Raw genomic sequence first — 72089 nt, 5'->3', positions numbered from 1 at the left:
TACTTGATCCCTTTACAGCCCTTCAGAGCATTCTGTAAAACCAAATGGCCGAAGTGGCAAAATCGTTTCTTTTTTTACAATAGGACAGCGGCTCCGGACTTTTCCTGGAGAGGGCCGAAGTCCGTAATTCCTCATCCTCGGGTAGAACCGTTGGACGAGCTCGAGGGCGAGCTCAATAAGATTCCCATGATTAGGAAACAGTATTCGGAATCTGAGCTCGTCAAGGGTGACTTCGTGTTCGATTCCTCGTCTTCGGACGAAGAGACTGAGGGTGAGGATCTCTTTTTTATGCTTTACTGCTTTAGCGGCGAAAACTAACTTTGTTTTCCTCGCTTTTTGGCAGTGAACATGCTAAGCAGGCTAGGTCGCAAATCCTCCGAATCCAAGGAGCCGGAGAAACAGAGAGCCACCAGCTCGGCGTCTGATGCCGAGAAGAATCCGAAGAGGCAGAAGACCTCTTCGAGTCAGTCTTCGGATCCAAAAAAGCCGGAATCGACTTCGGCAAAGGGGAAGGCGAAGACTCAGAAACCCCCAAAAGCGCCACAGAGAGACATTGTCCTGGGGGGTTGTGGATCCGGAGCGGTTTGCGGCCACTTCGGAACATATCTCTGAGCCCTTTTTATGGCCAAAGGACTTTGTGGAGGTGAATTTCCTTCTTGATTTTCTGGTTTTGCTTCTTTCCTATATTTTTTGTGGCCCCTCTGTTGACTTTTTTCCTTTTTCCATTTTCAGAGGAACAATATGCTCTGCAAGCTCGTCACAGTTGAACTCTCTAAAGCGTCCAGCGATTATGATGAAATGCAGAGGAATTTGAATGCTGCTCGTCACCAGGCCGAACAGGCTCGGGCAGACTTTGAGGAGGCAAGGGCCGCTAGGATCTCGGCTCAGGATGAAGCCCAGCGTGCCAAAAACCAGCTCATCATCCAGAGAGAGCAGTCGAAACAGAGGGAGGCTGCTGCCGTGGTTGCTCAGGGGGAGGCTCTCCGTGTTTACACGGAGAAACTCTTTTTGAGCAATCAATTTTCGGCCCTTATCGGCGATCTGCTGAAATTGATGACCGATAACGCTGAGCAGGAACCCGAAGTCGTTTTGCCGCTGTATGGCCGAGAGATTGCAGCGCGCCTCCAGAGTCTGCCGCTCCTTGAGGAGCTTGCGTCTTCATCGGTCCTGATTTCTGCTGAACGAGTCCGTAATTGCCGGGCTGACCGTGACGAGAACATGGAGGCCATCTTTGCCTCCTTGGGGCCTGTTTCACCCGCTTCAATTTTCAAAGAGGGTGAGCAGGAAAATGAGGCCGGCAAGGAGACCGAGCAGAGGGCTCAGCAGACCGGCGACGGGCACGCCGAACAAGAGGTGCAGCAGATCGGCGATGGGGGCGCCGAGCAGGAGGGAGGGAGGAGGGAGGCCGAGGCTGAGACCGAGGTCGACAAGGAGAAAGGAGCTGAAACCCACAGGGAAGCCGGAGACGAAACTGGCGAAGTATGATTTCGTCTCCCTTCTCTTAGTTTAGTTTCTTTCTTTCTATTTGTAAAATGGCCTTGAAGCCCTCCTTGTGTAAATTTTTTCTTGTGAATGGAAAAAATTCTTCTTTCTACACTCGTGTCTTCTTTATAGCTTTTCTTAATCTCTTTTACTCCTATTGTGGTTTACTGCCTGCTCGGTAAACTGAAATGCCGAACTGACATAGCTGCTTCGTATTCTTTACTCTAAGGAGCTGGAGGTACTTCACTGGAAGCGGCTATACTCTTCGGCTTTAAATGAAGCTGAGAAAAAAAGCTATAGATGACCAGATGAAGTATGACGAACTCTTGGCTCGTTTAGTGGAGCTGGAGTCCAACAATAAGGACTTAGAGTCCATAAGGAGAGATCTAGAGGCCGAGCTGAATACTGTCATCGCTGAGAGGACTGCATATGAAGACTTCATCAGCGGGCGCGGGGGAATGACTATATCCGAAGTTCAGAATCAAGTTGATGAACTGTGGGAGAAGCTTCATGTACTCCGGAAGAACAATGTGCTGGAGAGCTCGGCTTGCCAACAAGTTGTGAAATCATTGCGGCGCTTGGCTTCTCTGTACGACATCATTCTTTCCCGGCGTCCCGCGATCGAGAGATTCCTTAGCCGTTTCCCGCTAACAGACGCTCACGCTCCAACTCAAACCTCGGATCCACTTACTCAAACTTCTACTCCAAATCAGCACCGGACTCAGGAGCAACCGGAAACGTCAAGACAAGAACCTACTCCAAGTCAGCAACGGACTCAGGAGCAACCGGAAACGTCAAGACAAGAACGCCCTGAAGTTCGTAGAGGAGTGGTGAATATGAGTGAGCAAGATCAGCGAATGCTTCGTGAAGAGACTCTTCGCCGCCGAGGTGCTAGAACTTCCCGGACTCAGAGAAGAGGCGGTAGGTCGATCAGAGCATCTCGTCCACCTACTGATTCTTCAACTGCTCGGAACGCCCGAACTCAGCATCATGAGGACTTTTTGGATAGGTGGCTCAACTTTAGCAACCGTAGACAGTAGAGTAGTCCTTTGTAATGGTGTAACGCATTCTCGTAGGGCAGCGGAATTGTATGCCCAACAAGACTTAGTAAATGAAATTTTTTCATTTCGCTTCTATCACTGCGTATTTACAGTTCAGTGATTTTTTATTTCATTTATTGTACTCGTCCTCGGTCTTATGAAGTAAACTCTTCTTTGACCGGTCTTAGTTTGTGTCCTCATTTGGCGAGTTTTATCGCTTGGATTGGACTTTCCCTGTACTCGTCCTCGGTCTTATGAAGTAAACTCTTCTTTGACCGGACTGAGTTAGTGTCCTTATTTGGCGAGTTTTATCGCTTGGATTGGACTTTCCCTGTACTCGTCCTCGGTCTTATGAAGTAAACTCTTCTTTGACCGGACTGAGTTAGTGTCCTTATTTGGCGAGTTTTATCGCTTGGATTGGACTTTCCCTGTACTCGTCCTCGGTCTTATGAAGTAAACTCTTCTTTGACCGGACTTAGTTAGTGTCCTTATTTGGCGAGTTTTATCGCTTGGATTGGACTTTCCCTGTACTCGTTCTCGGTCTTATGAAGTAAACTCTTCTTTGACCGGACTGAGTTAGTGTCCTTATTTGGCGAGTTTTATCGCTTGGATTGGACTTTCCCTAGTTAACCGAAGTGGTTTCCGGCTTATTGCAGTTCGTTTCAGACGAATTGCTTGTTTCTTAAGCTGAATTGTGGAATCTTGTATCTTCCTTAGAAGCTTGGACTCACAATTGTCTTTAATACATGATCTAAAAAAAGGGGATCAGCCTTTAAGGAACAATATACCTCAGTAACATTTGTAAGAGACAAAACGCACATAACCCTAGGACCGAACTAGACACAAGAACAATAAAAATATGAAAGCACATAACCCTAGGACCGAACTAGACACAAGACTGACCGGACCTTGTCTCTTACAAATAGAACTTCTTGAGGTTGGAAATATGCCATGTTCGGGGTACTTGTTCTCCTGACATGTGGGTTAATTTATAAGACCCTTTTCCCAGGACTTCTGACACCCGATACGGACCTTCCCATGTGGGTTCAAGTTTGCCCAGCTTTTCTGCTCGGCTTACTTCATTGTTTCTCAATACGAGATCTCCCACTTGAAACTGCAGCTTTTTCACCCTTTGGTTATAATACCGGGTTACTTGCTCCTTGTACTTGGCTTCTTTTATGAAGGCCAATTCTCTTCTTTCTTCGGCAAGATCTAGTTCGGCTCTCAGTCCGTCGCCATTCAGTTCTGTTGAGAAATTAAGGGTTCGGGGGCTGGGTATGCCGATCTCAACCGGAATTACGGCTTCAGTGCCGTACACTAGACTGTACGGAGTTTCACCGTTGGAGGTTTTTGGTGTAGTTCGGTAAGACCATAGGACTTGAGGAAGATTTTCTACCCATTGTCCTTTGGCTTGTTCTAACCGAGCTTTTAATCCTTTCACCAAAATACGGTTTGTTACTTCCGTTTGTCCGTTTGCTTGTGGGTGAGAGACCGAAGTGAACCGCTGTTGAATATTCAACTCTTGGCACCAATTCTTGAATGTTTTGTCAGTAAACTGAGTCCCATTATCCGAAATGAGGATATGGGGTATGCCAAATCGGCAAACTATGTTCTTCCAGACAAAATCTAATGCCTTTGAGCTCGTTATCGTAGCTAATGGTTCAGCCTCCACCCACTTTGTGAAGTAATCCACGGCAACGATCAAGAATTTCATTTGCCGGGGAGCTTGTGGTAGTGGTCCTACTATGTCTATGCCCCATTGCATAAAAGGCCAAGGGCTTTGCATAGCACATAGATCAGTCTGCGGCATCCTTGGGATATTTGCATGGATTTGGCATTTCGTACATTTCTTAACTAGCCGTACTGCTTCTTGTACCAAAGTTGGCCAATAATATCCCCATCTCAGAACTTTTTTATCTAACGCTCTAGCTCCGATGTGGCTACCGCAAGATCCTTCATGAACTTCTCTAAGGATGTAATCCGTCTCTTCTGGTCCTACACATCGCAATAACGGTTGAAGGTAGGACTTTCTATATAGGACTCCTTCATGAAGTTCATACCGAAGTGCTCGGCATGTGATTTTCCTTGCTTCTCTCTTATCCTCGGGCAGTTGTCCTTGATCTTGATACTTTAATATTGGCGTCATCCAGTTTGGTGAACTGGTTACTGAGTGTACTTCAGCTTCATCAATGCTTCTGTGCGGTAATTCCTCCACCTTTGAGCTCGGATATGAGGCCAACTTACTTAAAGTATTTGCTCGGCTATTTCCCGCTCTGGGAATGCGGATTATCCGAAAATAAGAGAAATTTCGGCTAATACTTTGCGCTTTGTCCAAGTATTTTTTCATCCTTTCATCACGGGCTTCACTTGTACCCAGCATGTGATTCACTATGACTTGTGAATCACAATGAATTTTGAGAGATTTGACAAGTAGACGTTGCGCTAACTGAAGTCCGGCAAGAAGGGCTTCGTATTCGGCTTCGTTATTAGTGGCTGGGAATAAGAACCGAAGTGAATAAGTTACTTCGTGTCCGTCGGGAGCGATAAGTAGAATACCAGCTCCACTTCCTGTCTTATTCGAAGCTCCATCTACGAATCCAATCCAACAGTCCGGCGGCTCTACTTCGGGTTTCTGGGGCTGTGTTAGTTCGTCCTTGGTAGGATTTTTCTGTTCGGCAATAATAGGGATTGCCTGATCGAACTTTGCCTCTACAAGAAAATCTGTCAAGGCTTGTCCCTTGATGGCTTTCCGAGGTAGATATTCTATTGAATGTTCTCCCAACTCTATGGCCCACTTGGCAATTCTGCCTGATGCTTCTGGCTTAGTCAAAACTTGCCCACTTGGCAATTCTGCCTGATGCTTCTGGCTCCCCACTCAAACTTAGTCAATTCTGCCTGAGGTAGATATTCTATTGAATGTTCTCCCAACTCTATGGCCCACTTGGCAATTCTGCCTGATGCTTCTGGCTTAGTCAAAACTTGCCGAAGTGGAAGATCGGTTAAGACGCATACTTTGTGAGCATAGAAATATGGCCGCAGTCTCCTTGCTGCATTTACTAATGCCAGAGCAATTTTTTCCAGAGGTTGATACCTTGTTTCGGGACCTCTTAATGCTCGGCTGGTGAAGTAGATAGGACGCTGCTTTAGGCCTTCTTCTCGCACAAGCACCGCGCTAATGGTTTGATCTGATGCTGCTAAATATAAGAATATCACTTCGGCATCTGTTGGAGCAGAGAGAGTAGGAAGTTCGGTTAAATAACTTTTGAGTTCGTCAAAAGCCTTTTTCTGTTCGGCTCCCCACTCAAACTTTGGTGCCTTTTTCAAAACATTGAAGAACGGCATTTGCTTTTCGGCTGCTTGGGAAAGGAATCTATTCAGTGCGGCTAGACATCCAGTTAGCCTTTGCACATCATGTATGGACTTCGGCATTGCCATGTTCTGAACAACTTGAACCTTTAGGGGATTTGCCTTGAGTCCTTCCTTTGAAACCCAACAACCCAGAAATTTTCCCGAATCTACCAAAAAGGTACATTTTTGGGGATTGAGTTTGAGGTTGGCTTTTTTGAGCACGTCGAGAGTGGATTTGAGATTGTTTTCGTACTCCGAAGTGCTTCTGCTTTTAACAACTATGTCGTCAACATATACTTCAACCTCTTTTCCGATCAGGTGCCGAAATAGCTTATCTACCATCCTTTGATATGTGGCTCCGGCATTCTTTAAACCAAATGGCATCTTTTTATAAGCAAAAATACCGAAGTCAGTAATGAAAGCCGTTTTTGAAGCATCATTCTCATCCATTAAAACTTGGTGGTATCCTTTATACAAATCAAGAAAACAGAAAATTTCGAAGCCTATCAGAGCTTCTACTTTTTTATCTATGTTGGGAAGGGGGTAGCAATCTTTAGGACAGTGCTTATTTAGATCCGTAAAATCTATGCACATCCGCCATCCTCCTTCTTTTTTCTTGATCATCACAGGATTGGCCACCCAAGAAGGATATTTTACTTCAAATAACACATCCGCTTTCAGTAATTGGCGGACTTCGTCATGGATGACTTGATTTCTTTCTGCCGCAAAGAGTCTTTGCTTCTGTTTTATAGGCCGGACTGAAGGATCAATATTTAACCGATGTGTAATTACCTCGGGAGACACTCCAGTCATGTCCAACGGAGACCACGCAAAGACATCTTTGTACTCTTTGAGGAGCTGGATGGTCTTTTCCCGGAGTAGAGGTGTTCCCGCGAAACCGATCTTGACCGTTCTGGATGGATCGTCTTCGTATAACTGAACTGGTCGTGAGTTCGGCTCCGGTGTGACTTCGTTCATTTCGCCTGCCTCTGACTCCGGCTGCTGTGATTGCTATGCTTGATGGTGCCGATCTGATTGTTCGGCACTTTTAAGCGCAATCTGCAGACATTCTTTTGCTCTCTTTTGATCACCTCGGATGACTGCTATCCCTCCTTTAGTGGGGATCTTGATTGTGAGGTGATAAGTAGAGCAAATGGCCCGAACTGTGTTGAGCCAGTCTCTTCCCAGTATAATGTTATACGGGGATCGAGCTTTTACCACAAAAAACTCGATCACCGTACTGAAGCTCGTAGGCGCTCTTCCTACCGTAATCGGAAGGCTGATAATACCTTCAGGGCGGGTGTCCTCCTGGGCGAAACTTTTCAGAGGAAGTGGGGCCGGACTGAGCCGAGCTGGATCCACTTCCAGTTTATCAAAACATTCTTTAAAAAGAATGCTAACTGACGCTCATGTATCCACAAACACTCTGTGGATCAGTTTGTTTGCCACTCCAGCTTGAATGACAATAGCGTCTTGATGAGGAGAAATGGCCGGGACAGGATCTGCATCTGAAAATGTAATTACTTCCTCCTTCTTCAGCCTTTTATGTGTTGGCTCCTCTCGATTGAAGCCTCTGCGCTCTGATTTTAGAGACGATTTAGTCTTCCCGGCTGGGAGAGCGTCAATAGTCTGGATCACTCCATCATATTGCGGCTCGTCATCGTCTTCGGGATCCTGTTGCCTTTTAGGATCCTGAGGAGCGCAGTTCGCACTTCTCTGTTTCTTATTTTTTTTCGGTGGCTTGCTTTGGTATTTTTTTAACGTCCCTGCTTTCACAAGAACATCAATACCTGCTGCCAAATTTCGGCACTCCTCGGTATCGTGACCGTGGTCTTGATGGAAGGAGCAATATTTATCCTGACTTCGGCGCGTGGCCGATTTCGTCATCGACTTTGGTTTTTCGAACATATCAGAATGCAGTTCGAAAATTTCCGCTCTCGACTTGTTCAATGGTACGAACTGAGCGGGTGGTTTCTCAGGATTGAGACGTGGTCCCAATCTGTCTTGTACCGGTGCCCTTTGAATTCTTTCAAAAGGAGTTCGGCGAGGATGTCCCTGATCGCTATGATCGGGCTTCCTCTTGTCTCCTCTGGAAGAGCTGTCTAAAGACCGTTTTCGACGGTCTGCCTCATCAGCACGAGAAAACTGGTCCGCAATGTCCCACATCTCTTGAGCTGTTTGCGGACTGCATTCCACGAGCTTTCTGTAGAGAGCTCCTGGCAGAATTCCATTTTGGAATGCCGAAATGACAAGTAGATCATTGAGATCATCTACTTGTAGGCATTCCTTGTGGAATCTTGTCATGAAGTCGCTAATCTTTTCATCGCGACCTTGACGTATAGAAAGCAGCTGAGCCGAAGTGATTCGGGTTTCCGCTTTCTGGAAGAACCTCCTATGAAAAGCATCCATTAGATCTCTGTAAGATCTAATGCTGCCTTGAGGGAGGCTATCAAACCACCTTCTTGCGTTCCCGATGAGCAGCTCGGGAAACAGCTTACACATGTGAACCTCATTGAGACCTTGGTTCGCCATATTATACTGATAGCGTCCCAGGAAATCATGAGGATCCACTAACCCGTCATAAGTCACTGACGGAGTTCGGTAATTCTGTGGCAACGGAGTTCTGGTGATATCATCCGAAAATGGAGTCTTCAGCGCTCCATACATAGCGAATCCGACATCTCTACGGTATGGTGGAGATGGAGTTCTCCTGTGATTTCGGTAACAAGGAGGAGAAGGAACATATCGGTGGTGAGGATTCTTTCTCCTGGAAGATACGACACTACTGCGGTAGTGACTTTCATGTCTGGAGGGGGAGGGAGAATCCGCCGTTTTCTTCTCCGGCTTCTGGCTCTTTTGCAGGAATGTTAAGAACTCATCCTGCTTCTCAGCCAAGAACAACTTGACAGCCTCATTCAAAGCGAGCTGCTGGGGAGGCTCGGTGCGATGACTTTTTGAGTGGTTTGTTCTTTCACCGTGAGAACTGGAGGCAGATTTCTCCCGAGGCTGTTTTCCAGACCTACGGGCTGGACTAGCTTCCTCACGTTCATCACGGACGGAAGTATGGGTATTATGTGATCTGGTATGCATTTTTTGGTGGAAGAGGATCAAAAACTCGCTTTTATCACAGTTTTGGTTTTCTGTCGTTTCCCACAGACGGCGCCAGTGATGATGTGGCGAATTTTTGATGGGAATAAATGCAAGTAATAAACGATCACAACACGGAAAATTACGTGGTTCGATTTACTGAGGTAAATCTACGTCCACGGGAAGAAGAGAGGGCAAATTTGTATTGCTTGGTCTCGCTTACAGATTACAATACTGATTTGCTATAAGATTCAGGATCTAGAGAGCTTAACCCTGTCTATCTGATCTAAGTTCTATTTATACATTCGAACTAAGATCGTGGTTTGCAGCCCTGGTAGTGGGGTTGATAACTGCTTAATACCACTAAATAGATCGTGGGTGTAATGGAGGTTGTGGAGATCCTGCATGGGTCCACTATCTCCTTGTTCAGTCGAATACTGAGACCGAACTGCTGAACTTTGCCGATCAGCTTTTGCCGATCTGAGAGTTGAGCTCGATTGGTCGGCTTTTACCGAGCTATGGGCTGTGACCGAACTCTTTGGTTGTGCCGATCTGAGAGTTGAGCTCGATTGGTCGGCTTTTACCGAGCTATGGGCTGTGACCGAACTCTTTGGTTGTGCCGATCTGAGAGTTGAGCTCGATTGGTCGGCTTTTACCGAGCTATAGGCTATGACCGAACTCTTTGGTTGTGCCGAACTGATACTCTTTCTTGGGTTTTGGGCCGATGGGCCGTCACTGTTATTGGGCTCGCAATTAGGGCTTAGTTGTTTAGTTCGTATCCCATCAGGCACGTACCCGAGGTCGGAGAGTCGGGCGGCTGAGACACCGAGTCGAGGGCAACCAACGGCAGCAGCAGCGAGAACCGCGACTGCTGGGTGGCCTCCGCTCCAGCAGTGACGACTGACGGCGACGGTGGTGGGACGCCGAGGACGAATCGGCGACGGAGCAGCAGCGTCTTCCCGGCGTGAGGGTCGACGCGATAATGGAGGAAATCGCACAGCAGCGGCATCGCGTCTTCCTGGCGAGACGGCAACAGCTTCGTGACGTCGACGGTGGAACGACGATGGGGCAGCCGGCGAATTGGATAAAACCGACGGGAAAATTTGGGAGAATTTGTGCAGTTTCTGTCGAAGAGAGAGAGAGGAATGGAGTGAAGAAGAAAAGGGCGTGAAGAAGGGGGGAGGAAATAAGATTTGGGCCTCTCCTTTGTTTTTCTAGAAAGTGGGCCTAGTTTTTAAAAAAAAAATAGGAGGTTTTGGTTAGTTGGGCTCCAATTATTTTAGTTGGGCTTCAAATCTTAATTGGAAGTATAAGTGAGGGCCAAATTAACTAAATCCTTGGGCCAATAAATTAATTGTGATGAATTATTTAATTATTTCTGAAATAAAATAATTTCGAAGAGAAATTAATTATGCGCTTAAATAAATTTTTTTTTTTAAATTTATTTCTACGTCGTGGAAAAATACGACGAGCCAACAGAGGGAAGAACGAGCGTAAGCGGCCGACCGGCGTCGCACGCGACGCCTTGGGCGGCCTCCGAATAATCGAAAACGCACGAAAACCGAGAAAACGAATTAAAAGATTTTAATTAGAGTGCATGCATTCTAAATACCTTCGTTACCGAGAATTGATGTGAACTTTATGTATTTTTCGAAAAGGTGGTTCGCACGCACGCTAAAAGTCGGAACGAGGAACTGTTTACGGAAATCCTAAGCTTTTGAGGTGGGCTTTATTACTTAAACTCTTTTATTTGAAATGATATGTTTATGGTGAAATAAAGGTGGTTTTAAATATTATGTCATGCCGAATTTTATGTTTTTGAATTGCCTATCTGATTGTCTACTAGAATAATGTTCTACTAGACTTTGATGGTTAACGAATTCAGGTCTATCTAGGGTCTAAGCCCTACTTAGGCTAGTGCACTGATGGAGATCGTGAGCCGTCCTCTAGGTCGGCCGGTCCAGTGATCGAGTTTGTGGCCACATTCTCGTTTCACGTGATGGTTCAGATATGGTATATGATGGAGGATGATTGTCTGCGCACACACTATTTTAAGGAATGATTTTGGTGTTTCTCGGCCTTTTAAAGTAAAACCCGAGTTTCACTCAATGATGGCTTGACATAACTTAATCAATAAATGTATTTCGGGCATGAGTTCACTGGGTGCATCAAGTACTCAGCCTCTGCATATGTTTTCCCTATGTGCCGGTTGAGCGAGGACGGGAGGCGGAGGATGTTGAGCAATGAGCCAGGATTTTTTACTCAATAAATGTTCCGGTTACTACTGTGTCCTCATACATAGTAGTAGTCAAACTCTCAATTGCTTCCGCTACTCTAAGTCTTAAAAATTGTTACTTTTTCTTTAAGTTGTTGAACTATGTCATTCACACTATGTTACTTCGTGATTTGAAACTTTGATTTGATAATGGAATTTCGTCTTTCGATCTATATGTCATACTTCCTTGATCGCTACCCCTTCTTCCCCGCTTCTTAACTCCCCCACTAGTCGCGATCCACCGTGCTTTCTATCCTTAGGAAGTGCGGTCGTGACAACTATCTTGAAGAGAGGCAGCTCCACTCTAGTCTTCATTCTTAGCTCACTCCTCTTCATAACTCACTTCACTTATATTTTTCTCTGCGCACTTGGCGAAAATGGGTTGATATTCTGGGGCTGTGGTGGTTTCCGTTTTGTTTTGGCAGTGTAACACCGTCTCGTGGAGGCGAAGATACAATTTAGTTTCAGGTTCTGTTGTTTTTACATCGTGAACTTCATTGTTTTCGAAGCTCGGTGCTTATTTCTTCTGTTTGGCACATGATTATGATATTATGGATATTTCAGTTTGTGTTTCGTTTGGTTTGATGCATTGATGTTTGGTTTTTACTGATTTGGATACGTTTAGCTATTGATCGGAGTTTGGGTTTTGAATCGGTGAATTCGAGTTGGATTTTGTGGATCTGTAGGAAGTAGGGCAAATCTGATGGTAGGAATTCGAGTCCCTAGTGTCTATAATCCACTTTGTGCCGCATGGACAATATATTTGCGACTCGTTCTAGTGAAGTATGAACTGTGCTAGGGTGTTGTAGTTGGAATTTGTATAACCATAACTGTGAAAGCACATCCCTGGAATTCTCTTATCTCATCTGATTTCTCTTTGTGTTTTATCTGCAATCGTACTTTCTTTTGTTTTTACAATTTTATTTCCAAAAAATCCAAAATCTTTTGTTTCTCCAAATAGTAGAAGAAGCCTAGTAGAAGATAGACAATTTGTGTTCGTTTTCCATGTGTTTAATATCCATTACTAAGCTTTAGCTATACTATATATACCATGTATACTTGTAGAATTATTTAGTGCTAATAAAAAGTGCATCAGTAGGGACTCCCAAGTGGCATCCTTTAGAAAGGAGTTCGCCCAGTGAACCAAAATCAAAGTCGTCGGTTTGTTCCCACGTTTAACCAAGCGACACTCCAAGTACTGAACGGGTTCGAGAAATGTAGAAGTACCCACAACCGAAGGGAGTCATGTAACTGAGTGAATCATTGATCAAAGAAATATTATTGAACAAGAAACTCAAATCCAAGAATTTCTTACGATGAACTCAAAACTTAAACAAGAAAGTAAACGATCACAAAGAATTTTGTGGTTTGATTTCAAGAACCTACATCCGGGAGAAACGAGACTAACTTTATTGATCACGGCACAAAGTTACAAGATTAACAAGCTCAAACCGAGCTCTACACATAACAATGAATCACATCTTCCTCTCTTGAAAACTCGATCGAAATAGGAAGAGAACTTTCAGTGATAAAATGTGTACATTCACTCTTATTGCATAGACGAAGACTAACTTCTAAAAAATGATCTAAATCCCTCAATCTAGCCACGAAGTGGTATATATATATGTGTTACTACTCCAACTTGAATCCAGTTGTGAACATAACCACTTTATGAACCAATTCTTGAGCAGAATCTTAACTACTTTAACCGTCAATTTGAAGTGTTAAGGTTTTGGCTGATCAATCGATTCCCAAGTACACAACTCACAAAAGAGTCGTTGAGAAACGATCGTTGGTGTGTCAATTATTTTGGGAGTTGAGCTAACTAACTTCTATTTGCCAATTGAGAGTAGTTATGCGGTTAGTTGTGGGTGGAGACGTGGAGCACGCACATATGAAAAGTTTGCGTCTATTCTCAAGGAGAAGAGTAGTAAGAATACATCGTTGTTATTAGCCGTGAGTACACTAGGAACACCACAACTAGGAATTTGTGAGTGAGTGAATGTTCTAGAGTGTTAAATGTTGTTGTAATATTGAGAGAATGGTTAACCTAGTCCATCCATCTGTATTGAGTGTATCAAATCAGTAACAAAGATTTTCTTCGACCCGTGGACGTAAGTTTCATACCGAACCACGTAAATATTGAGTTGTTTTTTAGATTCTTGTTTGCGAGTTAAAGATCACATGAAGTGTTTTCATCAATCAACCACAAATCGATATGTCTAATGGAGGTCAACCCACTCAGGTTGTCAGATTATTTGGGCGCAGATTTGGGTTGAGAAGTTTTTGAGTTAGAAATGTTCAACCCTAACCCTATGGATTTTTGGCTAACCTATCAGGTCAATCGGGCTTAAAACTTTTATAATAATACATTTTAACCAATACTCCATCCATACTTGAAAAATGTGAACTACTCACTCCGTCCGCGAATAGGAGTCCCAGTTCATAATTACCACAAATGGTAAAGCACATTCCACCAACTCATTGCACTCACATATCATTTAAAACTAAGTGGGACTCATACTCCACTAACTTTCTTCCACCCACTTTTCTTAACATTTCTTAACACTCGTGCCGGAATGAAATGGGACTCCATTCGCAGACGGAGAGAGAGTGAACTTCACAACATTAATAGTGTAGTGTAATGATATAAGTTGTAAATAAAATGATGTGTAGGGGTAATGTGTTGTTTAAAAATTTTAAAATTAGAAAGTTTATTCTTATCAGGGACATGCTAATAAGGAAATGCTAATAAGGGACTAGTTCATTCTTATATCATTACACTACACTATTAATGTTGAGAAGTTCCCTCTCCACTAACACTACTACACTACCATTTATTTCTATTTCTCTCTTACTTTACCTTAAACATTAAAACTCGTGTCAAACCAAATGTTCATATTTGTTGAAGGGGTTGGCAGTGGAAGCGCATACAAATAAATCACATAATAATTTTGATCTATTCAGCAGATTATGTAGAAAAAATCTATTTGCGTAATTATCACATATATCATGCTTATAACTTGAATTAAAACATGCTTTAAGATTAATTGAAACCTAAAACATGCTTTTCTACAGAGTAGGAATTATACCTTCTTGATTCTCCAAAGAATCGTCGATGGCTCGCTACTTTTCCAAGTGAAGGCGTCGAGTACTAAACCATGGATCTTCTGACTGGTTCCCGAACTGTATTCCGATATCAGCGTGGGCTGATCTCACCATGATACTAGGACTTAAATAAATAAGACATCAATCTCTCACGGAGTAGAGCTGAGAAAAATTCGACCACTCCTCAGTAAGGGGGGGACGAAAAAATTTGAGAAAATAATAAGTGTATTTTATGTCTTATTTATTCTCTTATTTATATTAAGTTCATATTGGTCCCAGTCAGAGATCTATGGAAGGTTTTGGATATGACCTCACCCAATTAGCTTTTTACTAATTAAATTGAACACACAATTTAATACAAGCTTATATTGGAATATTATTAGCAGCCACTACAGAAATAATATTGCCCTGCCCATCCAAATCTAAAATTACAAGTAATTCGGGTTTCCGTGTTGCCGTTCATTTCCGCGCTTAAGATATAAATGTCCATTAATTAATTAATATCTGCTATGGACTTAATTAATTAACATCTTATTCATTTCAAGAGTGGACTTAGCATGAAACGCTTATCTATTATTCATAGAGTAATTAAACTCCAACAAGCTAGGTTCCGAATAATAAAACCTTGTTTCGAGCTCCTCTTGAGGACATTATCAAATGAGACTCACCTCGTGCACGTTTCAGTATAATAGCAATCCTAGCACCGCTAGATATTAATCACCACTACCCAATATATCAGGATTATTGGGTTGCGACCATTTGATAAGTCAAAGTAGTGCATAATTAATACCGTATGCTCAATGCTAACATATATTGATTAAGAAATAAATATATATCAAGACATCGTCTTTCAGTAGATAGTATAAAAACACGTCTTGCTGTTAGATCCATTCAGTGCTATACCACACCAATGTCATCTTATTTCAGTAAGGCTTAAAAATATGCGGACTGACATTGCAACCTTTCACGATAGGTAGTCTAAGCCTATCTGGGTTGTTAAATTCTTCTTTTTCTTTGTTCAGACCTGACTGTGTTACCTTAAAGTGGACGACGAATACAACCGGTTTACTAAAACAAAGACTTAGACTTTGTTAAGATTTTTATACATTTAATTATGCAATAAAACAACCATTAAATGTAAAATATAACAACATTATGACAAAAATAATATGTTTTATTCCTTGGAAAATAAAATAAGAGTTTTTACAGCATTCAATCACTCGAAATGTGATTTCTAGTATACAAACTCTAACACTTTTTACGGACGAATGGAGTACACTTCTATTGATGAATTGCTATATTTTAGTATACTGAAAAACATATTTCGTATGCTTGTATATGTAATAACTCTTACACCCATTTTTAACCATATTATGTGAATGAATATTTTGTTACAATGTGCTTTGCTTATATATTTATAAGATGTTGCAATGTGTTGTACATTTAAATACATGGGAAGACAAATAAGTTTAAGTCTTCTGCATAGTAGACAAGTTGCGAGTAGCGTTCTCAGTAGGTAACTTGTCGGTTCTTCGAGAAGGAAAACTGTTTCACAACCAAGATAACCTTTGACCACCTATTGTGAAAGGTTACGGCGTCATTCCGAAATTTCCTTACCTTAGTAAATGAACGACGTCGGTGTGGTATTGCACTGAATGGATCTAACAGAGTCTTCCATGCTATTTACTGAAAGACGAGGTCTCGGTGATTTATCGTTTCTTAATCATTATTGACATAACATTGCATAAGATATTAATTGAGAACTACTTTGACTTATTAAATGGTGAGGGTTTTCGTTACCCAAGAATCCTGGTAAATTGGATAATGATTATTATTAGCTAAGTGAGTCTTGTATTGTTATTGAAATGACACGTGTTGTGGGAGAGTCCAGTTTATAACATCCACAAGAGGTGTTTGGAAGAAGATTTATTATTCAGAAACCTGGCTAGTTGAAATTTATTTCATGAAAAAAAATGATTTCCAAATTAGACCACTCTTAAAAGAGATTAATTAATAAAAGTTTGGTAGCGGACTTAATATTAATTGAAGGAGATGTTTATATCTTTAACACGAGAAATACTATAATTAAAGAGGATGTCCCAAATTACTTGTAATATTGGTTTGGACGGACAGTCAAAATATTTATGTCTTTCGTGGATGAAAATAATATTTAGTCTTGGGCTTAAATTAAATCAAGTTTTCATTTAATTGGTAAGCATAAATTGTGGCTAAAATCCAATCCACCCTAAATCACTGATCTGTCCCAAAATACAATTCAATATAAAATGGGACAAGCCCATAAGAAGAGAATAACAGAATTCACGATGTTCACTACTAAGAGATTTCAAATTCTCTCTCTCAAGAAGAGAATTTTCAAAAATTAGGGTCGTCACCCTTGGAGTCCATTTGTCTTCGATTCTTGTCCAATCCTTCAGGTATTGACGAGCTTTCTCCATATGTTTTAATTGCATATGTTTACGTATTAAAAATATATGTATGTATAATCATGGTTATGTTTTTTCGAGCATGCTAGTGTTTCATAGTACGTGTTTAGATGTAAATTAAACAATAATCTATAATAGATCCTCTGCGGCAAACTCAACAAAATTTATATCTTTAATAAACTACTACATCTACAAAGTAGGATTATTTCAACTCATAATGAATATGTAGCTCATATAGCGACGAGATATAATTTTTTCTAAATAATCATTAACTTTTAATTTTTTTTATAATAAGCGTAAAAGCAAAATAAAATAATGAGTATCACTTTCAAATAATGATCAGAATATTTCGCACGTATATTTTAGAAAATTATATTTTACGTACCTTTAAAAATTAGAAAAAAAAAAGTAATGAAAATTGAAAAATAAAATAATGAGAATTAATTCATTTTGGGCCAATTCTATGGGACTCAAATTAGTTTCAGGTATACTCTATTCGGTTTAGTGACAACCGGAATAAAAAATTTTCGGGATATTAATTTTCAACTTGAATCCCACTACATAGTAATTGTTAGACTAACTATGAATTTTGAGTTAAGTACATATTTTAATACTCTTTAATACCGTAAGACGCATGCGATATCGTTTTTAATTGAAAGATATTAAATACAGTAGTCAATTTTTACACATGACACATTTTTTAAAATAAAAACATCGCCCTCTCTATTTAACTCACAAAACAACATTACATAAAATTTCATACCGAATTAATGCTCCACTTAGAATGTGACGGAGAGAGTACTATATTCTTCTTCACATAATTTTACGGAAACAAGTTTGAATGTCTACCCAAATATGGGTTAAATTCAAATAATTGGAAATACATGGGGTCAGCGACCCATCTCGACATAGAATTAGTTCACGAACTTACACAAAAATGATTTAACCATCTATTGCCCTAAAAAAATAAAACAATATATTACCAAAAATGTTTGCTGATCACAAGATTACAGTTCTACTTGTATAGGTCAATCAGGGTTCTAAATTTTCTTTTTGTACATCACAATGTTGTTGTAAGCTTCTATACATATTACCGAGTGGGTAGCGGAGGGAAGCTCAAACTTCCGACCCCAGAAGGCGGAAACAAGCACGAAACAAAACCTACATGATACAACACTCTACAACTCGAACAGGAGAAAGCTTAATGACCTCAGCTACAAGACTATCATTGGTTGATGCATGTTTGAAACTATCCTTTACCATCATCAACACAGTATAGAATGTATGTTACCGAGAGTCACAAACTCGTCTTCAATCTGGAGTCGACAATCCCATGAGAGCATCATACTTGGTTTTAAAACGAAGGCCAGCGCCAACATGCCCTGAACTGGGGCATAGCCAGCACAAAACTTTTGGACCCAGAACCTGTGACAATTGGGTTTTGCAAATAAAATATTTTTCGAGTTTGCCAGAAAGAAGTTAACGAAGGTATTAAAGCAGAAAACAAGAGACAGAAAGAGCACACTTACTGCTGTCAAATTATCAAAAGTGCCAATATCATATGGATGTGAATAGAGATGGCCTCCTTTCTCGGCAAGCCACATTGCTCGTACGCCTTCATGGTACTGGCAAGATGAAAATATAAATTCAGGAATTTTTTGTGGATGGAAATAAGTAGAGGGAAACTACTATAGCAACCTCAATTGTAGTCTTGTTTTGTAAAATAAGATAGAAATGCCATCCGAGGAAAAATCCTAGCGCCAAACATAAGGGTACCAACAGTAAACCTGAAATGACCTGTATATAAATCCTTAGTGAGTCCAGCAACCGAATAATATAATGCCAGGGAAACTAACGAAACAAAAAACAAAATTGAAAGTAATCACGTGTATTATTCGAGAAGAGTCCTCAGCATCTTGATGAGAATCAACTGTCGCACTCCCAATAAGTAATACCTTAAATAACACAACGTCAATTAAATGATTTATATCAAAGCTTGTAAGTGGAAGAGACAAAGGTAACAGCAGAGCATACCAGGGAGTATATGCAAGAAAGAACAGCATAAAACACAAAGACAAAGAAGATCTTGTAGGTTGCGTGCCCCACGCAGTTATTCATCCAAACACAGTGGTGATCCTTAGCATCAAGAGGCAGGAGCTCTTTAACAACATTATTTAGGGTAGTCAAGGAAATGCATAAACATTGCATGGATCAGACATACCATTCGTAAAACACATCGATTACATATGCGGCAATGATGAGCTCGAGGAGGCTTATAGTGCGAACACTTCTGGCATTACCTCAAATCACCACCCTGCAAAAAATATTCTGAAGAACGTCAGAGAAACATATATAAGCATCTTGTCCTTCCACATCCTACACCAAATAACTACATAAAACACTGAAACAGAATCACCTAAGTAATTTTTGCTGTTTGAACAAATATGTTCACATTTCCAACGAGCTTATCCGAAAGTGTATCATCATAAGAGCAATCTAAGTAAGTCTTTAACTAGCAGTGATCTATCATGCAAGAAAAATATCAAACGTTGATAATATCAAGGAGACATTTCATTGAAACTAATTTTTGAAGTCAAAAGTTACAGTGAAAGGAACAATGACACATAGAATCTGATCCCGGAGACCTGAACACAACGAATAAGCTGAAAATGATGTCATCACTATTATGATGAGGACCTAATAAAAACTAACTGGAGTCATAGACAAGTGCAGGCAACCAGAAGTTCCAGCTAAAGGAAAAGACTATATCAACGCGCTCATGCAACATAGGGTGGATGGAACTTCAGCCACTGACATTTTGCTCGCATATATTCGGAAGCAAGAGATGTCATCTGATAGACCAACAGATCCCAACACAGAAAAAAGACAACAATAACATTATTTGACTTACAAAGTTCAATTTACATTTTGCTCACACTTCAAACAGAAATCGATCAGTGGACACAATGGATAAGCTGTAAATGACATCACCGCTGTCACGATAATTTATTAACAACAAGCTTAAGTTACAAACTAACGCACTGAGCAGAATTTCAGCCACAGATCATATGGCTTGCATACACTGAGAGCAACACAACAACGTCAATAATGAAAACTCCAAACCAATCTTACTACTTGCAAGTACGCAGATTTGATATACACGACTTAAAATTCAATTTGCATTTCTAAGGGGGGAGATATTCAAGACCTTAACTTTACAACACCGTTGTAACCATTGACTGAAATCATATAATCTAATGAAACAATGAAGGAAACAAAATTAAGTCAAATGCCAAATGAGTTAGGACCATCAATCAGCATTGTGATAATTCCAATTTTTAGGGATTCAATCAAAGTCCTATCAAATTAAAGATCAATCAGCATATCAAGCCATAAAATCAAGAGTGAAATGCGGCGTAACTGAAGAAACGCAAAAGAATTGGCATACCTTGCGTTTGATCTCGTGGATCGGGCTGTCCGGGTCCTCAACATCTGGCACGAATGAGCTCGGGACTCGGCCAGGATCCGTGTAAATGGCGCGGCGGTAGCTGGATATGCTCATGGCGGCTATGTAAGTGAAAACGGCGGCGTTTATCATTCCGGGAGAGGAACCAAGACCGAACCAGCGGTCGATGAAGACAAGCACCGTCGAGAAATAGATGTAGGCGATGGCGGCGGAGACGGCAGCGATGTGGAATGAGAAATTGCAGGCGTGCTCCATAGTTGATCGTATCGGGCGGGTGGGGGACGGAGGCGCCTGCGTAATGGGCGTCTCCGGCGGCGTCTCCGGCGGTGGGGTTTTGAATTTGGTGCGGTTGGCCGATGCTCCCAATTTATTTTCATTCTGACATCGGACAATTTCAGTTTCATTTTGGCCCCTAAGCTTTATCAATTTTTCAAATTTGACTGGAAATTTTTTGTTTAATTCGTCTCAAGGAACCCTTCATTGGGGGCACATGACTTTATACAATTTTACAATTTTATTTTATCTGTTGAGTGAGGAGAGTAAAGTAAAAGAAAAAATAAAGTAGAGATATGTTTTTATTTTTAGTAATGGGTCATCTTTGATTTAAACTAATTGAAAGTGGTCATTTTTTGTACAACGGATGGAATGGAGTACTATATAAATTACTACTCCCTCTGTCTCGGCTAAGATGACACATTTCTTAGTCCGCACGAGATTTTAAGAGTTGTTGGTTAATGTGGTTAATTGGAGAGAGAAATATAGTTGAATATTTAATTGGAAAGAGAACAGGTAGTTAAATGTATTAATTAGACAGAAAAAATTATCAAAAATAGAAATTTGTCATTTTGGTTGGGGAAAACCAAAAAGAAAAGTGTGACATCTTAAGTGAGACGGAAGTATTTCTTTAGGGGGCGGGTGGTACCTTGAAAAGAATAATTTTTCATGGGAATAGAAATAGTGGGCTTTTCATGAACCCATGGATAGGTATTTGGTGTTTGGTACAAGGGAGAAACAACCTCCCCTAATATACCTGCCCTTGAGTGTGGTTGTGTCATCAGGCCGACATAGATAGCAGTATCCAGTATGTGAAGGGTGGAAACCTACTTACTTTGTATCGGGTTGTGAGGTTGTTTTCATAGCTATAAAACTCTGGAAATATAATGTGAATAGTGTTATTCCACCCTATTTCTAGGCTACCACCGTCCCGTTAGGCTAAGTTTATCAGTTGGTGGAGGCCGACCTCCATCTCCATGTCATTACATAATTAAAAAAATGGAATTGAATCTCCCCCTCTCATAACCGTGGTTGTATGGTGGGCAACCTCTAGGCTCCAACCACTTGGTTGCCAATGTCATTCTATTGATTCAACCAATAAGAGTGTGTCAAATGACATAATCTCATTAGTTGATATTTTATTTTTATAAAATTTATATATCTTTTATATGTTATGTTAAAAAAATTATAGAAATTATGTCAAAATTCATAATTTTTTATGCTCTATATATAAAGACCACATTTGCTATAGTTTTGTACACAAAAATTTTTCATCTTCTCTCTTTGTAATTTCATGTTTTTTATTAGTTTGTTTTTATAATTTTTAGTTTGTCATTTATTGTGTTGTTTTATAAATTTTATTGTGTAATAGTAATATTTCATGTAATAGTATTATTATAAAATATAATAAAAATAAATATATAATGGTGTGGTTGAGCGGTCATTGATAAATCCTAAAAAATACTCCATCCGTCCCATTAAATATGCAACATTTGAGAATCGGCACGGGTTTTTGTGTAGTGTTGTTTTGTGAGTTAATGAAGAGAGAGTAAAGTAAGATTGATGAAAAAGTAGGGATGGAGATGTTTACATTTTAGGAAACGTTTCATTTTTAATGGTACAAGCTAAAAAGGAAAACGTTTTATTTCTAATGGGACAAAGAGAGTATATGGTTGGGTTGGATGAATATTAATAATATAGAAGATAATGTGGAGGAGATAGGAATTAATTAAATATTAAGAAAAATGAATGATTGAGTTGGGTTGGATGGTTGCTGATAAATATAATCTTATGGTAGGCGTAGTTTAGAATTAACGAACTAATCAAAACTTAAAATAAGATCATAAAATAGTGTGTTGTAACTATATTGACAAATAGCTAAGATATAGAATGGAATACATCAATATTTTAATAATAACGCATAAAACTTGATATACGTATGAACGATTTTTTTTAGTTTATTCATGAAAAATATAAATATTTTAATTTTAAAAACTCTTTTTTATGGGGTATATTATCCACTAAGTGCCTGTTTAACTCATCTAGAGATGAAATTTTATGAAAAAAATGTCATTTTTGTCATAAAATTTTATCCCTACTGAGTTATCTATCTTATCAAAAGAATACGTTAATTTTTTTTTTCAATCGCTCTCTTACTTTATCAATTATGCATTAAAACTTGTGCCGAATTAAATGCTCATACTTTTCTAGAGACCGAAGGAGTATCAAATATGGCAAGTTATTTATTAACAACATTTAAGAGGAAGTCAACATTTTACGTGCGATCCATACTAGTAAAGTATTAAATTTACACGAAAATTTCTTATTTTAAAATTGCTCTAAATTTTTCTGTCAATTTATTAACTACATTTATAATGGGCGTGGGAAAAAAAATTAGCTAACACGTGAGGTGAGGTAGATGCAAACTAACCAATTATTGTTACGTCAAGATTTAGCTCTTGCCTACCTTATTTTATTATCCGTGTGCTTAGCTGCGTTTGTAGATTATTAATTATTATGGCTAATCCAAATGTTTTTATTGGAAATTCTCTCTTTTCTAATCATGAAAATTTCATCTTTGGTCTTACTAATGGGGAAGGGTATTCTTGTAAATTAGCAGTCATTTTTCTTGTAAATTTCCTCTTAGAGCATCTCCAATAAGAATAGTCCAGCCATAGCTCAACCATAGCTCAGCCACAAACTCCTCCTACTACATAATCAGCACTAAAACTCATCCTGCCACATCATCAGGACAAGCAACTGAACAAGCAATAGCACAGTCATTGCCCAGCCACAATAGACAAAATTATTAAAAACAAATAATTAACAATCACACAAAATACGGAATTAAATTTACGACACATATACGGGAAAATTCAATAATAATATTAAAATTTTAAAAAGTACATTAATTAAAAAAAGTACATTAATAAAAAAAATTACATTAATTAAAAAAAAACTCCTACTCCACGCACGAGCCCCCCGCCTCTGTCTCACGCCTCGCCGTCGTCCAAATCGCATATATATAGTGTTTCGAAAATTAAATAAAAAAAAATCCCGCTCGCCGATCTGGAGCCTGCAATGGCGGCCAGGAGATCGGCGAGCGCATCGCCGAGCGCTCGGGAATCGGCGTGCGCTCGCCGTTTTTCTCGCCGATTTGGCGCTCGCTGGCTGCAATGGTTCGGCGAGCGGACCGGCGAGCGCCTAGAATCGGCTAGCCGGTGTATTGGAGATGCTCTTATGGCTAGTTACTGTGCTTTTTATAAATTAGCAGTTAGTATCTCTTTATCTAGTTGAGTTATTTTTGTTCATATATTCTTCAATGATTCAATCTCTATGCTCAATATATTTTTTTACAATTTCTTATATTTAGTGTGATGAGATTACGTCATTAACATACTTGGATTTTGCATTGTCCTGCATGATTTTGAACATATTCTGTACTTCCTCCGTTCCAATTAAGTTGTGTCAAAATTTTTAGACACATATATTAAGAAATAGTATTGAATGAAATAAATGAAAATAAAATAAAATAAAAGAGAGGAAAAAGTATGAGACAAGAGAGAGTAAATTAAGTGATGGAATAAAGTAAGAATGATTAAATATTTAGTTTTTTGTAAAAAAATGAAATGACTCAACTTCGTTGGGACGTCCCAAAAAGGAATAAGACTCAACTTAGTTGAGAGGAAGGGACTATAAAAAAGAATACTACTCAACTTTGTTGGGACGTCCCAAAAGGAATACGAGAGAATTTTGATGGCGATTTTGAAGTCCAATCAGCCATTAATGCATATCATTCTCTTCGTCTTTGAAAATAAGAGAATTTTAATGACATGAAATGACATAATGAGAGTTTATTCCATTGCAATATTATTTAAATTTTAAGGCATCGTTTGATAGTCATGTTATGTTTCGACTAGACATGATACAAATAGTGATAGTTATCATAGTTTCGATTAGTTAATTTATCTTGATTGAGTGTTTGGTAGCTAAGGATATTTGTGAGTTATCCTATTTATATGTTTGGTACAACAAGTTACAAATAAAGATAAAAATTAGAATTATCGAAATTATCCTCATTAATTTAATTTAATGATTAAAATATCCTCATGTTGCCTTAATTTTGGATGATTTTGGCAATTTGTTGACGATGAAAAATATTCAAGCATACCATTTCTTATTATATAAAATACTAAAAATGGAGTACATAATAAATTTAATCATAACTTAAATATTTCATTTTTTAATTTTTATTATATAATTTTATTTATATGAAAAATATTCAAGCATACCATTTCTTATTATGTAAAAATGCTAAAAATGAGAAATTAAATAAATATGACCATAACTATATTTGTTACTTTTATTTTTATTATATATTTATGTAATTAAAATACCCAAGCATACCATAATTTATCATTTCTCATCGTACATTAATTATATGAATAATTATATAGTTTAATTTTTCATTATATTATTGCATATCATTAATTACATTACTTATTATTTGTTATAGTGAAATATAATTAAAGTATGTATTTGTATAAAATATAGTGTATATATAAATATGACTATATATAAGATTGATGGGTAAAATTGTATTTTCCTAAAACTAACTAGGTTGACAAGATATTTAACCTAGGCAAATGAGTAATTACATTGTTGCTTGAAACAGAGGCTTTTAAGTGGGCTTTTTCCGGGCCGGATACAAAACACGGGTCATGCGGATTTGTAACATAGCAACCAAACACACAACTAAACCCGGATAAGTCCTTCTATCTAACTGTAACATAGCTACCAAACGGCCCCTAAATGTTAATGCTCCCTATTTGTACTCAGATATCTTACCCTTTAAACATCTATAAGAGCACCCACAATGGTAACCTATCTCCGGAGCCCATCTCAGAGCCTATCTCTCTGCAATGAGAGCTCATCCCAAAGCCTATCTCAGAGCCTATATCTTTTCCACATCCTCACTATTTTATATTTTTAACTTTTAATTTAGTGTGAAATAAAATGATATAGAATAACAAGAAATGGAGAAAACTCAATAAAAAAGAAATTTCATTAAAAAAATCTTACATTTAAAAAAATTATAGAAAAAAATAAACTAAAACATTGATAAAAAATATTGTAAACATTGTGACTAGAGAGAAGTAAAATATAGAATGAGATAAAATAAAATGAGATAAATGTGAATAATTGGTGGGGAATGAGGTACATATAAGGAATAAAAAATGAATAAAATAAAAAAAAAATAAAAGAAAGAGATCGGCTGCGCCAATCTATCGGTCTTTGGATTGATGATAAGTGGAGAAAGGCTCTTGCTCCACAACGGAGGCCTCTCGGAGCGGGGGGTCGATCGCTCGGCCCTTGCGATCTGCCCTAGTGCTCTAAAATCTAGATTTTTTGGGGGAGAATTTTAAGAAACTTTTGGCGAACTTTTAAATTCCAATTTAGGGAAGAACCGGTGAAAACCCCTAAGATCTCAATTAAAACGATTGTTTTTTTAATTGTACTACTAATGAGTGCAGTCACTTCAAAGTAAAGCTACAAAGACATTTATTACACCATTTGATTAAAGAAATTGCATTCCAGAAAAAATGCATTTAGATCATCAGCAGTGGCGTGGAGCTCCCGACGGAATTCCCCGTGGAATTCCTAAAAACACCTCCTGCCACGTCATACGGACTTCCCACTGCACAGTGGCAGAATTCCCGACGGACTTCCCACAATAAAAAATTCACAAATTCACAAATTAAACAATTTCCGGAAGTAAGAAATTTACGGAATTAAATAGTCGACACGAATACGGAGAAAATGCAACCACTTTATTTAAAAAAAACATACTTCATTATAAAAAAAATACATAATTACTAAAAAAAAATTACATTATTAAAATAAAAACCGGCTTCTCACTCCTCGGATTCCCCGTCGCCGTCCCCGCCGCCGCCATCCCCCCCGCCGTCCCCGCCTCCGCCACCCCCCTCGCCGTCACCATCCGACATGTCTCCGAACCCCAAATCGCGCCGCATACTGTTGATGAGGGGTTTAAGCGACCGCTTGTAATGGGGGTCGGTCGATTGGCGCCATTCAACCATTGCACGTAACAAGGTTTCATGTGCCGTGATGCGGGCGAATGAGGGGTTCTCAGGGTTCTCGGGATCGTTTTGGGGGGGTGCTGCCGATTGGGCCTTGGCGGATCGACTGGTGCTTCCCCTCGACATCCGCGCCGCGGACTTTTGCCCAACCGGGAGACAGCGGTGGGCGGGCGATGTGTTGTGGGGAACTATGACTCGGGAGGGAGGAGTTCCGCGGAACCAGCACTGCTACTGTACTCCCCGGAGGTGCTGATCTTCGTCTGCTTCGGCCAGCCAGATTCAACACCCGCAGTGAACTTGGGCGAAGACTGCACCACAAAATACACCGGCCAATACTTGAATTCCCCGAAGCCATTGTCAGCGTCGGGGAACTGCTGATGAGCCAACAGCTTCACATCCTCGGCAGACATGCCGCTGGTTGCCGAGCGGAGGTTGTTTGTGTAAATGCTGGCAAATCGGCTGAGTTGCCTCTTCAACCGATCCCACTGTTTCCGGCATTGCTCTGCGTTGTGAGGCTTCTCCCCTGGCGGTTTGAACTGGAGGTAGCTTTGGCTAATGCGCCACCACATCCGGTCGATGTGCTGGTTCGCCCCGACGTATGGATCCTCCACTACACTGATCCACGCCTTCGCTAGCGCGACACACTCGTCCATGATCCAGACGGTCCTCCTGTTCTCGCTGGATCCCTCCCCCACCTTAGCGGCCCCCACCTCACCACCGTACACCGGGACGCCCCGTCCCCTGCCCCTCCCTCACCCGGTGCTCCCCCTCCTCACTATCGTCGGTGATGCGTTGGTGGGAGAATCCCGGATCGGAGAAAGCCCCAACTCCTCGAGCGAGAACGTATCATTGCCAGTGAACTGAGTCTCGAGAGGAGAACTCGTCGGGTTGTCCGTCGACAGTAGGTCCATATAGGGCCGATAGACGTTGTCCACCGGCGATTGGGGGACCCCTGCCTACTCCTCCCCCCTCCTCCCCTCCCCCCCTCCCCCGCAGCGACAGGCGATCCCTGCATCATCCTGGGCATCATCATCCCCGACATCTAAGGCATCATTCCGGTACTCGTCCCGGGCATCTGGGGCATCATCCCATACCACTACGGGTACATGTTGTAGTACTGGGGCATCATACCCGGTGGCATTTGAGATTGGGGCATCATCCCCGGCATTTGAGACATCGCAGTGGACATCAGCGTACTCCCGCCGATGAGAAAATGCGGCGCCGGTAACTCGCTCGAGGCGGGGGAATCGCTATCGTGGTGCTCCATTGTTCTTTGAAACAAAGGTATTTTTAGAGAGAGATACTCATTAATACAAGTTGTGCGAATGAAATGAAGTTCAACGGGATGTATATATAAGAACCGAAAAAAACCATTTAATGCAATACACGGAAATTCTGCACTGACGTCCGTGCGAGTCAACGCAATGGCGGACGTCCGCACGGAATTCCGCAGAACGCTGCGGAGCTGCGAATTCCTGGACGGAATTCTATATCCGTGTATGCCACGCACAATGACGGACATCCGCCACAAAATTCCCGCACGCCGGTGAGAATTCCTCGTTGACGTCCGCCACTGCTGATGCTCTTATTCAATAGTCATTATGGGTAAATCTGCATGCTACACTTTATTAGACTACCGATCAATCAAAGCAATCAATCAATTCGAAAAATTGAGCTTCTCAGATCACTTAAATTTGAAAATAGAGCCAATCAAAATTCACATAACAAGATTTCCCCACTTAAACAAATGGAGGGAACAGTTGCAATGCACATAACCAAGTTTTGCCCCCCAAACGAATGGGGGAAATTGCATTGCCAAACATTTGAAATTCGAATTTTAAAAGAAAAAACTGTTTTTACAAGGGCGAGGGATCCCCTGCTGTATTGAAAAACACAGCAAGCCCTGCGGTGGTTGAAACGGCAGCGACCAAAGAATGAAACGCAAGAGAGGAGACGGTGGGGCATTTTCTTTACTTTCATGTAGTATTATTTTATTCAATATACTACTACTCTTACTATGCTAGTACTATTAATTTATTCTTTATAGGAGCTTTAGTAATTGTGAATCTTAGAGCATCCGCAGCGGTGGCGAAAGACGCCACCGCCGTCCGCGCCGTTGGCAAGGCGCAGGACCGCCGCCGCTGCAGCCGCGCCGCTGGCACGGCGCTGCTCGATGTATCGAGCACGTCCGTGCCAGCGGACGCACACGTGGCGCGCTCCCATTCGTCAACGGCATAGCCGTTGTGTTTAAACTTTTTTTTATTTTTTTTTTAAAAAATCGGTATTTAATTATAAATAATGCTAAAAAATAAAAAAAAAATATTTTCCATATCCCAAAAATATGGCCGTTTTTTTCCCGTTTTTTCTGAATTTTTTTGATTTTTTTATTTTTTTTTCCCCAAAATCATCTATAAATACACACATTCATCATCCATTTATCACATCAAATCATCTCTCATTCATCTCTCATTCATAATTCTCATACAAACTATCAACACATTCATCCCCCACTCAAAATCTCAAATGGATTTCACCCATATTATGGCGGAAGCGGAACGGGAAGAACAAGAATACTACGAACAACATCGTGCCGCTTACGAAGCATATGTCGCGGCGAATACCCCTGCTCCTCCTCCTCAACGAACCAGATTAAATCGACGGTACATCCATCGTGACCGGGAGGGAGCCCACGAAAGGCTAGCTTCTACGACGAGGACGAAGCCGGAAGCTCAACAGCGAGGTCTCCCCTACGCCGAGGCGAGCATACGAGTGGGTGAAATTCGGCAACGAGTAGTGTCATTTTTAATTTTTAGGATTTTAATTATGTAATTTTTAATTTTTAGGATTTTAATTATGCAATGTTTAATTTTATTTGTCATTTGTAATATTTATTGTGGGTTTTAAATGAATTTTAATATTATGGAAATGTTTTTGTGTAATTGAATTTTATATTAATTGTGCTCGTCCTTGCGGAAGAGCACAGTTGTGGGTGTTGTGCTCTTGCCAGAGAGCAGGCATGAATAGTACCGCCCGGGCCCACAACCGTGCCGCTGGCAAGAGCACGGTTGTGGATGCTCTTACCGCTTTTAAAAATAATTTTACCGACATTTTTCAACTGATCAACAATTTGTAAGTCAAAATTTCTACATATCTTTTTCTTTTATTTTTAATAATATTTTTATTTTTGTATTAATTGTTTATTTTCTCTTCCTTTTTTAAGATATACTGAGTACTACTATTTATTTTCACTATGGAATATTTTTTATTTGAACACTAAAAAACACAATAAAATTCAATTATATTTACAAATTAAAATACTTATAGATTATGATCATGATATTGAATATATATGTATTTTTTTGTCTTTAATATTTATGTTTTACGTCTTTCTTGTTTAATACAATTTTCTATAGTAGGAGTACCTTTTATTTCTAAATATTTAAAGCTAATAATTTATTTTAAGAATAATCTCTAATATCATAAAGAATCTTCAAGTATGTTAAGTTATTAATTTAATTGAAAACTTATAATATATTTGAGAGTTTTAACAAAATAAAAATATAATAAAAACAAAAGAAAAAGTGGTCGTGGTTTTTCTTTTTCTTCACACCATTCTATCAAATGCAAAGATTTAAATCACTACGGCTGTAATTGAAACATAATCTAACATATTTTGAGTTAGTATTATAAAAGGATTAGTGTAATTTGTCTGCAAATTTGTTATATCCTTTTCACTCGCTACTATCTCCGTCTAAAAAAAAAATAGACAAAGTTATGAATGACATGGATTTATTGTGAAATTGGTAAAATATGAAGAGATTGAGAAAAAAATATTATGAAAGTAGCATTAATAGATTATGAAGTCCACATTTTAGAATGTTATGTAGGGTTATTATTTGTTTAAAATTTCTATATTTAGAATTAGTCTAATATTTGTAAACGATCCTAAATGATAAAATTAATCTATTTTTGTGTACGGAGGTAGTATTTTTTTATGTTATTTTTACTTTTGTTAAACACACCCAAATATATTATAATTTCAATTAAATCAATAAACTAAAATAGAGCTCATTTCGAAAATGTCGGTAAATTTTGAAAAGTTCACAATTAAATATTGAGCTCCTATAAAAGATTAATTCAATAGAAATAATGTGTCCTATAAATGTCGTATATTGAATAAAGTAAATAAGTAAATTAGTACTACTACTACATGAAAGAAAAGATAAGGGCCCACCATCACCTCTCTTGCGTTTCATTCTTCATTTGCTACCGTTTTAAGCACAGCAGGACCTGCTGTGATTTTTAACACAGCAGGGGATCCCTCTCCTTTTACAAGTTGCACTATAAATACCAGTTCCAATAACATAGATTTATCTCCACCAGGTTCTTAGAGTGTCCACTATAAGGCGGACACGCCCAATAGCCCCGCCCCGATTTTTATCCATAGCCCCAGTTTTGTTGTCCATAGCCCCAAAATTTTGTGTCCGCCACTATAGTGGACACCTCCAATAGCCCCCAAATTTTATAATCAACTTTCATTGTATAATGTTTCAAGTAATTATGAACAAATTTATCGGGCTATACGTAATTAGAAGAACACGACTATACGAAGTAAAATTAAAATTAAAATTAAAATTACACACTACATTTAATCTAGTACAAATCACTAATTTCCGAGCAAGAAATGTTTCAAGTAATTATGAACAAATTTATCGGCCTGGTGTTGCACCTGTTGAATCAGAGCATTCCAGTTGTCTCTCCACAAATTGTTCATTTCCGACCCCAAATTGTAGTGAGAGAAATTTTTATAGATGTAGAGTTGGAATGATGTGAAAATAATGAATGGAGTGTGGTGTATTTATAGGTGAATTAAAATGAAATTATTTTTTTAAAACCGGCTATAGCCGCGGCGGTCGGTGCCGCCACTATAGGCGCCGCGCCTATAGCCGCGTCCGCCCCCATTTCGCCGCGTCCTTGCCTCGGAGTCGGCTGAAGCCCGTCCGCCCCCTACCGCCCCCACTTCGGTGTCCGCCCGCGCCTCTCCACTATAGCCCGCCCGCCCTCCCCCCCAACCTGCGACTATAGCCGCGGGCACCCCATAGTGGACACCCTTAGAGCATCCACTATAGGCGGCCTTCCCCAATAGCCCCGCCCCCTTTTTTTGTCCACAGCCCCAATTTTTTGTCCATAGCCTCAATATTTTCCTCCACTGCCCCACTATAGGCGGACACTTCCAATAGCCCCGAAATTTTAATAACCAATTTTAATTTTAATTTTAATTCAATTATAAGTACTAAAATCTATCGGACTATAATTATAAAAAAACGACTATAAGTGAAGAAATTAAAATTAAACACTATATTTTCGTTGTATTAAAGTGGGGGTAAAATTATACAACGAAATATTAATCTATTAAACATCCTAATAGTATTCACACTGCACCGGCACCTCCCCTACGTGCCCAAACTTCTTCAACCAAATCGGCCTGGAGTGTGGTATGTGTTGTGCTCCTGCGCATATCACTAAAACGTTGGATCAAATATTCATTGCTCCGTGGTACGCCCATCTGGATCGGCGCGGAGGCGACTCCGTTACTTGTACTTGCGCCCTCTTTCGGTGCCCAACGCTCTGCCCCAAATCCTTCATATTCTATTATCATATTATGCAATATGATACATGCAAACATAATATTTGCAACATCATCTTCGTGCCAAACTCGTGCTGGGCACCGTATAATGGCCCATCGTGCTTGAAGGACACCAAAAGCTCGCTCAACATCCTTCCTAGCACCCTCTTGTTTCCGCGCAAAGTATTGTTTCTTCGGTCCTACCGGTTGGCGAATTGTCTTGACGAATACTGGCAACGAGGATATATCCCATCTGCCAAATAGTATCCCCTACTGTATTGCGTGCCGTTGGCTACGAAGCTGATTTATGGACCCTCGCCCTGGCACTCGTCATTGAAGAGCGGAGATGACTGAAGAACGTTGATGTCGTTGTCCGAACCGGCAACACCGAAATACGCATGCCAGATCCGCAAGCGGTAGTCTGCTACGGCTTCCAGAATCATCGATGGATGTTTGCTTATGAATCCAGTTGTGAACTGGCCTTTCCACGCCACCGGGAAGTTCTTCCACTCCCAATGCATGCAATCGATGATTCCTAACATTCCTGGGAAACCGTGGATTGAACCGTGCATATCCAGCAGACTTTGACATTCAGCAGGGGTGGGCTTTCGTAGGAGCTCCCCACCAAATATTTCCCAAATCCCCTTACAAAACTGCCTAAGCACCGTGAGGCCAGTAGTCTCACCCATCTGTAGGTATTCGTCGAACAAAACTTCCTAAGCACCGTGAGGCCAGTGGTATTTATAGGTGTAATTTTCGAAAAAAAATAAATAAAAAAAGCAAATGGGGCGGACGTCCATCGCCCGTCGCCCCACTATACGTCGCCCGCAATCGCCCCGTCCTCGCCCCGCCCCCTCCACCATCGCCCCGTCCTCGCCCCCTTGTCGCCGACCCCCTCTACCGCCCCACCCTCGCCCCCTTTTTTCTGTCCGCCCTGGGGCGGACGTCCCCCCACTATAGACCGCCCCGTCGTCACCCCCTTTCCCCCTCTAGTGGATGCTCTTATTTCTCTATCTTATAACATCCCATATAGGGTGGACACTTTCAATAGCCCCGCCACTTTTTTGTTCACAGTCACTTCTTATTTGTCCGCGGCCACAAAAAAAAGTGTCCGCAGCAATAGTGAACACTTTTTTTAGCCACTTTTCACTTTTTTTATATTTTAATTCAATTATAATTATAATTATCGGAATATAAATAATTAGAAAACGAGATAATACTAAAATTTTAAAAAAAAAGTATTGAGACCAAATATACTCTCCAATCCCAATTAAATTATACTCATCCAAAATGAAAGGAAAGAAACAAAATAGTATCCTCCCAATTTTGAAAGAAAACACACGTATACACTCCAATACCATTTTAAAATAGATACCAATTTCATACTCCCTTTTCCAAAAAAAAACGTGTACTACCTCTCATCCACTTAAATTTCATGCTCCCCTTTCCAAAAAAAAACGTGTACTACTTCTTTCTCTCTCTCTCTCGCATTTTTTAGAAAATACCAATCTCCCATTCTTCCTTCTCCAATCTCCCCCTCTCTAAGAGCATCTACAATGGCAGCGAGCGGATCGGCTAGCCGATCTCCGGCGCTCGCCGGTTCGCGAGCGCACGCCGATCCGCGAGCGCTGGCCGATGCGCTCGCCGGTCCGCTCGCCGCTATTGCAGGCTCCGGACCGGCGAGCGATCGGCGAGAGAATATTTTTTAAAAAATTTCGAAACACTATATATACGCGCTTTGCACGTCATTTTCATTCGCACCACTTGTTTTAACGAGTACTCTCTCTATCTTAATTTCTGTACAAGATCAACAACGTGAAATGGAGAACAACAACGGATGCCGGGGTGGGCACCCGGGATGTAGACGATGCAGGGGACGCCAGGAGGGATACCGGCGACGCAGGGAACACCGGGGGGACAACGTTTATCGCCCCAGTTTTGATTTTTTGACTGCTTCTTCGCACACGTCGACCCCAACGGAGGCTCAGTTCACGCAATATGAGACTTTCTCCTTAGAGGAGTTGGGGTTTGATCTTCTCGGTGTTCCGGAAACTCCCGTTCAAACGGGGGGAGTAGGGCGGGGTTGGGGCCCCCAAAGAAGAAGGGCAAGGGGAAGGGTAAGAGGGTCGGCGAGTCGTCGCAGCTGGGTGAGGACGACTGCTCGGTACGGAGGAAGTGGACGGATGTGGAGAACGTCGCGCTGTCCAAGGCATGTGTGAGTGTTTGCGATGATCCCCTCACTTCGAACAAATAGAGGATCGTCAACATGTGAGTCAAAATAGCAGCAGCGTACAAGGCATTTTGCCCGGAGGGGAGGCCACTCACCGGGGAGGAGTGCCGGAAGGCGTGGAACCGAATCAGGGCTGGGGTCTCCCAATTTTCCGGCTTGTACGCCAACGCCCTCCGCATGCAGAGCAGTGGCCAAACGGAGGATGACTGCAGGAGGATAGCGGAGAAAGCCTTCCCCCAGCCCGGGTAGTATAAGGAGTTCACCTACTGGAACTGCTATGAGGTGCTGAACGACTCCGAGAAGTTCCGGGCAGGTGTCGAAGCTGGCTGGCCGAAGAAGCAACGACTGAACTATACCGGTGATTACAGCGGCAGCAGCGGCGGTTCCCACGACCTCCCCGAGGGTGCTCAGGAACTCCCGTCCCCTCCATCGTTCGTTTGCCGAACTCGCCCGGTTGGTCAAAGGCGGGCGCAACGGGAGGCGAGGAGAGGCTCCGGGGGGTCCCAGGAGGTCCAATCGGCATCCCCCCTTGGCCAGTCGACAGAGGATCTCAAATTATTCGCGCGTCAACAAACGCGTGCTCAGATGGTCAAGATCTTAGCCGATTGGAAGGCGACATAGGACCCCAAGGAGAAGAGCTTTCTTCACGCATTGCTCGTGAGCATGCGTGACGATTTGAAGGCCACCGCGGCACGGGGGGTACCGGCAGCGACGGGGGCGACGGAGACGAGGAGTGAGGCGGATGTCGGTTTTTTTTTTAAATAATGTAATTTTTTTAAATTAATGTATTAATTTTAATGTACTTTTTTTTAAATTAATGTATTTTTTTAATGTACTTTTTATTAATTTAAATAATATTATTGAATTTTCCCGTATCTGTGTCGTAAATTTAATTCTGTATTTTGTGTGATTGTCAATTATTATTTGTTTTATATAATTAGGAGTGATGTGGCTAGGCTATTGTTGGGCTATTTGCTAGTCCTGATGATGTGGCAGGAGGATTTTTAGTGCTGATGATGTGACATGAGGAGTTTGTGGCTGGGCTATGGCTGGGCGAAAACCATTGTGGATGCTCTAAAAATGTCGAAAAAAATTTAAATAAATAAAAAACCGGCGGCCGCCGCGCCGGTAGACAGGTGCGCCTATCGCCGCGCCGCTCCCCCTGTTCTCCACCGGCGTTGCCTCGGCGTCTACTCGCCGATCGCCCTTCCACCCCAAAAAAATTTGTCCTCTACGGGGCGGACGCCCCGCCCACTATAGTCAGCCGCGGCTGGCGCGCCGCCCCTATAGTGGATGCTCTTAGAGTGTCCACTATAGGGCGGCACGCCGGCCTCCCCCAATCCGCCGATACAGATGGCGGTGATAGATGCGGGTGCTGAGGTTGCCTCCGTGTCGATACAGATGGGCGTACCACGGAGCAATGAATATTTGCTCCAACGTTTCACTGATATGCCCAGGAGCACAACACATACCACACTCCAGGCCGATTTGATTGAAGAAGTTTGGGCACGTAGGGGAGGTGGCACAGCGTGAAGACCATTGTGATTTTCAATAGATTAAATTTTTATTGTATAATTTATCCATTACTTTAATATGACGAAAATTTAGTGTTTAATTTTAATTTATTCACTTATAGCCATTTTTTTCTAATTACGTATAGTCCGATAATTTTAATTATAATTGAATTAAAATAAACGAAAATTTTTTTGGGGCTATTGGAAGTGTCCACCTTATAGCTGCGGACAATGTTTTTTGTGGGTGCGGACAAATAAACTGGGTTTGTGGACAAAAAAGAGACACCTATTAGGGCTGTCCGCCTTAGTGGATACCCTTATAGCTTTTTTCTCTTTTCAATTTTACAGTATTTTATTTTCTCTCCCTACGATCTTAATGCTTTTTTTTCTCTTCAATTTTATAGGAATATCTTATTTTCTCTCACAACCATCTTATTGTTTATCTTTAAAACACTAATCATTTTATAATTTGTAGGCATTTCAGGTGAAACCTTTAAATCTAATATTGTTCTGTATTTTGCTTCAGTTTTATGTTTTCTGCTTTGTTGTTTCTTATTGTTCATTTTTTATGACCCTAACTATTACATATATGCAGAATAAAACAATAAAAATATATGAATTATTCTTAGAATATCTTCAATTTTTTGCAGAAACCTGTAAAAATCACTACACACACTAACAAGAAGGGAATGAGATTAGGAGTTGGAAAAGAGAAAAAGACATTCAAACTCAAGGAAGTAGGAAACATGGCCAAAAAAATCAAATCTTTAAAAAAAATTGCAGAAAATTATAATATTACATTTTTTGCAGAAAATTCAAGTGTATTTATTGGAAAAGAGAAGAAGACAACATGCTTGCTAAGTTGACAAGCGCTACTTACACCTGATCGTAGTTGAGATGAACAGCCCACTGAAACAAAGAGAGAATACATTAGATCTCTAGCAACATCTTCTATGTTTTGTTTTGTAAAATTGGGCTTTTTCATTCATAGGCCCAGTTGATTTAGAAAAAGACCGACCTACTCTGAAATTAATAGGAAAGAAAAAAGAAAAGAAAAGAAAAGAAAAGAAAAGAAAATTCAAAGTCCAATAGTAAAATGTTTTAAATTGTAATCTACCTATTTACGTTAGAAAAAAGAGACTGACAAGTGAAATGCATCCAGAGTTGACTAATTGCTGCCTAAAGTCATGGATAAACAATATCCATAGGTTTACGGATTGGAAATGATCAGGTTGACTTCATTTATTATCGTTATATCTGCGTCTTCCTCTATTTTCTCATAAAAATAGGAATACTTTTTTTTCGTATATCCTGTAAAATAGTCCAATTCCATTTATAGAAAATTCTCTAAAACTCATTAATTACATATATTAATTTCTTTGCAACGTACACTACTAGAACTCATCATTAATAATAATGTGGGTCTCACTATCTACTAACATTATTTTAATTTATTTTATCAATTATTTATTAATTCACGTACGTTTCTATTTATATAAGATGGGATAATTTTATCCACATTAATCTCTTTAGTCTTTTGAGGGGGGTTGGATCCCCTGCTGTGGAGGAATCACAGCAGGGAGATGTTGCCCCTCACATTTCAATTTTTTATATAATTTTTTTTAATATTATATTTTTATTAATAAAAAATTGATATTTGAGGGGCAACATCTCCCTGCTGTGATTCCTCCACGGCAGGGGATCCAACCCCGCAGGGGATCCAACCCCCTTTTGAGGAGGAGGATCCATAAACTATATTTAAAATATAAACAATTCCAATGCAATAAATTGTAGTGTTGCAGATGGGCAAGTAATAAATGGAAAAGTGAATTCTGCTCAAAATGAAGGATTAATTAAGAAGGCACTTATTAGTATTTATAAATTACTGAGGCACAATGGGGCACCCTAAGGCGAGCCCTATGCACCGCCACGTCAGCATTTTATCCTCTTGCCCTTCCACCTGCAGTGGGGCGCCCTAAGGCGTCCTATGAATTTTACTATTGTTTTGTTATTTAATTTAAATGTTTTCAAATATATAAATGCAAACTTATTAAAAAACACAATGATTAACTAAAAGAACGGATAAAAAATTCATTGATTAAAAAAAAGTTACACGAGTTAGAAATAAAAAATGACTATCCTACAAAAGCCCTAACTTCCGGCTCAACTCATTGCTCAACCTCTAGAGGCGCTCGGCTTGGGCCGGATCCGTACACTTCATAAGGGCGTTGTGCGTATCCAACAACGTCCGCGCCATCGAGGTCATTGCCAAATCCGCATAGGAAAGTGTCGCCAGGATCGGCGATGGGGGACGGCGGTCGAGGAGGATGTCGCATTCGCCTTCCCCTTGTTCTTCACAGCCTTGACGCCTATGGGACGCCGCCGGGAGGACATCGGTGTGCCAGAACTCTCCTCCTCCGTGCACGTCTGGTTAAGGTCCACCGGACGAGTTCCGCTTTCGCTGGTCGTGTAACCACCAGTGTCGGTGGTCTTCGTCCTCTTCACCACACCGGTGTGCAGAATCCCGCCTTGGAACTTCTGCTTGTCCCTCAAGAGCGCCCAGATGTTGAAATGCTTGAAGTCGCCGTACATGGACTGGTACGACAACATCGCTCTATCGCGCACGTCGCTCAAGCTCTCGCCTCTAGGGGTGAGCAAAAAAACCGGAAACCGAATATCCGAACCGAACCAAACCGAAATTTTGAAATTCAGTTCGGTTATTTCGGTTTTTCGGTTCGGTTCGGTTTTGAAAATATAAAAATTTCGGTTTTTCGGTTCGGTTCAGTTCGGGCGAAGAAAAAACCGAAAAACTGAATTATATATATATTCTATTAATTTAATATATTATATTATATATAATATATAGTATATTATTTTAATAAATTCTACTATATTATATATATTATATGTATTATTAATTTTATATTATATATAAATATTCTATTAGTATATATAAAATAAAATAAATTACACACATATATATATTAATACTATATTTATTTTTTCGGGTTTTTCGGTTTTTCGGTTTTTCGGTTTGTTCGGGTTTTTCGGTTTTTTAAGTTCGGTTTTCAGTTTTTCGGTTTTTCGGTTTTTCGGTTTTTCGGGTTCGGTTCGGTTTGGATTTTGAACTAAATTCGATTTTTCAGTTTTGGTTCGGTTTTGACAAAAAACCGAACCGAAACCCGAATGCACACCCCTACTCGCCGCTTCTCTGATCCCTCGAGCACTTCTCGTACTCCGCCGCGAACAGGTTGACTTGCTTATTCACCTGATCCCGGTTCTTGCGGAGCTGCTCCCGTTGGCGCTTGTACGCGCTTGGCGGCTTCGCCTCATTATAGCGCTCGACGATGCGCTCCCAATACGCAAGCTACTTCTGGTTGTTCGCGAATATCGGGTTCTCCGATATATCCACCCAACACCTCGCTAAGACGAGACTTTCATCCGGCTGGTAGTTCGTACGGCCGGGGGCGTACTCTTCACAAGTTGTCGGAGGTGGCAACTTGTGCGCCCGGTGCTTGGTCCGCTTCTTTCTGGCGGGGGCGGCGGAGGGGGCGGCGGCGGGACGGGAAGCGGCGGCAGGGCGAGTTGGAGACGACTCCATGTCGGAGAGACCGTATGAATCCATACTGAAGTTCGAATCGTACTGGGTGTTGGCGTCGAACGATCGATATTCGCCAGGTTGTGTACCCGGTCACCGTGCACCATCTCCAAACATCGGGCTACTAGGTGTTGAGTATCCACCGGAATCCATTTTATAGCGTAATTTGAGATTTTAAAAGTTAATCGAAAAGTTACAAATGAAAAGTGAAGCTGGGGTATATATATAACAAAATTTTCAATTATAAAAAAAACTAATCCGCGTTGCATCGTCCGCGCCATAGTCCGCGTCGCCCACAGTGGGCGGATGATGACGCGGACGATGCCCTATCGTCCGCGGACTAGGCATCTTCCGTCATCCGCGGTGCCATAGTGGCGGACGAATCAGATGCGCTATCGTCCGTCCAATTATGGATGGCATGATGTATGGTATTGGTAAGTGAACAATGATATTTTTTACTGCCATGTTGGTGTCTACTGGAATGAAATATAAAATTAAAAGAAAACATAAATAAAAATGAGGATAAATTTCAAAACAAAAATTTTCCTCACAGAAAAATAAAATAAGAAAAGGGGAAAAAGAAAAATATCTAAGGCGAACCATAAATTTAATATCCATCACGAGATTTCAATAGATGCAATGTACAGTACAGTAATAAGTGTAAGTCCGAAATAATTAATGAAGGCAATAATATGAAAAGAAAAATGGCAAGGACAATCATCTTCCACCATTTACTAAGCATTGAATTCTTCCATCAATGTTGGGCCTTAACACTTGCCGCGCCCGAATACTCTGCACGTGCAATGCACATGGCATTTTAAGATTCTCACTCTCACCTAACTATGGCCAGGAATACCACTGAGCTATGGTGTCGTCGCGGTGTACAATTCACTAATGACGAATCCCGAATCTTTGTCCGGCCAAATCACATTGCACTTGCGCCACTCCAATCCTCGACTTCTCGAGATCGAATTCCATCCACACATTTTGCTGATGATGATGCCCTATGATGTACGCCTCCATCCCTAACAGCTCCGAATTCCCAAAAGTCAAGCAATGCACCGCGTCGCTCCCCCGGATCTCGCCCGGGACCCGATAAAGTAAACGGGCGCCAGACAACGTTATCTGAGCGCCCCGAAACACCAAACTCACGGCGGGCAATTCGGGCAAGCCCGTCGAATTTAAAGGCACCCGAAAACACAAATCAAACGCGCCTTGAAACACAAAATCCGGATCCTCCAAGACCCGCAATATGCCTCCGGTTTGGTTTATAAACTCGTTCCTCAAGGCGGTGTAGGCCGGGGAGAGGAGGAAAGTGAATTGGGTGCCGGAGTCGACCATGGTCTGACCCGCCCCGGTGTGGTCGGGTTCGAATATGGATTTGGGTAACTGGAGCAAATTTTCCGAGACCTTAATGCCCTCCAGCTGGACCGTGTAAGCCACTCGGTTGAAATATGGGAGAGGGGTAGAAATCTGGATTAAAGGAGTGTAATTCAACGGGAGAAGCCACGTGTAATTGGAGTCGCCGAAGAGCAAAATACCAGACAAATCGGAAGCGGAAATGCAATAGGAGAATTTTTTAAAGCCCATTTGGGAGATAAAGGAGAGGGATCCGCGGTTCATGCCCATCAACCCGGTTGTTTTGGAATCCTCTTCCGGGTTGGTGGTGGAGCCCGAATCCATGCACCCGAATATCGTACCCGGGAATTTCGACCCGGCAATGGTGAAGTTGTCGAAGGCGAGATTGCCCTCGGAGGAGGAGGCGTCGGCGTAGGAGAGGACGGCGTGGCAGAGGTTTCTGGCGTCGCAGGAGGCGGGGATGGAGAAGTCTTGGGTTTGGGTGGTGCAGGTGGGGGAGGAGCAGGCGACGGGGGTGTAGGAGACGGAGCGGGTCGGGTCGAAAGCGGGGCGGTCTCTCTGGGTGGTGTTGCACTGTAGCCAGGATAGCTCGCTGCCTGTGTCGAGGACCATGGTAACGTTCTGTGGGGGCGTGCCGACAGCCAATGAAACGGTGAGCGTCACGTTGTGTGTGAATGGGAGCTTGCTTTGGGTTTTTAAGGGTAGAACCAGGATTTTGTTAGCGCGCTTCGATTTCGGAACCCAGAATTGCGTTGCTGATACTGATACTGATACTGATACCAAGAGAGACAAGAGGAGAATGTGGATCTTCCTCATCTATGAATATTTTTTAAATAAATTTGAGGGAATTGAAGAATTGAGAGTGAGAGAGTGGAGATCTAAATGGGATGGGATATAAGACAGCAGAGTGTGAAAGTGAAACAGATAGAGAAGATGAGGGGGAAACGGCAACGTTTTGGAGTTCCTAAAAGGTTAAAACGACACAGGAACTGGAACCTCTGCTTTGATTCCTATGCTACAGATAGTCACAGTTGCTATTCCAACCTTAGTGTTGGTGATTTTTTTGACTTGTTTTAGAACAAAGCTTTGCCAGCTCTGATTACAAATTCTTGTATTGTACAATTGGAAGTTAGGTGAATACTGTGGGGGCATTAACTGCTTCTTTTTGTCATAAAATCACCTTTGAATTAGGTAAATATAGTTAGTATAAGTAAAGAAATTTTGATAACAAAAGATTTCTTTCCAGAGCAATGCAGTCAAATTTCTTAATGATATTTCTGTGTTTATACAATCAACGGTCGGATTTAAAAGAAACAAAGGGAATTACTGGCCAATAAAGTGGAAATGATGAGTGATAAATTACAATTTTAAACATTTAATGGAGAAATAGCACCGGGATTTTCGTTTTGTAGTACTACTTGAGAATTGAGATAGATAAGACTTGAGAGATAATTGTAGTTTTTTTTATCACATGTGTACCGAATCTGTTTCGGGTGAAATTCAACAATCATGCTTGATCGAGTTTGCAGATTAAGGTCGAAAGTCTTCCAATGAATGACGGAGTTTGAAACTGCTTCGTGGTGCCATTCGCTGCGACCCATTAGTTATTGTAGTCTTACTTGGATAAATGATGTAATAGCAGTAAATGGAAGCTGCTACAATGCTACTGAGATAGTCACTTTACTTGATGATTTATTTATTAAAAAAATAATTAAGTGCACGTGTGAGCACATGTTTTGTTGAATATGGAATGGGCAAAGAATTGGTGTGGGACCGGATGAGCTATGGGAATCGAGCTCCGACAGCCTCACTTGTAAAAAGAATGACTGAAAGAGAATCAAATTCCACGGCCAACAATCCTATGTTGACATATAGATTTTGTAGAAGTATTAATTAAGCAAAACAATCAACTTTAAAATTAATATTATTATTAATATTTTAACAATAAAAAAGTCGTGTTGATGAATTTCATTAGGTGATTTATGCCTTCATATACGAGATATTGCTGAGTAAAAATCTTAACCAAAAACATGGAAAACTATATATATATAATGAATGTGGGTAAAGTTGAATGTATAAATTATAACAAAAACATGAAAAACTATACATGATGAATGTGGGTAAAGTTGAATTCTATTAAAAATCGATTGTAGGCGTCCTTCATTTGGTCGACCTTTGGACATGGTAATATTTCAAGAGTAATTCTTTGTGTTCTTTTTTCTCATTTCATATTCTTACATTGATTAGGACAAGAATGTGTGAAATATAATTGTTATGTACCCATACTTGCCACTGCTGAATACGTTCCGATTGCTGCACAGCAAATTCCCACACCCATTACAATGGAACAAACTGTAATCTGCATACAATCAAGATTAAATTCGCACTATTTAAATACTATAGATTTGAGACAATGACATTCAGACAAGATTTTACCTGAAAATTAGTTAATCTCCCACTCTCTATTCTCATATAGCAAGCACAAGGTAAGACTAGAGACTGTTAAACATTAAATTAATGTGTTAAATTAAGATGGAAAAATGAAGGAGAAGAGATAGAACTAGATGACTCACCATTAGCATGATAAGCAAAGATCCTATAAGGGCCATCATGGATCCTGTCATTTAATGTTTATGTGGTCAAGGCTGGATAGATATAAATACTAGTATACTATGAAATTCGAGCTTGTTTCGCTCGTATGATCCTTCAAATACGTATTAACGTTTTCATCTTGCTCACCAAAGTAAGGTACTGTCAATGCCACGATCAAGGTCGAGACTACCAAGCTTGTTCTGATTAGTATTGGCGCAGTGTGGGAAGCAAGTTGATCCGGGGGCAGCAGCTCCTCGAGGGCTAGTGCCACGGGTGTCATTGACAACCCGAACTTTGTGAGAGGGGCTACAACCTAATAATATCAATGACGCACGCTTAATACTATTTCAGATATTTAGCTGAAACAAGTGTGTATGTGTTTTCTGTTTCTCACCACAGCCCATCCAGCAATCTTGGAAGCAATGAGTTTGGTAGGAAGGTTTAGTGTGAACTGAGGATCTGTGGCTTCACCAAACATGAGAAAGCCCAAAACTGCAACCCCCGCGTAGAGGAAACCAGAAATTGCAAAGCTGCATCAACAGTAGTAACTAATTTAACTAAACAATTGAATGGTGGAAATTAAACGTTTGATTCTCCTAAAAAAGGTTACCTAATTGCGAGAACAGAAGGGAACCGAGAGGGGTCTTCCATGGACGAATAGATGTTGGGGAAGACAGAATGGCCGCCATAGCAGAAGCTGTATATACCAATGGTGATAGGTAAGTGTGAGAAGTTCAATGCCTTTCCGCTTGGATTGAATCCGATATCAGAAACCACACCAACCCAAACCAAACACATGACTACAAGGGCCAAAGTCAAAACTCCACAAACTGCAAATGAGAAAAGCAGAAATACATTAATGATCAAATGAGAGGTTAGATCGTGTGAAAAAAAAAGGCTAAGTGAGTAGTCGTGATCGCAGACTTGAAACATATGACAACAAGCTGAGGTTTCTGAGCCACACTGTTGGAAGAATCACAAGGGTTGCAACAATGGCACAAGTTTGATACGCGTTGAGATGGATTCCAGCGATATCCACTTGCGCATTTGGGAAGGTAGCAGACAGGTTATCACTCATCATGATCAAGAATTCCACACATGAAGACTGCAATGAATATGATCAACTCATAAATTTGTAGTACAACATTAGCATTAGGGGAGAAAACTTACATAGAGCTCTATATAGAGGATTATCTGCATCAATCCAAACTCAAAGAGTTAATTACTTTCCATGTAACATATATCTATATTTTCAAAACTATCAAGTAGTATTTGTTTCTACTTACAGCAATGCATATTCTACCACCTAATCCAAAAGCAGCCTGTCCTATATCAGGATAAGTTTGCAGTTGAGACGAGCTTTCGAGACATCTCTTCAACAAGATCCCGGTATAACACGCAATGATTCCAAACAGAAAGAGAAGCAAGATACCAATCCAACCCCCCTCTTTCAGTGCAAAAGGAGTTGAAAGAATCCCAATGCCACACAAAGCATTTGTTGCTGCATTTGAAACATGAAACAGATGAGATATTTACACAAAAATGCGCAAAACACCATCAAGATTCACAAGAGATTTACCATTGAGAAGTGATTGAGAATACGAACATTGTTGGGGCATCGACAGTTCACTGATAGAAGCCCCAAAAACAGAGACAGAAGACATCATTATAGGAGGAATCGAGGTAGGAACTATATCTATGTCTGAATTGGTTGCGGAAAACAAGTGCTTAGACAATGAGGATTCAATATCTGTTGCCTGTGATCTTTTCTCTGTCTGAAGCAAGAACGAACTTCCTTTGATGAAGCTGACCGACGGGGTCACGCTAGTGTACATGTCCATTGACTGCCTACATAATACATAATGGACTAAGTTGTTAGATACTACGTTCTCCTTAAAAATAGAAACTATTTCCATTTCAGTCAATCCCTTAAGAATAGAAACTTTCTATACTTTCTATTTTAGGAAGTGGACCCCACAATCCACTAACACTACTTCCACTACTTTTTTTCTTCCTCTCTCTTATTTTACCAATTATGCATTAAAACCTGTGCCGTTTCTAAAGTTTCTATTTTTCAAGGACAGAGGTAGTATTTCTAAGACAATGCTACCTAAAACTACTTTATGATTATCTGAGTTCAGACATAGAGCATTATAATTTGCATAATTGGTAGTAATCTCTGTTTCTTAACCTAAATCAAATCTCATCCCAACTTTAGCTCCAACTATATTCAATTTAAGGCTATTGAAATTCACTCAATAGAGACAAACATATATAGATAAAATTACACAAAAAATCAAGAAATTGGGGGAATGTAATAATGTAATGCACCTGTAGCTTTGAGGCCAAGAGGGAGCAATATCAGGATCCATGAAATCATGTGAAGGGACATGTGAAAGGCCAGTGATATCAGATTCATTATCATCCTCATTGTCGTGGCAAACCCTCTCAGCCTCATCATCTTCATCGTCTGTTTCAATCTCAATCGCGCGATCCATTCCGAATTCTTCTTCAAGCTGCTTCATCACTGTATTAACTCCCCCAAATTAATATTATTATTCCACGGAAAAGGGGAAAATAAATAAATTTTGTTTCTGTATTTCGCGGAATTCTGTCTGTTTCTAACACGTAACGAAACTTGTTGCCTCTGAGGTTTTGAAGGAAGGTTTTTTTTCTTGGGAAGGGAATGAAATTTCTTTACGAATTCTTGAATTTTTGTTAAACATTAATAGGATTGATTATCATTGCCATTTTCTGCAAGGAGACGATGCCAGAGTTGTAGGAGAATTAGGAGAAACAATTATTTTGAACAAATTAAAAAAAAAACACTATTTTCACGGGAAAAAATAAGACCAACTCGAAAGCTGCTATCTTGAAGCTTTACCGTTGGATTGTTCTTTATTTTTTCAGTTTTATAGTTTATTAATTAATGCATATATTATACAAATGTGTTTATGTAATTGATTACACATGCTTAAATTATATGCTAAACTAAATAAGTAATCCAAAAGAATTTGACTATCTCATATTACGTCAAGATTGGTACATAAGAATGGGATAAAGAGCAATGATCGGTTATGTTTATCCAATTATAAGAGTAAATATGAATTCTTGGTTTATCATATGCATATTATAAGGATCTATATATTCCGATCACTAATAGATTTGGAAACAATTTGTAAACTAATTAAGTTAATCTAATACTATTATTATTTATCATACTATGATTTGATTAGTAATGGAGTATAATTTATTGCTTTGCATGGGAATTATAAGCGTGTGCATGTTATATATTTCGTACATAGATTGGCGGAAATCCACGTGCCATTTTAGAACGAATATTTTTTATTTTGTTAAATGTCAATCCAAACAAACAAAAAATAATTCCAAGACAATTCATAGCCGACTGAAGCTTGAACTGTTGAACATATGCAATTAAAAGGCTATCGTCCCTATTACTTATAGCTAGAAACTGCTTGATTATAGCTAGAAACTGTTTGATTTAAAAGATTGTATCTTGAAATTAAATATATATTATTTAATTTATGAGATTGAATCTTATAACTTAATTATATATAGATAATTATGTGATAACTAGTTATAATCAATAACTTCCAATTAAAATAATCACATAACTTAATTTTAGATTACTATATCTTCAGGTGGTGTTCGATTTCTAAGATTGAATAGTAAGATATAATCTGGGATAAGCCTTTAATCAATCTTAAGCTAACAAAAAGATGTTTTGTTGGAATGTCAATTTTTATATAATTCAAAAGCATGCTTGATTTGAAATATTATATAGTGCCAAGATAATGTATATTTACTAAGATACCCTTATAATATTTCTCCAAAACGTTAAGTCTACTATTTTATGTTATTTACAAATTTGCTCCAAAAGAAACAAAAATATGTCAAATTGATCAGTTCTTAAATTATTGAAACTTCAAATACAAATTTATATGATTCTATCAAATCCGTAATCATTCTTATGCTTCAATAATAGAAAAAGTGTTATTATAGCTGTCATTTTTTTTCTTTTAATCAGGCATCATTCAGTGAATGCATAATGTACGATAAAAATACGAAATACCCTTTTTATTCAGATATTATAAAAAAATTATGACCATACTGATTTTCAAACTATTTAAGGAATACGTTTAATAATCACATTACACAAACTATTGAATAATTAAATAAAAAACTACAAATCAATAAATGCATTACACAAACTATTGACAAAATTAAATAGAAACGCCAATTTTAAATAACACACAATGGAAACTGGAAAAAATAACAAATGAAAATGAAATCGAACAACAATTGGCACACCTATTTTTCCAAGTCTCTCCCTCCCTCCTCCCTCCCCCGTGAACTATCCTATATATCCAGGGGCGGAGGGAGGGTGAGGCCAGGGGGGCCCATGACCCCCCAACTAATTCTTAAAAAACTTAGGGGTATTTTAGTAATTTCACAATAATTATAATTTATAATAAATATAATATTAGAGATATGTTTTAGCAAAATATATATGAATCGTGCCTCTTAATTTAGCGTATTCATTCTGCCGTTCCAATCCAAGTCTGAATTTAGCGTATTCATTCTGCCGTTCCAAGTCTGAAATCTGGTAAACTAGAACTAGGTATATTCAAAACTCAAATATAATTCAATTAATTTTTCTACATAGGTTATTTTTTTGTTTGGCTGCAATAATAATTCAAAGGGGGAGAAAGAAGATAGCTTATGTAATTCAATGGCTACGGTGGTTCTGTAGTTGGAATTTTATAACTCCAATTCTTTATTTGATGTGTGTGTTAATAGTTTTGCATACAGAAAATATCAAATATTTTGAACTTAATCAGTGTTGACTATTTTTGTAGGTATATGGATCGTTATTTCAAGAAACTTTCTTCTGTTGATTCTTCATCAGTTGAACCTTCACTTCTTCAACCTCAAGAATTATCGAATGAAGATAAAAGTAAGGTTGATTTAGAGAATCTTCCAAGTGATCCAGGAGAACGACCTGATATAATGAGTTATCTACCAAATTTAATAGAACAAGTTCGCAGAGCTTACTTACTTAAAGGTCCGTGTCAACAACGTAATCATGATTTTCGTCCTACAGTAGATGGAAATCGAAAACGTAAATTTGTCTCACATTGGTTTGATGAATTTAAGGATTGGTTGGAATATAGTGTTACAAAGGAAGCAGCTTTTTGTTTATATTGCTATCTTTTTTCAAGACTCCACGGAAATGGACAAGATGCTTTTGTATCAGGGGGATTTACGGTCTGGCGGAAGAAAGAAAGATTAAGAGATCATGTTGAAAACCATAAAAGTGCTCATAACAGGTGTAGATTAGCATGTGAGGATTTGTTGAATCAAGCCCAACACATTGAGGTCTCTTTGGCAAAACAGTCAACACAGTCTAAGCTTGACTACCGCCTGCAATTAAATGCAACGATTATTTCTCTTCGTTATCTTATAATGCAAGGATTGCCTTTCCGCGGTCATGATGAGTCAGAAGAATCATTAAATCAAGGTAATTTTCTTGAGTTCTTGAAAGTTATTTCTTCTTGCAATGAAGAGATAGCTAGTGTTGTGCTAAAAAATGCTCCAGACAATCTCAAACTTACATCACCAAATATTTAGAGAGATATTATAAATGCATTTGCTGTTGAGACAACGAAAGCTATTGTACATGATATGAGAAGTGAATTTTTCTCCATATTAGTTGACGAGTGTCGAGATGTATCTGTCAAAGAGCAAATGGGTGTTGTGGTGCGATATGTGGACAAGAATGGATGTGTTATAGAACGTTTTCTTGGTGTTGTTCATGTTAGTGATACAACTGCAACCTCACTTGAGAAAGCACTTGATTATTTGTTATCTACTTATGATTTAAGTATATCTAGTTTGAGAGGTCAAGGATATGATGGCGCAAGCAACATGAGAGGAGAATTCAATGGGTTGAAGAGTTTGATACTCAAGAGAAATTCCAGTGCTTATTATGTACATTGCTTTGCTCATCAGCTTCAGCTCACGATTGTTGCTGTTGCTAAAAAACATAAAATTGTCGGATCTTTTTATAATTCTATCTCTCGTTTGTGTAATACTGTTGGAGGTTCTTGTAAGCGCAGAGATATACTTCGGGAGAAACAGAGAGAGAATATTATTAAAGAGATTGCAAGTGATGAAATAAGCACAGGAAGAAGACTAAATCAAGAAATGTCATTGAAGCGACCTGGAGATACTCGTTGGAGTTCACATTACGGTACTCTTGTCAACTTGATACATTTATATTCTTCTATTGTTGATGTTCTTGAGTATGTTGGGGAGAATGGTCATGACGATTCAATAAGGGCTGAAGCTGATGATGTGCTAGAAATTATAAATAGTTTTGAGTTTGTCTTTGTGTTAAATCTTATGAAGCAAATCTTGGGAATCACACATGAACTCTCCCAAGTGATACAAAAGAAAGATCAAGACATTGTTAATGCGATGAATCTTGTCAAGGTAGCAAAATCACGTCTGCAAATAATGAGGGAAAAAGATTGGGATGTATTGCTTGCTGATGTTTCTAAGTTTTGTAGCAAATATGAACTGGATGTGCTTGACATGGAAGATGAGTTTGTAGCTCGAAAAAAAGGAAGACGTAGAGCTGAGAAAATGAAGAATCTCCACTATTATCGAGTTGAGCTCTTTTGTTCTGTTATTGACTTGCAAGCTCAAGAGTTGAATCAACGTTTTGACGAAGTCAACACAGACTTAGTTTTATGCATGTCATGTTTTGATCCTAGGGACTTATTTTCTGCATTTGATTTGGAGAAGCTGCTTCGTCTTGCACGATATTATCCTTCTGAATTTTCTGAAGTTGCTTTGTCCGAGCTTAAAAGTCAACTTGAGAACTTTATTTTCGATGTGCGCATAGATGAAAAGTTTTCACAAATATCAGGAATCAGTGGTCTTGCTCAAAAGATGGTTTCTACAAGGAAACATGAAGTTTTTCCAATGGTTTATTCATTAGTTAAGTTGTCATTGATCTTACCAGTTGCCACTGCATCAGTAGAAATAGCCTTTTCAGCAATGAAGATCATCAAGACTTCTCTATGTAATAGCATGGGAGACCAACTATTGAATGATTGCTTAGTTCCTTACATCGAAAAGGATGTGTTTGTTAAAGTTACCAATGAAACTATTATGCAGCGGTTTCAGAAGATGAAGAATAGAAGACAAATGTTATGATGTGATTGCATTTGACTTTTACATTTTGAACCTTATAATTTAATTTATATAATTTTTTTTGAAGTTTAATTTTGGACCCCCCATTATGCAATCTCTGGCTCCGCCACTGTATATATCTATAGAGTAATGGTAAAATGCAAACTTTATATATTGTAAAAACTCTAAACTATGATCTGGATCGTTAGAAAATGTCAACAGATGATAAAATAATAGCAACAAAAAATGTTAACACAATTTCAACAAAGCATCAACCGTTAGCATTTTTTGTTATTGTTATTTTGTCATCTGCTGACATTTTCTAACAGTCCAGATCTTAGTTTGAAGTTTGTACAATATTTAGAGTTTGTTTTTGATCACATCTCTCCCTATATATATATAGGGATGTATATTGAACAATCCTATATATATAGGGATGCAAAGGGTTGTATATTAGGATTGGTTTGGTATTGATCATAGTGATATATATTCATATTCATATGTTAAATATTGTTCTAAAACAAAACACTTGTAGTCCATTGGATCTTGTGATCTAACGGTTAGATTAATGCCACATGTCATCTAATAATATAGATTATTGGTCTAATAATGTAACTTAGCTAATAATGTAATGTTGCATTTTAGTGTGATAATGTAGATTATTAGTCTAATAATGTAGCATCTTAGTATAACAATACAACCATCAAATTCAAAGATCCAAGGACTGTGATTGGTGCTGTGCTTGATACTAAAGAGGTGTGACCCTAATACACCCCCTATATATATAATAATATTCTTACTGCCTCTCAAGCATCATCATCAAGAAAAGTAACAAAGTTTGATGCTTAGACTTGCAGCACTCCAACAAACAGCTAGACCAAATGCATAATCCTAACTCTTTGTCACTTCTCTGCCTCACTATGAAGGGGACCTATCAAAATAGCACACAGAAATCGAAGTTTGCCACAAATAAATTCAATCAAATTACAAAGTATATGAGCTTATGAAATGTCAAAAGTTGCCAATATCATCAAGTCATATCTAGATGCATATATATGTTCATCAAAAATAGCCAACACCACCAACTAATACTACCTACATAGATTGTTTAAAAGCAGCGAATCACAACTGTTAACATGTCATCAAAATAACACCCAATATTTGGTGATATGAGTGGCATAAAAGTTTGGTAAGTTCAATGGCAATTCCTTCTTCGTCATCATCATATTCACGAATGTAATACGTTTGCCTTCAGAGAGATTGAGGAATAAATATATGACTCGTTCATCAATTGTAATTATGTATGCAAAGTTCAGTCGAGTTTCCTCAGTAAGTGTAGCAATTTTTCTCAAAGCTTCAAGAATATGCATTGTTTTGTCAATAACTTCAGATTTGCTGCTTGTCAACTGTTCACTCCGTTTATCAAGTTTGTCGACGAAAATACTAATGGATTCATTTTGATGTTTGAAGAACTTAACCATGAGATTAACAATAACCAAGTAGTTAGAGGTTGCAGATTCAAGCTGCTTGTGCTTTCTTTTGGATTGAGTTTTGTTATCACCATCCCTTTTGGTGGAATTGACTGAGTTGCTTTCACCAGGAAAAGAAGTATCCACGACCACCTCCTCCAGAGGTACATAGTTTGGGGGAACTCATGGTCGACGTTTTCATTAGTATTGAAGAAAGAGTCATCTTGAGTGAGTGTGTACATTAAGGCCGGTAGGGAACTCATACACATCACATTGAGGTAGATATGGTTGTTGGCTTGCCACTTTAGCAAAATCTTTCGAGGCCTGCGTTGCCATGCCTCTTTATCAAGGTCTATCGAGCCCTGTGAACTTTTTCCAGATGCACGATCCTTTCCAAAGATCTCAATCCAGTCTTGGAAATACCGGTATGACTTGAATCACAATGTTTTAACTTGTGCGTGTGTCTGTTCAATAGGATATATGAAACTCATAGTTAACATCCTTGCAAGCCAAAGAAATATATTAATGCATTATGTTAAATTTTATCTTGACATATTGCTTCCATACATCTAGGAGTGGATCGGTACGGAACGCCATACTTTCGGTATCTTTAATTTTTGATACCGTTACCTTACCGTTATTGGGTATACCGTACTTTTACGGTATATCAAAGTATGGTACGGTATACCGTAGTACCTTTATGCAAAAAAAATCTCTTTAAAAGTAGGATTTTCGGAGATTTTTTCCTTTTAATTCTATTTTATATTATATAAATATATTAAATATAATGTAATATATATAATATTTCAACATGTACCGATTTTTTGGTATGCACCGAGGATTCGGTATACCGCAGTATACCGATTCGACGTTATATACTTAATATTCGGCATATCACGATATACCGCGGTATAGGAAAATTGATACCGTTACCGTACCGAAAGATTTCAGTACGGTATCATACCTTACCGAAAATTTCGGTATACCGAAAAAACGGTATTTTCGTTATTTTTTTCGGTACGATAAGTGCAGTATTTTGGTATTTTTTTCCAGCCCTAGCCCTAGCCCTAGCCCTACATACGTCATCCTCAACTGCAATCATGTTGTTAGAGTCATTCCAACCAAATCCACTAGTGTTGATCATGTTCATAAGGAGAGAGTGTTGCCTTTTCCATAACGTCAACTTAGACGATTCAAATTCAAATAAGTTCTAGGAAACTAAACTTTCAACTCTTTCTCAATAAGTTCTAGATAACCTGTTCGGAATGCATTCTCCTAGCGATAACAACCTGCAATTAATTTTTTCATAATTGCAATTAGTGAAGCTTCTTCATCATGCGTCCAAATTCTTCTTTCCTTATTCGAGGCATGAGAGAGCATAAGTAGAAGATCCGAGGGTATTGGAAATTTGTTGTTTTGTGAGGAACTCATAACTCATGCATGTATCAAGGCAATCAATTTATTACAAATGTTACAAAGTATAGTATGATGCATAAAAGTTCATATAATATAAATGACTAAATAATTTATCATAAATCTAAATCAGTGGCGAAGCCCGGAATTCGGCACTGGGAGGCCCAAGAACTTAAAAAAAAATAAAACATAAGTAATATTATTAAAAATTCAATGTTAAAAAAATAACCGCATCATAACATTTTGACTTCTATTCTTCATTTTCTGAAATCGATGCGTAATAGCTTCGTTAGAAACATTAAGAAACACATCACTTTCAATATATGGAACTAAGCAATCATTTAATAATTGGTCTCCCATACTATGCGTAGAGAAGTCTTGATGAACTTCATTGCTGAAAAAGTTCTTTCAATTGAGGCAGTGGCAACTGGTAAGATCAATGACAACTTAATCAACAAATAAACCAATAGAAAAACCTCATGTTTCCTAGTAGAAACCATCTTCTGTGAAAGACCTTCTATCCTTGACTTCTGTGAAAAAATTTCATCTATGCGCACATCGAGAATAAATATTTCAAGTTGTCTTTCAAGCTCAAACAAAGTAACTTTTGAAAATTCTGATGGATAATACCTTGCAAGGCGAAGCAGCTTCTCTGAATCAAATGTTGTAAATGAATATCTAGGATCGAAACATGCCATACGTAAAAGTAAGTATGTGTTGACTTCATCAAAACATTGATTCAACTCTTGAGATTGCATGTCAATCACTGAACAAAATAGCTCGGCTCGATAATGGTGGAGATTCTTCATTTTCTCAGCTTCCCATCTTACTTTTCCTCGAGGTACAAACTCGTCTTCCATGTCAACAGAGGTATTTTATGTTTGCTATAGAATTTTGAAACTTCAGTAAGCAAAAGCTCCCAACCTTTTTCTCTCATTATTTGCAAATGTATTTTTGTCAGCTTGACAAGATTCATCGCATTAACAATGTCTTGATCTTTCTTTTGTAGCACTTGAGACAATTCATATGTGATTCCAAGATTTGCTTCATAAGATGTAACATAAAGACAAACTCAAAATGTGTTATAATTTCTGACACATCAACAACTTCAGCCTTTGTTGAATCTTCAGTACCATTCTCCTCAACATACTCAATAACTTCAACAGAAGAAAATACATGTATCAAGTTTATGAGAGTACCATAATGTGAACTCCACAGAGTATCTTCAAGCGGCTTCAATGACATTTCTTGATTCAATCCTCTTCTAGTGTTAACTTCATCACATGTAATCACTTCGATAATCTTTTCTCTCTGTCTCTCCCAAAGTACATCTCTGCGCTTACCAGAACCTCCAACAATGTTACATAAATGAACAATAGTATTAAAAAAAGACTCAATACTTATATGTTTTTTTAGCAACAACAATTGTGAGTTGAAGCCGGTGAGCAAAAAACAATGTACATAATAAGCACTCGTATTCCTCATGAGTATCAAACTTTTCAGTCCCTGAGTTCACCTCTTATGTTGCTTGCACCATCGTATCCTTGACCTCTCAAACTAAATATACTTAAATCATAAGTAGATAATAAGGAATCAAGTGCCCTCTCAAGTGAGGTCACTGTTGTGTCACTAACATGCACAAGACCAAGAAAGCGTTCTATAATACATCCACTCTTGTCCATATATCGTATGACAACACCCATTTGCTCTTTAACAGATACATCTCAACATTCATCAACTAACATGGAGAAGAAATCATTTCCCATATCATGTATAATAAGTTTTGTTGTTTCAACAACAATTGCATTTACGATATCTTTCTGAATATCTGATGATGCTAGTTTGAGGTTTGCAGGAGCATTTTTTTAGTACATCATTAGATATTTCTTCGTTGCAAGAAGCAATAACTTTCAAAAGCTCAAGAAAGTTGCTTTGATTTAAGGTGTCACGCCCGCATTTTCTAAGGATAGAAAGCACGGTTGATCACGACTAGGGGAGGGTTAAAGAAACGGGGAAGAAAGGGGAAAACATACACATATGACCAAAAATTTAATAACTGAAATTACTTGGGAAAACGTCATAACGTTATCCTAACAAAAATACCAACTCTAAGTAAATAAGGAATGGACGGCAAACAATCTTGAAACGAGTTAGACTCTCAACGATAAGACAATTGTAAGGATAAAGGTTCTTAGCGGAAGCGTTCAAGACATGGAAAATATCGAGTATGAAGACACGACATCTCCAACAATACCAAACATGACAAAACAATCCATGAACTCTGCTCAACATCCTCCACATCCATCGCCGCTCAATCTGCACATTAAGAAAAATAATATGCAGGGCTGAGTACTTGATGCACTCAGTGGACACATGCCAAAACACAGTTTGCAAGCCATAATCAAGTGACCTTGGGGGTTTTGATTAAAAGAACCCAAGTACACAAAAAGCATTTCACCTAAAAAGTCGGTTGCGCAACCATTTTCCATCCACATCCACCATCACCATATCTGAACATACATGACAAGGAACGTGGCCACGAACCAAGTCACTAGACCGGCCAACTCCAAAGAGATAGCACACGATCTACAGGGTGTACACTAGTCCGAGCAGGGTTTGCGGCCCTACTGGGACCCGAATTCGATTAAACATACATGGCATACCCACTTCAGATAGGTTCATCAAAACACAAAACATGGCAAGACAAACATTTTCCACCTCCTTTCGCATAAAAATATATTTAGGACATAGTCCTTATTTAAAAAGAAAGCCCACCTCGCAAGCTTAGCTCCTCAACAAACTTTCTGTCCCAACCTCAAGTGGCGTGCAAAAGTTCACCCTTTTGAAAATAATATGATATGCAAAAATTAGACATTGCAAAAATAATTTAATTTAAAATAATGCATGCATCCTACTTGTGTATGCTCAAAACATCCTCTAACTTTTTACCAAAATAATATAAAGTTCTCGTACTTTTCTGATTTAGCTCATCGCCAAGGAAAGCGCCCAACACTATTTAATTTGACCCAAACTGGGCAAATTCTGAACCAGCCCAAACCAAATAATTAAGGTAGCCCAACTAAAAGAAATAAAGTGGTGAAGTGGAACAAGTCGGATCGTGTCTTCGTGTGCTTACAGGGAAAACTATGAAAGTGCTTGGTCAAGACACCGCGCTTCTTAAATCCGCTGGATCACTAGGTCCAGGAACTCAAGGAACACAGAGTGTTTTTGTCTTTGGAAACACTCGACTCCCCTTCAAAAATTAAATCCCTCAACCCGAATACTATGGATTAGTATAGGGAAGTGGGGTCAATCCCACGAAGATGGAGTCGTGAAGTAGTGCTTAGAGACTCTGGAAACAAGCGGCTGCTGCCACGCAAAAGGGTTGAGATTTAAACTACCACTAGACCTAGGACACAGAACACTTATAAAATCAGACATCAACGCCGAAAGAAACAATTACTCACTAGACCGTGTAAATGACTGACTAAACATGACTAGGCAGAGAGAATTAAAAAATGGGGACCATGACATTCAAATAAGGTAAGTACGGAAAAAGTTGCAACTAACAAACTCATGCAATTTCCTAACCAACTCAGACGCGTAAATGAAGAAAACAGAGCATACTCCTAGATTCGAACAGAATATAGAAATCGGGATGCCGGAAACTTGCTACGAATCGGACGTACGTCAGATCTACATAAACTAGGCGAAATAAAATGAAAATACGTAGGCTAGGCATAAAATTAAATCAACACGGCTCAGATTCACGTCGAATGCTTAATCCACTCCGGATCCAAGCCATCCGAACTCAACACCCACCAAAATCAACTCCATAACTCCGATTCTCACAGATCTGCTCAGATCAACTCCAAATCCCAACAATCACAGACAGCCTTACGACATCAGCAAGTTAAAAACCCCGATTCATCCACAAACAAACTCCATTCTCCCAGATCCAACCACGAACCTGCAATAATCCAGAAAACAACCTCGAAAACAACCAACTCCAACAATCCAACTCAGAATTCAAGTAAACATAATCAACAAACAAAGATCAACACAATCGGCATAAGCTAAAACGAAACTTGTATAAAAACAGAGAAATATCCAGAAAACAAAGAGGTCCGAGCTTCGAACAGCGAAGCTCGGCGAATTCAGCAGAAACGAAAATGGAAAATAAATTGTTTCTTCGCCCTAAAGAAGGACGGTGTTGCGACCAGATCGAAATGTATGAAAACTAGAGGTGAACCCCAAGTACGCCCTGAATCTCCCCACGAAAGAACCCAAGTGTGTGAAAAAGTGAAATAAGCTACAAGCTGTTCTCGAGGTCTCCAACCGAGAAGATCCCTCCAGCGTGCATGCTTCTCCCTTTTATAGACGCGGACATAACCTTCTAGAGTCTTCGTAGAAATCTCTATTCTACCCTTCAACTCCGAGGCTTTCTCCGTCGAGCAATTTTCCGCATAATGTCCACTCTTTCGCCTTCTTCCTAGGTCCACGCAACTGTCTCCCTCCTTTGCTGGACCTGGCGAAAATCTTCACACACCTGGCTTAAAACGTGTGTTAGACCCAGAAATTTCACGAATTAAAGCTATAGACCTATGCATGAAATTAGCCTTATCAAACTGCTCACACTTAAACCATGCTTGTCCTCAAGTATGAAAGACAAGAAAATGAAATAAGACGAATTTCAATGCACGGTTCCCAAGAACGAATCTGCAAACAAGATCTAACAAAAACAAAAACCTAGACCTAGAAACTTACAGACTCAGAAAAGAAAATAACACACAAAGAACACAAAACACAACACATAAACATGCACTAGTTTCAACTTTTAGGCGACTGTCCCCACAAGCTTAAGTTCTCTCAGATCGTCTACAGTCTCCAAATCCTCCTTCTTCCTTCGTCAACCCAAACGGTTCGTCAGTTTGTCAAGAAACCTATGGATTCCCTAGCGGTTAGGTTCGCTCGATCACTCATTCCTCACCAGGGATATTAGGATAAAAAACGCTCCAGAGTTAAAGTTACACCACTGATGCGTTGGGTTATGAGAGTTTCTCCTTTTTATCATCTCCTCTTTTTTCCTTTTAAATCCTAGGTTAGGTTACTATTGCTTCCTGCCCTTAGATTTCTTTTTTTTTTCTTCTATTCCCCCTTTTATATATATATTTTTTCCCCCCTGGACTTCGTCCAGCTTATACCTCCGAATTTTTAGTTTATTTCTCCCCTGGACTTCGTCCAGCTTATACCTCCATTTCCTGGACTTCGTCCAGCTTATACCTCCTTTTCCTGGGCTTCGTCCAGCTTATACCTCCAAAAACCCTTTTTTTCTCCTTTATACTCTACTCCCTAAGCATCAAGTGGTTGCCCATTTGTTAGAAGTTAGCTCAAAGTGTTTAGGCTTATAACTCACTTTATAGTAGGGCTGCACAGATAGGTTATCTAAGGTATCCTCTATCGTCCTCACTTCATCCAAACCGTTAAGGAAAAGGGCATCAAAGTTGACGTGTATCCTATCTTCAATCGCTCTTACTAAGGGAATTTTTCTGCCTTATTGTATCCACTAGCTCATGCAGCACGTAACACACAGACAAAACTAAAAAAAACTATAAGACTCACATTCACATTCTGCACCTATTCCCTCCCCCTCCCACTTCACTCAAGCTTGTCCCCAAGCTATCCTAGTGGAGGGGGAAAATAGGGAAGTACAAACACATAAAGCAGAACACAAAACAGACAAACAACATGCCAGAACAAACAAACTTCTCACACTTAGACCGTACACCGGGCTAAGTGGGAGAAAGCACAACAACTAAAACCAAACATGCAAAATAGTTTAACCCCTTCTCACACTTAGACCAGGAATTGGGCTAAGTGCGGGAAGTAGTAACGCATATGTACATAACAAGCATGCTGGCACAGAAAATTAAAACAGAAAGCAAAAACAGAAAGCAATGAAAGAAGAAAAGTAAAAGTTACTTGGGCTGGGAGGATTAATTCGGTGCCTGGCCCCCTCGGGAGCCAGACTTGGGCGGCACGGCCTGTTGGGTCACCTTAGCTTTCTTTCTTGCCGGCGACTCCGGCTTCTCTTTCATCTCTTCTGTCTGTCCGGGTACGGTCTTCTTCAGGGTCATGGGTCTAGTAGAGGACGGGGTGATTAGAGGCTTGGTGACTTGTGGCTGCTTCCGGATAAGATAGATCTCCTGGACTTGGCGCCTTGGGTCAGCCACTAGGTCCAGGAAGTAACATTGGTGCGTCCGGGAATTTCTCGCGCAACCACTTCATCATTGTCATTATTAACGCGACACCCTCCGTCATCTTCTCAGTACATCGGGACGACATTATCACCAGATCAGAAACGCGCCCCTTGAGGGCTACCATTTCCTTCCTAACCTTCTGAACCTCCGTTCTCATTTCTTCCATTTCCGTTCGTACTCCGATAACTTCCTTCCTTACTCTGTCAGCTTCACCACTGTCCTTCCCTTTACCCCGCAGGGCCACTATCCCTTCCATCACCTTTTGAATCTCGGATCTCATCCAGCTGACTTCCTTCCTCATTGCGTTCACTTCCACGACTGGCTTCCTGGCTTCACCCACGTCAGCAACGTCCTTCACTCCCGCCACCTCTTGTTCCTATTTGATCTGGGCCTCCGACTTACCAACTTCGTTAAAACAGACATCCCTCTTGTGCATGATTAGCAGCCCCTTGTTGAAGAAGTACTCCATATTGAAAACCTCGGGGGGTAGACACATCTTCACTTCCCGGCAAGCCTTGTGGATCTTCATGATCACATTGCGCTGCAAATAAGCCCCCAGAAGGTGGCATGTGTATAGATGCCGGGAGGGGTTGGCAGTTACTTGGTGGCAGGCTTGAGCTAACCAGTAACCCAAGTGGACACGTACACCCGTGGCCATGCACCAGGTAAAGTATAAGTCGGCAGTTGTCAAGGCGGTGTTGGCTGTGCCCATCAGATTGTAGCTAATGAAGGTTTGGGCGAACCTCAGAACCCTGTCTTCGATATGGTGAGCCTTCGAGCAACTAGTTTTAAATTGACCCACCCTCAGGTGAGTCAAGAACTCCCATGCGCTCTGCGCTTTGAAACCTGGTGTGAGCTTTGGTGGGCCGACCATTCTCTCATTCCATAATCCTTCGTCATCTTCTCTACGCGTCAGCAGACCCATCCGTAGAGTCCACTCCCTGATGCTCATCACATGCTCTTCATTGAAGAGCCTGAAGTTAATGGAATCGGCATCCAAGTCGGTGGTGGATTTAAACCGGAAAGTCGAGAAAAATTCCCGCGCCACGTCTATTGGAACCTCAATGGTGCTATGCTTTAGCAACCAGTCAAAGCCGATTGCCCCTATATACCCCCGAAAATCGTCATTGCTTGAGATCCCCTTAAGCTCGGCCGAATCGTACATCTTCCCATATTTGGCATATTTCCCCACGGCACTCTTCTCCGCATATATTGCTGTACGTTTTGGGTCCTCAAACTTCCCCATCGCGTTCAGCAGTTCCTTAGTGATCCAGATTTCTTTCGGCTCAAAATTGAGCTCCACTTCTTGTTCTTCCTCGGAGTCACTGGACTCATTAGGGCTTTTCGACTCGGCATCGGACGGTACTTTAGCAGGTGGAGAGGGAGAGTGGTCAGCGGACTTCCCTTTTGCTTTCTTGGTCGAGGAAGGAGCAATCTGCTTCCCCTTCCTCTTCCTCTCGACCGCGTGTCTGCGCTCCTCCTCGTCGCTCTCCCCATCAGTAGGTCTAGGAGAGTTTACCTGCTCAGGAGCCGCAGTCTCTAGACTCAGCGATCCTTCTTCTGTCTGCGGAACGGTTTCATATATCTCATCAAGCAGACTCCGACGAGCCTGTCTTCGCTCCTCCCTCGGATTTACTGGCGAATTGGTGTCCCCCGTCAGGTCTACGAGCAAATTCAACCCGACATCGACGGGTTCTTGAGCATTCTCAGCATCGAGGGCCTCTCCCTCCTTGTTCAACAATGGGGTTGCCCCCGAAATGTAAACAGGGGTTTCTGTCCCCTCAGACTTCTCAGGGGTTTCCCCTTCTCTGACATCTTTCTCACCAATTTGGGCTTCGGCGCCCCCAACCACTTCTGAAACATTACTATCAACAACAAGGGTTTCCCCCATAGCAAATTCTTCCAAAACAGGGGTTTCCCCCTCTGTAACTCCTACAGCCGCAGAAAGATCTATACCCACAGATGCATTCAGGGTTTCCTTCTCAGCAAATATCACAGTGGCAATAACAGGATTTACCTCCTCAGTGACAGAACCTAACCTGGGTTCACTTACGGCCAACAACTCCAACCCCGCGGTCAGATCTGCTTCTTCTTCGCGAGTTTCTGCGGCGGTTGGTTCTTGAACAATGACGGCTTCTTCTGGTACAGCGGGGGTGGGTTCTGCGGCAGCCACCGGTTTGGGTGTTGAAACCCCTGAAGTTTCCGGTTGTGATACGACAGATGTCGAAACGGCTGGTATAGATTTCCCCATTACCGCCGCGAACATAGCAAACGCCTCCATTGCCTTGTCTGGCCCCTCAAATTTTTGTAGTATATCCGCCATAAACGCCGCCGCACTTGAATCGGCGGATCCTGAATTGTTTCTGGTACTCTGCTTGTTATCCATGAAGAATTCTGTAGAAGTTTTGACAAAAACTTGGACAGAAATTTCTTTGATTAGGGTTAGAGAAAGAAAACCTAGAGAGAAATTTGGGGAATTTTGGATGTAGAGAGAGAGTGAGTAAGGAAAAATAAAAGGAGAACACGGTTATTAGCCGATAGGTATGGGAAAGGACGGTTTGCAGGCGGTTGCAGGTATGACTCTAGCGACTGTACGCCTCCCCATAAAGGTGTCCTTTGAAATTCGAACCGGTGCCAACTCCCTCCAAAATTTTACTTCTCAACTCCTTGCCCTAGCAAATTCCTTCTGCGAAACCATACTTAGGAAAAACATTAAACAAAAAACTGAAACGCTAGACTCCCCGTTTCTAGGATATGACAGTATCAAAAACATTCCTAAGGAGTCTGGTATTTCGAAAATATTTTTAGAAGATTATTATTATTTTTTTCCTGAGTTTGTTTGGGTTTTTCTTGATTTAAAGAAAGCGATTAAATATTTACAATTTATGTTCAAGTGTTCTCAAGATTTCCTGGGTCAGGGTATGGTAAAACTTCCTTGAATACTGGACCTAGGAGAGCTTTTAAGAACACTCACTTCCCAGACTGATTAGGCGAATTCAGGGAGTGCGCGTAATGGCATTTCGTCCACTACACACATCTCCGAGTTATCCCTAAATACCTTTACCCAATGACCGTTGATAAGAAAAGGAGTAGAGTTTGAAAAACTTCCCTGGATCTCTACTGCTCCATTTGCACGCAAACTCACAACAGTGTACGGCCCAATCCATTTGGATTTTAACTTACCGGGCATTAACTTGAGTCGGGACTGGAACAGGAGAACCTTGTGCCCAACTTGTAGTTCCTTGGTCCGGAGATTTTTATCATGCCACAACTTGGTGTTTTCCTTGTACCACATTGCTGACTCGTAAGACTCAAGTCGCAATTCTTCCAACTCCTGGAGCTGCAGTTTCCTCTCTCCCTCACAAGCTCGAGGATTCATATTAATCTCTTTGACCGCCCAGTACGCCCTGTGCTCAATTTCCACCGGTAGGTGACACATCTTGCCGAATACTAACCTGTAAGGAGACATTCCAATGGGCGTTTTATATGCTGTTCTGTATGCCCATAATGCATCATCAATTCTCTTGCTCCAGTCTTTCCTCGACGGATTCACCGTCTTTTCCAGGATCGCTTTGATTTCTCTGTTTGATATTTCTGCTTGGCCGTTGGACTGAGGATGGTATGGTGTGGAAAGGCGATGGTGAACTCCGTACTTTCTCATTAGAGCTTCAATAGTCCGGTTGCGGAAATGTGTCCCATTGTCAGATATTATAGCTCTGGGCACTCCATACATGTTGAAAATGTTAGCTCTAAGGAACTTCGCTACCTCTTTAGCTTCACACGATGTGGTTGCTTTTGCCTCTATCCACTTCGAAACATAATCCACTGCCACAAGTATGTATGTGTTCTCGTATGAAGACGGAAATGGACCCATGAAGTCCATCCCCCAGACATCGAAGATCTCACATACAATTATGGGAACTTGTGGCATTTCGTCCCTCCGGGAGATTCCCCCGGTCTATTGACACCTCACACAGTTCTGACAAAATTCAAAAGCATCCTTATTCAACGTAGGTTAGTAAAACCCATTGTCCAACACCTTCCTTGCGGTCTTCCTAGGTCCAAAGTGACCTCCACACGCTAGGGCATGGCAATGATTCAGCACATCCCTCTGTTCCCACTCCGGGATACACCTCCGGATTACTTGGTCGGCTCCCATTCGCCACAAATACGGGTCATCCCAGAAATAGTACTTGGCCTCGCTCTTCAATTTCATCTTTTGGGACCGGGAGATTACTTGGGAACTAGGCACCTCTTCAGTGACTAAGTAATTTGCCAGGTCCGCGAACCATAGCTCAGCATTTGTCTGACATTTCCCTTTCTCGGCATCCCCTGGACCTATTAATGCCATGAGCTTTTCCCAATTGATGGGTCTAGGAAATTCTTCCAGATAGTACAAATGTTCATCGGGGAATGCATCTGGAATTGCTTCCTCGGTCTCCCCTTGAAAAATACGACTTAGGTGGTCAGCCACCTTGTTCTCGGTTCCTTTCTTGTCCTTAACTTCCCAATCAAATTCTTGTAAAAGTAATACCCAACGGATTAATCTTGGTTTAGACTCCTTCTTCGCCAGCAAGTACTTAATAGCTGCGTGGTCCGTGAAAACGATCACCTTCGACCACAGCAAGTACGGGGAAAACTTCTCAAATGAGTATACCACCGCCAGCATTTCTTTTTCGGTGGTGTCATAATTCTTCTGAGCTTGATTCAGTGTTTTGGATGCATAAAAGATCACATAGCTTTTTCCATCAATTCTTTGACCTAACACCGCTCCCACGACATAGTTGCTTGCGTCACACATAATTTCAAAGGGTAGATTCCAGTCGGGCGCTCTAATAATAGGGGCAGATATTAGTCTATCTTTCAACAACTGAAAAGCCTTTTTGCACTCCTCATCGAACACAAACTCCACATCGTTATGCAATAAGTGAGTGAGTGGTTGAGCAATCCTCGCGAAATCCTTTATAAACCTCCTATAAAATCCTGCATGCCCTAGGAATCCTCTCACCTCTTTCTGATTCGTCGGGTAAGGCAGTTTTGAGATGACATCGATTTTTGCTTGATCTACCTGTATGCCTCTTTCCGATACCACATGCCCTAGGACAATTCCTTCAGGGACCATAAAGTGGCATTTCTCGAAATTCAAAACCAAATGCTTTTCCTGGCACCTTCTCAGCACCATATCCAAACTTGCCAAACACGAGTCAAATGAATTCCCGTACACCGTGAAGTCATCCATAAAAATCTCAATGCAATCCTCTAGGAGATCCGAGAAAATACTCATCATACACCGCTGAAAAGTCCCTGGCGCATTGCAGAGATCAAACGACATCCTCCTATAAGCATACGTTCCAAAGGGACACGTGAAAGTTGTCTTCTCTTGATCCTCGGGATCCACATAGATTTGAAAATACCCACTATATCCGTCCAGGAAACAGAAATATTGCTTGCCCGCCAGCCTCTCCAACATCTGGTCAATGAAAGGTAACGGGAAGTGATCCTTCTTAGTAGCCTCGTTCAGCTTCCGGTAGTCAATACACATCCTCCACCCAGTAACAAGTCGAGTGGGAACCAATTCATTTTTATCGTTCTTAACTACCTGTATACTTGACTTCTTGGGTACCATATGTACGGGACTAACCCATTCACTGTCTGGTATGGAATATATGATTCCTAGGGATAGCAGCTTCAATACTTCCTTCAACACTTCTTCCCTCATGTTCGGATTCAACTTGCGTTGCGGATCCCTACAGGCCTTTGCTCCTTCTTCTAAACGAATGTGATGCATGCACATATCTGGACTGATTCCAACCAAGTCAGAGAGCGTCCACCCAATGGCTTTCTTGTTTCTCCTGATTACATTCAACAGTTCCTCTTCTTGTCCCTCGGTCAAGCCGCTGTTAATAATCACCGGGAAGTTTTCGTTCTCCTCCAGATGCGCATACTTGAGCCCAGGTGGAAGTGTTTTCAATTCTTCCTTGGGGACATCTTTTTCCTGGGGCAAGGGGTTTTGTTCTGTTGTCATTCCCTTCTTAGACTCAGTAGAACTGTCCATGCTCGCCACATAAGGTGTCTTCCTTGACCTAGCTAGCTCCGGACTTGAACAGAATTCCAGAATTGCTTCCGCTAGTTCCTCATCCGATAACTCACTTGTGTTCATCGCTTGACACCAACTGGCTACTTCTCTATCAATGGCATGACTCATCTCAGAATTCTCGATCTGTTCCTGCATTAACTCTGTCTCAAGATATTCCTGGACCAAGGGGTTAATAACATCTATAGCATGCAAATTTTCAACGTCAAGAGGTCTTTTCATTGCCTCATCTATGCTGAATGTATATTTCTCCCCATTGTAATCAAGGCAGATAGTACCGTCAAAAACATCAATGATAGTTTTAGCGGTACGCAGGAAAGGTCTCCCTAGAAGTACTCCGCCAGACTCTGCAGACTCATTATCACTCATCCTAATCACATGGAAATCAGCTGGGTACAAGAAATCATGTACCTTCACTATCACATTCTCAAGCACTCTTTCAGGACAAATGCATGACCTGTCTGCCAATTGGATCACAACTTTCGTGTCCACCATGCCTACCCCTACTAACTTCTTGTATATAGACAGTGGTAACACATTTATCGACGCACCTAAATCACACATAGCATGCTCGATTTTCACATTACCAATAGAGATGGGTAAGGTAAACATACCTGGATCATTGCATTTCGAAGGCATCCTCCGCTTCTGAATCACTGCCGAGACATTCTCGCCTATCAAAATTTTCCCACTGGGTCAGCCTTTCCAGCTATAAATTCCTTGATGAACTTGCTAAACACCGGCAATTTCAAGGCCTGCAGGAATGGTAGATTAATTTCTAGTTTCCCAAAAATGTCCATGAAATCCACCGGCTTTTCCTTCTTCTTCTTGGCTTCCCCCCGGCTTGGGAAAGGCTTCAGTCGTTTTCCTGCTCCTGGAGAGCCTTCGGCTGAGAATTCTCCAGTCTCCTCCCTTACTGCCTCGTTCTCAAACACTGGCTCTGGATCGAGGAAGAATGGTTCAGTTGACTTAGGCAAGGGTTTCTCCAAGTCTCCTATCTTAAGGTCATCCTTGACCAAGGAACGTTCTCCTTCCGAGTCCCTAGATCTAGGAATTGTATCCTCTTCCTTACCTTCCTTGGGGCTTATCGCTTCCTTCGTTCTTACCACTGGCCCATCATATGCCTTCCCGGATCTCAAGGTAACCTGACTTATATTCGCCCTATCTGGTGGCCTTACGGAGGCGGGAATATTTCACTCATTTCCCCTCATATCACTCAAAGAAGTGGCTATCTGGGACAATTGTTTAGCCAGCATATCCATGGCTGCCTTTTGCTCCTGTTGAGCATCTTGAAGCTTGTGCACTATGTCATTGTTCGATTGCAGGTTGCTTTGCATATGTTGCTGAGAACTGACGAGGTCGTGTACCATATCATCGATACTCTTTGGTGACTTTCGTGGTTGACTGGACCCTGGCCCTATACTCAGAGTCGGTCCACTGGCTTGATTCTGACGATCGTTCCCTTGACCGCCTGAAGAGTTGTTGTATTGATTTCCTTGGCCCTGGTAATTGTTCTGAAAATTCCTTTGGTGCGGTGGCACATAAGAGTTCCCTTGATTATTCTGACTTCTGTTCCCCCAGCTTGAGTGGTCTCTGAAGTGGTGGTCCTCTCACTCGACTCTAATGTCGAATGACTGGACTCAGGGGTAAGCAAGTGTGCACATATGAGAATTAATGCAAAGCTCGGTCCAGACACAACGCTCCTTAAATCCACTGGATCACTGGGTCCAGGAACTCAAGAGAACTACAGTGTTTTTGTCGCTGGACACACTCGACTCCCCTTCAAAAATAAATCCCTCAACCCGAATACTATGAATTAGTATAGGGAAGTGGGGTCGATCCCACAGAGATGGATTCGCAAAGTAATGCTAAGAGACTATGGAAACAAACGGCTGCTGCCACGCAAAGGGGTTGAGATTTTAACTATCACTAGATCTAGGCAAGAAATGTAAACGCTAGACCTAGGACACAGAAAACTTACTGGAATCAGACATCAAATCCGAAAGACACAATTACTCCCTAGACTAAGTAAACAATTACCTAATCTAGCTAAACAGAAAGCAACTAACAGTGGGGACCATGTTTCCAGAAATAGCAAGTACGGTAAAAGCTGCAGACAACCAACCCATGCAATTTCCTAACCAACTCAGACGCGTAAATGCAGAAAACAGAGCATACTCCTGGATTCGAACAGAATATAGAAATTTGGACGCCGGAAACTTGCTACGAATCGGAAATACACTAGATCTACGTAAACTAAGCGAAATGAAATGAAAACACGTAAACGCGGCATAAAATTAAACACTCCTGCTCAGAATCACGTCGGACGCTTAATCCACTCCGGATCCAAGCAATCCAAACTCAACAATCAACAAAATCAACTCCATAACTCCGATTCTAACAGATCTGCTCCGATCACCGCCAAATTCCAACAATCACGAACAACTCCACAACATTAACCAGACAAAACCCCGATTCATTCACAAACCAGCTCCATTCTCCCAGATTCAAACATTAACCTGCAATAATCCAGAAATCAACCAACTCCAACAATCCAACTCCAGAATTCAAGTAAACACAATCAAACAACAGGAACCATCACGATCGACGTAAACGAAAACGAAACTTGCATAAAAGTAAGAAATATCCAGAAACAAAAGAGGTCCGAGCTTCGAACAACGAAGCTCGGCGAATTCAGCAGAAACTAAAGTGGAAAATAAATTGTTTCTTCGCCCTAAAGAAGGACGGTGTTACAACCAGATCGAAAATGTATGAAAGCTAGAGGTGAACCCCCTAGTGTGCCCTGAATTTCCCACCGAAAGAAACCAAGAGTGTGAAGAGAACAGACTAAGCTACAGGCTGTTAGCAAGGTCTCCCCCGAGAAGATCCCTCCAGCTTGCATGCTTCTTCCTTTTATAGATGCGGACATAGCCTTCTAGAGTCTTCGTAGAAATCCCTATTCTACCCTTCAACTCCGAGGCTTCCTCCGTCAAGCAATTTCCTTCATAATGTCCACTTTTTCGCCAGTTTCCTAGGACCATGCAAGCGTCCTCTTCTTTTCCTGGATCTAGCGACAATCTTCACACACCTGGCTTAAATCGTGCGTTAGACCCAGTAATTTCACGAAATAAAACCCCTAGACTGATGCATGAAATTAGCCTTATCAAACTGCTCACACTTAAACCATGCTTGTCCTCAAGTATGTAAGACAAGAAAATAGGAATAAGGCGAATTTCAATGCATGGTTACCAAGTAAAATCCTAAAAATGAAAACAAACTCCTAGACCTAAGCAACTACGGAATTGGAAAAGAAAACAACACAAAGAACAGAAACACAACAAAACAAACAAGCATGAACTAGTTTCGAATTTTAAGCTACTATCCCCACAAGTTTAAGTTCAATCTGATCGATTACAGTCTTCAAATCTTCCCCCTTCCTTCGTCTGCCTAAACGGTCCGTCAGTTTGTCAAGATAGCCTATCGATTTCCCATCTGTTAGGTTCGCTCGATCACTCATTCCTCACCAGGGATGCTAGGATCAAAACGCTCCACAGTTAAGGTTATACCACTGATGCGTCGGGTTATGAGAGTTTTTCCCTTCTTACTTCTCCTTTCCTATGAATTTCCCTGGGTCAGGCTACGATTTTTCTGCCCTTAAGGATTATAATTTTTTTTTTCTTCCTCATTTTTCTGTATTATGACCCCTTTTCCCCTGGACTTCGTCCAACTTATACCTCCGAATTTTTTTTTTTTTTCAAACCTTCCCTGGACTTCGTCCAGCTTATACCTCCTTTTTCTGGACTTCGTCCAGCTTATACCTCTGGTTTTCTGGACTTTGTCCACCTTATACCTTCTTAACCCATTTATTTTCTCCTTCATACTCTACTCCCTAAGCATCGAGTGGCAGCCCAATTTACATGTTAGCACAAAAGGTGTTTAGGCTTATAACTCACTTTATAGTAGGGCTGCACAGCTAGGTTATCTAAGGCATTTTCCATCGTCCTAACTTCATTCAGATCGCATTCGGCTTATTAAGGAAGAAAGTGTCAAAGTTGATCTGCTTTCTTTCTTCAATCACTCTTACTAAGGGAAACCTGCCTTATTATCTCACTAGCTCATGCGAAACACACATCCTAAAGACTCTAAAACAGAAAAAAAACAGACACATACTTACTCCCCCCCTCCCACTTCACTCAAGCTTGTCCCCAAGCTATCCTAGTGAAGGGGGGAAAAGGAAGTAAGAACAGCAGACAACAAACAAAACATATGAACAAAACAAACTTCTCACACTTAGACCGAACATCGGGCTAAGTGGGAGAAGGCGCAACATATCAAACCAAGACATGCAAAACAAAAGCCCCTTCTCACACTTAGACCAAAAAATGGGCTAAGTGTGGGAAGGTATAACACATATATACAAACGAAGTATGCTGGCACATAAAAAACACAAACGAAAGAAAAACGAAAAGTAAAAGATAGAAAAAAAAAATAAGAATTACTTGGTTTTGGGGGATTTTAATTCGGGGTCTGGCCCCCGCGAGGGCCAGACTTTGGTGGCACTGTCTGCTGGGTCACCTTAGCTTTCTTTCGTGCCGGTGACTCCGGCGTCTCCTTCTGATCTTCTGTGGGTCGGGGTACGGTTTTCTTCAAAATCACGGGCCTGGAGGAAGACGAGGTGGTCTGAGGCCTTTGGGCTTGTGGCGGCTTCTGCACAGCTAGACTCCCTTGACCCGGCGTCTTGGAACCGCCGCTAGGTTCAGGAAGTCCCTTCGGTGTCTCGGGGAACTTCGCTTGAAGCCACTTCGTCATCTTCATCATCAGTGCGACGCCCTCCGTCATCCGCTCAGTACATCTGGACGATGATACCACTAGATCAGAAATGCGCCCCTTGAGGGCCACCATTTCCTCCCGAACCTTCCCAACTTCCGTCCTTATTTCTTCCAGTTCCGTTCGTACTCCATCGACTTCTTTCCTGACACTCTCATCCTCAACACTATTCTTCCCTTCTCCCCGCAGGGCCACAATCCCCTCCAAAACCATTTTCATTTCTGACCTCATCCAACCAACCTCCTTTCGCACTTCCTCTACTTCTATCCTGGCTCCTGCTTCCATGTCAGCAGTATCCTTCACTTCCACCACATCGGGTTCCTGTTTCACCTGAGTCTCTGACTGCCCAACCTCGTAAAAGCATATTTCCCTTCCGCGTGCGATCAGCAACCCTTTATTGAAAAAATAATCCATGTTAAAAACCTCAGGGGGCGAGCATGTCTTTACCTCTCGGCATGCCTTATGGAACTTCATGATCACATTCCTCTGCAGATAAGCCCCGAGTAGGTGGCATGTGTATAGGTGCCGAGAAGGATTTGCAGTCACTTGATGGCAGGCTTGGGCTAACCAGTAGCCCAAGTGAACTCTTACCCCCGTAGCCATGCACCATGTGAAGTACAGATCGGCGGTAGTCAGAGCGTTATTGGCTGTGCCCATTAAATTGTAACTAATAAAAGTCTGGGCAAATCACAGGACCCTGTCCTCAATATGGTGTGCCTTCGAACAGCTTGTTTTAAACTGACCCACCATCGGGTGAGTCAAAAACTCCCATGCGCATTGCGCTTTGAATCCCGACGTCATTTTCGGCGGACCCACCATTCTTGCATTCCACAGGCCCTCATCGTCCTCCGTTCGTGTCAGCAAACCCATCCGCAAGGTCCATTCCCGGATGCTCATCGTATGTTCCTCATTGAGAAGTCTGAAATTAATTGAGTCAGCATCCAAATCGGTAGTGGACTTAAATCGGAAGGTGGAAAAGAATTCTCGGGCCAGGTCAATCGGAACCTCGACAGTACTGTGCTTGAGCAACCAATCGAAGCCTATGGCGTCGATATAAGTCCTGAATTCACCGTTGCAAGCAATCTTCTTGAGCTCCGATGAGCTATACATCTTTCCAGACTTAGCGACCTTCCCCTCAGTACTCTTCTCTTTATAAATGGCCTTGCGTTTTGGGTCGTCAAACTTCCTAATTTCATCTAGCAAGCTGTTTGTTATCCACACTTCGGCTGGCTCAAAGTTGAGTTCCTCTTCTTGTTCTTCTT

The 72089-nt window shown here is 40.7% G+C and overlaps 3 protein-coding genes and 1 pseudogene across 3 annotated transcripts; 1 reads left to right on the top strand and 3 right to left on the bottom strand.

Annotated features, from left to right (window-relative positions):
* Nucleotides 1–17725: 17725 nt before the first annotated feature.
* Nucleotides 17726–20594, bottom strand: LOC121793574 (annotated as a pseudogene).
* Nucleotides 20595–40182: 19588 nt separating this feature from the next.
* On the bottom strand, nt 40183–42125 carry LOC121793591 (aspartic proteinase PCS1). Its single transcript, XM_042191624.1, has one exon. The coding sequence runs from the start codon at nt 41765–41767 to the stop codon at nt 40484–40486; it is 1284 nt and encodes a 427-aa protein (XP_042047558.1). The 5' UTR covers nt 41768–42125; the 3' UTR covers nt 40183–40483.
* Nucleotides 42126–43126: 1001 nt separating this feature from the next.
* Nucleotides 43127–46075, bottom strand: LOC121794727 (amino acid transporter AVT1D-like). Its single transcript, XM_042193030.1, has 11 exons — nt 45875–46075; nt 45123–45391; nt 44830–45044; nt 44714–44737; nt 44468–44648; nt 44154–44373; nt 43938–44073; nt 43691–43856; nt 43525–43568; nt 43388–43450; nt 43127–43310 (listed from the first exon to the last, which is right to left on the bottom strand). The coding sequence occupies exons 1-11, from the start codon at nt 46066–46068 to the stop codon at nt 43224–43226; spliced, it is 1599 nt and encodes a 532-aa protein (XP_042048964.1). The 5' UTR covers nt 46069–46075; the 3' UTR covers nt 43127–43223.
* Nucleotides 46076–49312: 3237 nt separating this feature from the next.
* LOC121796820 (zinc finger MYM-type protein 1-like) lies at nt 49313–50772 on the top strand. The gene is made up of 2 exons (XM_042195599.1): nt 49313–50654; nt 50750–50772. Exons 1-2 carry the CDS (start codon nt 49313–49315, stop codon nt 50770–50772), a joined length of 1365 nt encoding a protein of 454 aa, XP_042051533.1.
* The last annotated feature ends 21317 nt before the right edge of the window (nt 50773–72089 follow it).

The sequence above is a fragment of the Salvia splendens genome, chromosome 3 (assembly GCF_004379255.2).
Source record: "Salvia splendens isolate huo1 chromosome 3, SspV2, whole genome shotgun sequence".
NCBI lineage: Eukaryota > Viridiplantae > Streptophyta > Magnoliopsida > Lamiales > Lamiaceae > Salvia > Salvia splendens.
The sequence above is the reverse complement of the archived record's forward strand: the minus strand, read 5'-3'. Positions and strand labels throughout refer to the sequence as shown.

Bases quoted from the DNA above. Each gene is read 5' to 3' on its own strand.
- LOC121793591 (XM_042191624.1), bottom strand. From the start codon at position 41,767: ATGAGGAAGATCCACATTCTCCTCTTGTCTCTCTTGGTATCAGTATCA.
- LOC121794727 (XM_042193030.1), bottom strand. From the start codon at position 46,068: ATGAAGCAGCTTGAAGAAGAATTCGGAATGGATCGCGCGATTGAGATT. The intron at 45,392-45,874 runs GTGCATTACATT...TGTATTATGTAG, and splicing joins TCTTGGCCTCAAAGCTACAG to GCAGTCAATGGACATGTACA. The intron at 44,374-44,467 runs GTCTGCGATCAC...TCTCATTTGCAG, and splicing joins CTTGTTGTCATATGTTTCAA to TTTGTGGAGTTTTGACTTTG.
- LOC121796820 (XM_042195599.1), top strand. From the start codon at position 49,313: ATGGGTGTTGTGGTGCGATATGTGGACAAGAATGGATGTGTTATAGAA. The intron at 50,655-50,749 runs GTAATAGCATGG...ACTATTATGCAG, and splicing joins GATCATCAAGACTTCTCTAT to CGGTTTCAGAAGATGAAGAA.